Source organism: Leopardus geoffroyi, chromosome C2, assembly GCF_018350155.1.
Source record: "Leopardus geoffroyi isolate Oge1 chromosome C2, O.geoffroyi_Oge1_pat1.0, whole genome shotgun sequence".
Lineage (NCBI taxonomy): Eukaryota > Metazoa > Chordata > Mammalia > Carnivora > Felidae > Leopardus > Leopardus geoffroyi.
The window spans coordinates 117,584,743-117,656,831 of NC_059333.1; the positions used below are offsets into that span (position 1 = coordinate 117,584,743).

The 72,089-nt window shown below is 37.8% G+C and overlaps 1 protein-coding gene and 1 long non-coding RNA gene across 2 annotated transcripts; one reads left to right on the forward strand and one right to left on the reverse strand.

Annotated features, from left to right (window-relative positions):
* The first annotated feature begins 24,723 nt into the window (after positions 1-24,723).
* PLSCR5 (phospholipid scramblase family member 5) lies at positions 24,724-50,168 on the forward strand. Its single transcript, XM_045503360.1, has 9 exons — positions 24,724-24,972; positions 30,222-30,288; positions 35,282-35,445; positions 40,443-40,485; positions 41,720-41,940; positions 44,147-44,308; positions 46,673-46,834; positions 49,874-49,957; positions 50,039-50,168. The coding sequence occupies exons 2-8, from the start codon at positions 30,276-30,278 to the stop codon at positions 49,910-49,912; spliced, it is 804 nt and encodes a 267-aa protein (XP_045359316.1). The 5' UTR covers positions 24,724-24,972; positions 30,222-30,275; the 3' UTR covers positions 49,913-49,957; positions 50,039-50,168.
* Positions 45,242-53,042, reverse strand: LOC123611442. Its single transcript, XR_006718672.1, has 2 exons — positions 52,948-53,042; positions 45,242-45,309 (listed from the first exon to the last, which is right to left on the reverse strand). It is a non-coding gene; the product is annotated as an uncharacterized LOC123611442 (long non-coding RNA).
* Positions 53,043-72,089: the final 19,047 nt, after the last annotated feature.

The following is a 72,089-nucleotide window of genomic DNA, read 5'->3' on the forward strand; positions in this document are numbered from 1 at the left end:
AGTTTGCATTCCCACCAGCAGTGCAAAAGAGATTCTCTTTCTCCGCATCCTCGCCAACATCTGTGGTTGCCTACGTTGTTAATGTTAGCCACAGGTGTGAGGTGGTATCTCTTTGTGGTTTTGATTTGTATTTCCCTGATGATGAGTGATGAGCATTTTTACATGTGTCGGTTGGCCATCTGGATGTCTTCTTTGGAGAAGTGTCTATTTTCTATTTCCATTTGTTAATCCCCAGTGGGAAACAACTTCAATTTTTTACCTCCTTTTTTTCTTTTTGGTAATTTGTTTGTATCTTTAATTTTCATGTTTTTACACCTATTTCTTGACTTATTTAGATAGATTATAGACATTATCTATTTATTTTGCATAATGGTTAAATAAATTCAGGATCAGGCGTTCTCCATCTCTTCCTATTCTCTTGACTCTAGGCTGCATGGGAACGTCACAAGTAGCAAGTAAATTCTTTGTGTCTTTCTGATAAAACTCAAATTTATCTGTCACTGATACTTCGCAAAAAGAAACTGTCTTTATCAGCCAAGCAGTATTAAGTATTCTATTAGGTATTTATTCTTAAAGGTACTGAAAAATCCAAAGCTAGCAGTCTTATGCTTTATCGAATTCTGTGGTCTAGTCTGTGGTGACTATTGTAAAAATTTGTCCAGAGCCATTTAACAATTACACCTATATTACCTAAATTTTTACTTTCAATTGGAGATCCAAAGCTGAGAAGAAAAGAGGACAATTCTACCTGTGTTTAAAATAGGGATCAGAGAAATTATGCTGAACTTGCTGAGTGGTGTCCCCAAAACAGTCAGACAACTTAGCCCATCACTCATATGAGGATATATAAGAGGTAGTGAGAATATTAAAGGAAGACTGGGAGAGAATAGATTTTTGGAGAGAATGGCCAGAGGGCCACAAAATGTCCTAGTCCTCTGAGGAGGGGAGAAATGTGTTTCCTACCCACCTCAAAACAAGTGGGAGGGATTCAACCCAACCACTTGGAGAACTTGATCTGGAGTTCATGTCTTCAAACTCTCAACTAGAGATCAGTGAATGTAAGAAATTAAGCAGGAGTCATCTGGACATAGGAATTATGAGTGTGAACAAGCACATTGGTGTTCCCCTAGGCCACACTCACCCAGGGAAATCCCCAAATGGTGGGACATGAATTGATTTCAAAAGGATCCAATAGAAAAGTTGAACCATTCTAGGATATAGAAGCTAAAGGAAAGTCTAAATCATCAGGGAAGAATGACCTTTCAATTCTCTCTGTGGTTGTGCTACCAACAAATACACAGATTCATTTATTGCATTTTGAGTTTGACTTTTAGGGACTGAATTTTTTAAATTTAAGTTAGTTTTATAGTTATTGAAGTATATAAGAAGTAGAAAAGTCAAATCTATAGAACAAAGTATATTCAGTGAAGTCTGGTTGCCATCTTATCCCTTCTGCCCTGCTACATCCTGATTAGATAGGTAGGTCAGTAGGTAGATTTATAGATATACACATACATTTATGTGATATACGTGATATGTAATATACATGATATATACATAAATAATACACACATATACACATACAGAGAGAGACACAGGGATTCTACAGCTCCATAGTGCTCCTTGGTGTGGATATACCAATTCCTGATTGATAGGCATTTGATTATTTTTGGTCACTATATTTTTCCATTACAAATCATTTAGAGGATAATCTGGCAAGAAACAGAACTTGTAAGGCTTTGAAGACCTTTGTAATAAATTTGTACTTTATTCTAAGGGTGTCCATAAGCCATTGAAAACTTTCAAGCAGAGAACTGGCACGAAATGAGTTTTGTTTTATCTAAGACTGTGTGAATTGAAGAAGAAGGGCCCATTAAGATGACTATTGCGTGAGTTGCAAAAGCAGTTCTCTGTTAGGAAAATCATTTCTATTTATGAAGTATGGCCTTTGCTTACCCTGAAGCCTACAATTTGAGATAATATCCTAGGGAAGCAGATTGATATGGCACTAAATTTTGCAAGATACTTTGAAATAGGCTTCTAAGAATAAAACTTTGACATTATATTGCCTGGTCCCAGGGCTTATATTTATTTAACATATTTGGAGTATATTAAAATATCCCATGTCGATTATAAATTAAGAAAAATGCCGAGGAATTTCTATATGTATGCAAAGGCCAAGATCTGAAACAGTTTTGTGGTCAATGAGCAACCTGAAGGCCATTTCACTTTTTCAGAATCTGTAAAGCTGTTTCAAAACCATGTCATTTGCTCTCTGATGACACTATCCACTAGAACAAATAATGCAATTATAACTGATGTAATTCCACAGTAATACTGCTTGTTTCCTCAGAAGTGCTTCTTTATAGACTTATCTAGTCATCCTCAGTGTGCAATTGTATGGATTACATTGCAGCATCCAAAGTAAAATTATCAATATAGGTTCTCTTAGCAAAAGCCAGATTTACCATCAATTACCAAATACTGAACTTCATAAAAGCTCTAACATATTTTAAAAGAAAATATGTACAGTTTGTAGACAAAAACTCAGGCACTCGCTCTCTCTCTCTTTTGGTTCACAATGTGTTAAGTTCACTTTCTCTAACAAATGTACCTACGTTTTAATATTCTAACTACAGGGGCACCTGGGTGGCACAGTCGGTTTAGCGTCTGACTTCAGCCAGGTCACGAGCTCGCGGTCCGTGAGTTCGAGCCCCGCGTCGGGCTCTGGGCTGATGGCTCAGAGCCTAGAGCCTGTTTCCGATTCTGTGTCTCCCTCTCTCTCTGCCCCTCCCCCGTTCATGCTCTGTCTCTCTGTGTCCCAAAAATAAATAAACGTTGGGAAAAAAATTTTAATATTCTAACTACAATTTATAAATCTTACAGGGATTCTTGGTATATGAAGTAAACCTTTAAACTACTACTACTAATGATAATAGGTTATCTATTTTGTGCCCTACTCATATTCTGGGTGCTGTGTTAAGTCACTGTACAAAAAAAACTTTTTTAATTAATTAATTTCTTTTGAGAAAGAGAGAGAGAGCACAAGAGAGGCAGAGAGACAGGGAGGGAGGGAGAATCCCAAACAGGCTCTGCACTGTCGCCACAGAGCTCAAGACAAGCCTCAAACCCACACACCATGAGATCATGACCTGAGCCGAAATCAAGACTAGGATGCCCAACCGACTGAGTCACCCAGGTGCCGCACAAAAAGTTTTTAATAATCATATTTTATCCTTAAAATAACTGTGATGTATCTATCATTTGCTTCTCATTATAAAATATTTGAGCTCCCTAATGTTGAAATTCCTATCCCGTAGTTCAACTCACTGTGTGTGTATTCTTCTTTCAAAGCCCTTTTGGAATTAGGACTGGGGAAGCCAACACAAAAATGTTAATACTCGGACTACCATTATTGTTGTACGTATTAATTTTTTTAATGTTTATTTTTTTGGGAAGAGAGAGACAGAGTGTGAGCGGGGGAAGGGCAGAGAGAGAGAGGGAGACACAGAATCCAAAGCAGGCTCCAGGCTCTGAGCTGTCAGCACAGAGCCCGACATGGGGCTCGAACCCACAAGCTGTGAGATAATGACCTGAGTCGAAGTCAGATGCTTAACTGACTGAGCCACCCAGGCGGCCCATTGTTGTATGTATTAAAGTGTCCACTGTCTCTGAGCCAAGAGTTTCATGTCTATGAAACTATGGCACACTAACTTATCTTGCAAGTAGAGTAAAATCTCAGATTCTTCACAGTTCTTGACAACAATATGACTCTACTACGTGAAGAGACCAATGGACCACTTGAGGCATGTTGACTACACTGGTCCTTCCATGCTGGAAAGGCCAGCAGTCCATGCCTCTCAGAGAGATAGGTACCTGTTCTGGGTATGGGTTTGCCATTCTTAACTGAATGTTTCCATTAGCACCACTATCTTGAGATTTATGGATTTCATATGACATGACATCGGACCAAGGGACCTCCTTTGCAGTAAAGAGGTATGGGAGTGAACCCATTACCATGGAATCCAATAATTGTATCACATACCAAACCATTTAAAAGCAGCCAAACTTAAAGAATGCTGAAACAGGTTTAAAGGTTTAGTTTCAGCACAAGTTTAGAGGTAATTCTCTTGAGAAATGGAATCCCATCCTTTTGCATATTATATGCATTAAATTAGAGATCTCAACATGGCATTGTGTTTCTAATAGTAAAAATAAACTCAAGTACCAAAAGGTAGAAGCAAGAGCGACCCTATGGACCATTCCAATGGGAATTTTGTACTTTCCATTCCCACAACAGAGCTGTGCAGGAGTGGAAGTCCTGAAACTCAAAAACTAATATACTCTTACCAAGGGAATTGGCAAGAATACCATTATATCATACACTGCAGCTGCCACCAAGGCGCCTTGTCCACCAGGACCCCTTATGAGTAGATGACTAGCAGACAAGAAGGGAAGCTACCATACTAACAGGAGTCCGTAGCTCTTAGTGGCAGGAGAAGGTAGGACTGCTTTTACACAATGACGAAGGGAGAAACACATGGAACCCATGTTTTCCAGTTGGTACTGGTTCCCGGTACTCCCCTGGCCCATTGACCAGATATCCGTAGCAACTCAGTCCTAAGGAAAGTATGGTCATTAAGCATTCAGACCCTCAGGATGAGGGTGGATGTGGTGTGATCCACCACCTGATAAGTAATCAAAACATGCTAAGGTGATAGGGGAGGGCAGGGAGATTTAGAATGGATTGTGTAGGAGAAAAGGGGTGAGTGAGGTCCACTTGCACCCTGAGGTCAACTGCAGTGTCTGGGGCTGTAGGTCATCACAAAAATTTCTCTCTTTCAAGTTTCCCCTCAGGAAGACCCATAGGACCCATGGGGGAGATTCTCCCCCAAATAAGTATGAAGAAAGAAATCTGTGTGAAACAAGTGGTAGACTGTGGTGGGATGCTTCTAGACCAAGATGGAACACAGAAGAAACTCCTCTAATGGATGACTTTGGCTCAAGAAGTCCTGATTGGCTAGCTGAAACTTTCTTCAAACTGCAGGGCAAAACTCCCCTTCCCTCCTTTTCTCAATGATAGAAGTCAGAACTGCATTAGAATCTGAAGGCTCTCCTCACCTTCTCCAGCCCCTTCCTCTCTGTGCCTCTCAGATGTGTTCTCTACTACATTTCTTGCACATCTAGTCCCACCTGGTTGTCTGCCCCTTAGAGGACCCAAACTAACACAGTAACATTGTTAATAAGTAGGTAGAGAATAAAAGACTTTATATTAGGTAAGGCACCATCAGTAGTATCAACAGTCATCTCCATTGGCTTCCATGGATGTGGTCACCATTGATTCTCTGAATGTGTGTCAAAAAGAGAAGGTGACTACCCAACTAGCTCTACCACATGGCAATTATATAGAGTGGCAGTGATATCTTACTGTGATTTTCTTGAGCTTAGAGCCAAGATCAAAACTTTTCTGACCAAGAACAACCTTCAACCACTACCTTTTTTTTAAAAAAATGTTTATTTATTTTTGAGAGAACATGAGCAGGGGAGGGGCAGAGAGTGTGGGGACAGAGGAACTGAAGCCAGCTCCTCACTGACATCAGAGAGCCCGACGTGGGGCTCGAACTCACAAACCATGAGATCATGACCTGAGCCAAAATCTGATGCCTAACGAACTAAACTACCCAGGTGCCCCTCAACCACTACTTTTGCATGCTGAATGGAGTTGCAAATAACTTTTGCTACAGACTTGATAATATTTCTTCATTAACTTGACCTAAAATTACAAGGCAAAATTATAAGTACTAATAACAGTACTTATATGCAAAAAACAGTACTTATACTGCAGGAAAGTCATTTTGATGACAACAAATATTGTTTGAATCGTAAGTAATGTCAAGCTGCTTTATACGCTTCTTAGACTGCCAGAAGTTAAGGTAAAAATGAATACCTTTATTACAACGGTTTTGTACGAGATAAACATTTCCAGCTCAAACTAAGTTCCGAGAGTTCCAAGTTCAAAGGAAATTTCTATATCTCAAAGTTCATTTAATTGTGTAAGTGAGGAGCTTCCCCCCAGCCCTCAATTGGAAGCAAATGGTCTGAAATGCAGTGACATGCTAAGAGGCAAATACATAGAGAAAACTCCAAGAGGATTCACTAAGTGCCTTCCATATGCTCATGCACTAATGTCAGTATCTGGAAGAACTATCTCTGTGAAAAAACATTTTCAAAGACGAAATACATAAAATCTCATTATGGATCAGCATTGACAGATAAACACTTGTAATTAATTTTTATGATAGGAAACACTAATTAGAATCCCAATTAAGTGAAATATTATTTCTGAAGAATTCCATTCTGCTCATTAGTAGACTTGTATTATCAAAAATTGTCTTCAATTATTATGTTTCAAATGTCATCAACAAGATCTGTGTAATCATGTTTTCTCACTTGCTATATCCCAACTTCCATGATATTCTCAATTTTGCTTCTTGTCCCACAAAGCCTAAAATATTCGTTGTCTGCCTCTTTATGGTTTCAGTTAGAAGTATGAAAAGTTGAAAAACAGCAACTGTATACAAAATGCTGTTTTTTCTTGTATTTTGATATTAATTGAATATACTCATTCTCCAGTGTTCTATTTGAGAACAGTTCTATGATGCCTTCAAATACAAGCCTGCTTGCAACAAAATGGATATGTAAGTGAAAAAGTTCTATGAGGAGTTTCAGAAGGATGCCATTTAGGGTTTTACAATCCCGTTCCCATAATCTTATGCCATCTGAAGCCATCATCGGTGGCTTGACATAAGACAAAGCTATTTGAAATTGTTCAACATGCTCCATTATAGTAGTAATCTAAATATGGTATCAGACGCACTATTAATCTGATCTGTTAATTTAATTTTGCCTAAAATGTTTTGGCTGTATTTAAAATATAAGGATATATCAATAATAGCAGTCTAGGGTAAAATACATGATTATACAGGAGTTATATGTTTGGGCAGAACAAATAACAGGGATTTATTTACAAATTCTATGTGAGTTGCTTCCTGGTTGTATCCTGGCATGCTCAGATACTTTCATAAGTCAGTGAAAAAAAAACACTGGGAGGGAGATAAATATGAGGTTTACACACAACCGAAAGTTTAATAATATAATATACTAAATGAACTTGTGCTCACATTCATAATCTTTAAAAGATACGAGTTAGAACTATGGTACCACTAATAGTGAGGCTTATAAGAAATATGCACACGAAAATGAAGCTTTAAATTAAAAATAATGAATATTAGTTATATTATTCTTCTGGATGGAATTTCAAGACTGTTATTAAAAGTATAAAACAAATTAGATTGAGATGGTTAATGCTCTTTTGTTTATTTTAGAAGATAAATGCTTTCCTAGAATTAAATTTATCTCAAACTTATTCCTTTAGCATGCTAATTAATAGAACAGGATCATGGTTTTTGTTAATTAAAATAAGATACCTCAGGGAATCGAAATTAATTTTGATGTCCTAATAGATACCCTTATCTCAATAAATCTCCCAGATGTTTTGTTAACATTATATAAAAGTGGATAAAGGCATTTTTAGGCTGACTTTGGCAAAAGTGAGAGGGAATTATCCATTGTAGGCTAATCACAATGCATGAGGTAGATTAATGTAGTTTTTCATTAAGACTAATCTCCATGGATATGTTAGAAATTTCAGAATAAGCTTTCAAACACTATATATCTAAGTCATTTGTTCAAATGTGATCCAGTTTAATAGTTACTGAAAGCTATAACCATCTGGCAGATGTTTTCTGGCCTATGTGAAATGAGTTGAGGGGCTCATTTCTGTTTCTATTGAACACATGTCCAGGTCACCAGAAATACCACCACGATTTGCACCCTAATTAGCAATCTCATGCATGTTGTAGGCTACATGGTAATGGAACATGGGCTACTCTCCAATTTTGGAAATGAATCTATTCAGATACAAATAGAAATGCCCTTGTAGGGTCAGCATCAAGAGAGCTTGCATTTCTGTGTAGTGTAAATTTCAAAACTAAAAAGATATTCTTTTTTTGGCTTAAGGTATTCATTTGACAATTTCTCTGAAAAATTCTTCTTTCTTACTAATAATTTCCAGATGTAATATAGAACAAAGAGTATGTCATTGTAGTTCTTAACATCTTGGGAAAAACAGACCCCTCTGAGAATCTGATAAAAGCTACAGAGCCTACCCCATATAATTAAATTATGTACACATACCAACAATTGTATACAAAGTCAAAGACTTTACAGAATACCATTGCCCTAATACAAGTAAAGGATCTTAGAAATTATTATCAAAATTTGTCACTGTAATACAAAGGCTAATATCAATAAACAAGCTTTGTTTTTCATTACAAAAACAGCCCAATATAAATACATGGTAAGAATTTTTTAAGTGTCAAAATTGTGACTTCTTTCATAACCTAGCTGGAATGGTACAAGAAAATAAATTCTAGATGTTTACTTAAGTTGGTAGTTCTTTAATATCTGAGGCTATATTTCTATAAATTTTTTTTTTTTGGTCCCAGAGGCCATATATTCACTAAAAGTCACCCGGATTTTACATGAGTCTTTCTATTTCATTCATAAATATCAAATGCATATTGGGAAGTGAGAAAATAGGTAAAGGAAACCTCATGTATAATGGACCCGAGAAGCCCTGAAGGGGGTGTTCTCATGCACAGGCCACTAGTTGCAGCCTACATTAACCAGCAGCAAGAAGGAAGATAATTCTTATCTTCACAAGGAAGGACACTTTCCACACAGTAATTTTATCTCATGCTTTTAAGAAGAAAGATCTCTCCCAGCCCCAGCAACAAGGCATTCAACAACACCTTAACCACTGCTTGCAGCCATGAGCAACCTCCACAACCTCAAACTCTTGTTCTTCTCCAGGGAATTTTCTTTCAAAACAGCTCTCACCATTTCCTCCTAAGACCTAATAAAAACTGTCCTTGCCTTTGTTTCTTTGAACTTGACTATGGTTTGGCATAGCTTGCTTGTCCCAAATTGCAATTCTACTGCTGTTCTAAGGAAACAACTTTTACTAGTAAAGTAAGTGACTATTTTATTTGTAAGGTTGACAAAAGAATAAACAGAATGTTCTTGGCCTGCTAGAAAAATAATTACACAAGTACAGAAATGAAACTCTGGAAAGCAAATAAGAATTTTCTTTTTACATCAAATTTATATACTTAGGTGGCTATATGGCACTTTGGAAAATTCATTCATGTAAGTCAACAAATCCATATTAAGTTAGAAAGAGACATAAACAGCATAGAAGGAGTCTCTGTCCTTTTGACACTGTGTGGGAGAAATATACATGAGGAAACAGCACACCCTGGTATAAGCCATGATGAGGAAGGACAAGATGGCACAGTAGCCCTTAAGAGATGAATAGAAAAGCATATAATAGAGATTTTGTGTCGAAAATCTGATATATCATTGAGGTGTGGTAATGGTATATGTGTATAATTTATGGAACATCAGAGCTCTTTGAGGAATCGCTATGCTTTTATAAAATTTGTTACACAAACCTAAAGACCAGAAGAGAGGTATGAACTAATATGGATTTGATAGACTGGAAAACCAACACATGAATAAGATTGTTCAGAGAGAGTATAGGGTGAGGGGGGAAAAAAAGGAGAGGACGAAGGATGGGACATAGGTAACACAAAATTAAAAGTTAGGTAAAATAGAAAACTCCCGGAAATGTAAAAGCAAAACCAGGAGGAAATAATGTCAAGTAAGTCAAAGAAGGAAAGTGTTTCCAAAAAAGGGAGTTTTCATCCCAGTCAAGTGCCAAGAGAGGTCAAATGAGTAAGAATTTCAAGGCCATGTGTTACCTTGGAAACAGTTATTGCAGAGAAGGGACAGACCTTTGAATTAGGAAGCAGGAGCCAGATTGCCCTTGTCTAAGTAGAGAATGGCAGTTATGGGTGGGGGAGGAAGTGGAGAAGGCAAGTATTGATATATTTCAGGAAGTTTCTATTTAAATAAAGAAAACAAAGTCTCTGGTTGTAATTGACCGGACACAAATGAGAGAATAACTGCTTCAGATTTTCTTTCATGTGATATTTAAGTTCCTGCACAAAGCCTTTCATATGAATTTAAGAACTTCTTGCCAGTAAGGGGAGGTCAATTAAACATTACAATGAATTACCAGAAATGGTTTGTGGAATCACCTTTTCTCTAGGTTTATCTGTCCAAATTACTTGTAAAATGTGCCTTAGGGTAAGGAATGAAGTACTTAAACCCTAGAGACCCCTTACAACTCTGAGCATTATCGTTTCTTTTTTTTTTTTTTTAACTTTAATTAGCCTTCTGAAGAACAACTTAGAACTTAGAAAAGCCAGTGTAATATCTCTGATTCTTCCTGGTTATAAAGAATATATAATATGAAGGGGAAAATTAAACACGAATGATATATAAGCCTTTACCTCAAGTTCCTTATCTACAAGTACTCATAGTTAAATTGTACTACAATTTCCACATTCCTTTCTCACCATTATTTGTTTGCTTCAACTTAAATAATTGGTTTTATTCCATGAGTTCTCTTGTATGCTAATGTATGCAAATGAATTAAATGAATTAAATCAGCCAAAGAATAAATTAGGTGAAAACTTGTATAATCCCCCCTCCTTTTTTTTTTTCCGTTTTTTTGGGGGTTTTTTTTGCTAAACATAACAATTTTTAAAACTAAAAACTTTCAAATGTAGCTTTCTCCCCCTTTGCTTAAACTAGTAGGAGACTGTCTCCTTTCCTCTGGCACCTAACAAAAGGAACATGGGTGGCTTCTGTGAGAGTCCCTAGGGTCTCCTGCTTTGGTAAACCAATTTTATTTATAAACAAGAAAGAAAATTGAAAAGCCTGCTATTTGGGACAAGCTGGATGGACCTTGAGGCCATTACGTTAAGTGGAATAAATTAGAGGAAGACAAATACTGCATGATTTCACTTCCATGTGGAAGCTAAAAAAGTTGAACTCACAAACACAGAAAGTGGAATGATAGTTACCAAAGGCTAGGGGGGGAGACAATCGAACAGATGTTGTTTAAGGTACAAATGTGGAACGGGTAGATAAGCAGGTCCCAGAGAGCTAATGTACAGCATGGTGGATACAGTCAACAACACTGTATTATCATCTTCAAAGTTGCTACCAGATTAGATCGTAATGGTCCCCACCACAAAAAAAGAAATGATTGTGTGATGTCGTAGACATGTTACCTTAAAGCTATGGTGGTAATCATACTGCAATCTATAATTGTACTAAGTCAACACTTTTTACATTTTAAGCTAATACGATGTTACATGCCAATTATATTTCAATTAAAAACACATGTAATAAAGACGGTCGTATGAGAAAAATGTGCTTCAAATTATTTTTTCCCTTCTGGACCCAGCACTGCCATCAAAACGCAGAACTCATACAATAACTGGACAGATTATCGTTGCTTATTAATTCAGTAAGTTCCTTAAAATTGTTCCCGTGATAAATGTAAGAAAGCAATCAAAAAGAGAGCCTCAAAAGAGTAGACAAATGCCAGGTTTTAAGAAGGAAAGTGAAAAGAATCTTTACCCTGGGAGGTCACATTCTACTCAGGGTGTCTCACTTTCTCTTTCTGAAAGAACTGCTTGTGGCTGATCACATGTTTGTTTAATGAAGTGTCTGGCTGAAAATGAGTTAATGAACCTTTGTTTGTGGAGCAAAATAAGCAATACTGCTTTTTATGTGAATAGCAAGCTGATTATTGCCTCATTTCTACTTAACTAATATGTCTGAAAGCTTTATGCCACTAACATGTTAGAGGTGATTTTGAGAGAATATTAAGAGGCTGATCATGCAGTTTTTAGAATTTCTAGACCGGTTTTTTTAAAGAAAGTTTTGGAAGCAGTTCAAATCAAATTTCTCTGTTTGAAAGAAAAGGAGATTAAAGTCTCCCGACCCAACCTCACTCAGACCCCCAAATCCTGCTCTGCCCCTCACACCTCAGAAGCCCCAGAGGACTGCTCCTGGAACATGAAGAGTTCCCAACACACATTTTGAAATTCTTTTATCTAGTCTGTTACCTTCTCACCTTCCTTTCCACTCCTAACTTCAGTTATTTTGTACTTCATCATCGCCTTGAACTGAATAGCAATCAAAGAACATGATTGGAACCAAATTTTGTAGAAAACATACACAGCAGTTTTAAAATAAAGGAAAAATTGGGGGCACCTGGGTGGTTCAGTTGGTTAAGCGTCTGACTTCAGCTCAGGTCATGATCTTGCAGTTTGTGAGTTTGAGCCCGCGTGGGCCTCTGTGCTGACAGCTCAGAGCCTGGAGCCTGCTTTGGATTCTGTGTCTCCCTCTCTCTGCCCCCGCCCCTGTTTGCACTCCGTCTCTCTCTGTATCGCAAAAATAAATAAACATTAAAAAAAATTTTTCAATAAATAAAATAAAGGAAAAATTACCTGCATTATCAATTTGCTGTGATTAACTAACCTAAATTAAATATATATATTTAATTCTCTCCCATAGCGTCTGATGCAAAAGATGTTAAGGACACGTGAATTTTACTCCTTCCCTTTTTCTTCTTTCAAGTATTCCCTTTCTCAAGTGAAACAGGACTCTACTGATGCCCCAAATATTTGCTTTTTATTTATTTTTTTCTTTGAATGTTTATTTACTGGAAGGGGAGGGTAAGGGAGAGAGGAGAGAGAGAATCCCAAGCAGGCTCTGAGCTGTCAGTGCAGAGCCCGATGCGGGGCTCAAACTCACGAACCATGAGATCATGACCTGAGCTGAGCAAGAGTCAGACACTTAACCTACTGAGCCACCCAGGAAACCGGCCAATTTTTTTTTTTTTTTTTTTTAAGAAGAGATCTCTAAGGTCATTGTTTCTACAGTAAAATTCATTTGTTGTGTTCCCCCAACTAGGGGTATAAATATTCTGAATAAGGTCTTGTAAAAAAAATGGTATTTAAAAGAATTCTCTGATGGTGGATCTTGGGGACCTGCAGCTCCCGCTTTCTGGACTCCATCTATATGACCCTGGTGATGCAATGAAATTTGAATTCATAGTAGCTCTTTTTATTGATTATTATGACATTATAAATAAAAGACACCATGCATAGAGTCCGGTCAGGTTCCTCATTCTAAAGGTTTACCCATACATAAGGCAGCAACTCATGGCTTTGCAGGCGGTACAATGCACAATGTTGCCATACCTAAGAGGAAGCCACTCCTGTTACAGACGGGGCAGATTGTATATTGATTACAGCAATTGTTCTGTCAGACAAGAATAATATCCCAGTTCTTTTTTTTTTTTTTTTTAATGTCTATTTATTTCTGAGACAGAGAGAGAGAGAGAGAGAGAAAGCATGAACGGGGGAGGGGCAGACAGAGAGGGAGGCACAGAATCTGAAGCAGGCTCCAGGCTCCAAGCTGTCAGCACAGAGCCCGACGCGGGCCTCAAACTCACAGACTGTGAGATCATGACCTGAGCCGAAGTCGGACGCCCAACCGACTGAGTCACCCAGGCGCCCCAATAAAATCCCAGTTCTAACAAAATCACAAAAGGTCTCAAGATGGGAGTTTCATGACAGATATCTTCCTTTTGCTCCTAAAAATCATTCTCTGCCCATCTCCACTTAACCCTATTCTGTTTTCTGCCCAGAGAAACAGACTTAATTGTTCTACAAAACAGAACTTTGATGTCTTTTGGCATCTTGTTGGAGTTTAACAAGTGAAGAGCGGGGCATGAGGAGGTCAAGGGAAGGTGAGGGAGACTGAGGTCAGAATAGCGATCTCCCTGTCCTGTCCCTTTCTTGACCTTTGGGCGCTGACTAGTAGACTGAGCAGTATTCATCTTGGGTCCGAACACCCACAAATTTAGAAATAAGTCTTTGGAGGGTGCTTGAGCAGTTCAGTCGGTTAAGCCTCTGACTTCAGCTCAGGTCATGATCTCAAGGTTCATGAGTTCAAGCCCCACATCAGGATCACTTTCAGATCTTCTGTCCTCCTGTCTCTGCTCTCCCCAGCTTGCTCTCTCTCTCTCTCTCTCTCTCTCTCAAAACTAAATAAAACACTGGAAAAAAAGAAACAATGTCTTTGTAAATAAGCTTCCTGATCTTGCTCTATTTTTTTTTAAGTTTATTTATTTACCTTTGAGAGAGAGAGAGAGAGAGAGAATGAGCAGGAGAGAGGCAAAGAGAGAGGAAGAGAGAGAATCCCCAGCAGGCTCTACACCATCACCACAGAGCCTGATGCGGGGCTCAAACTCACAAACTGTGAGATCATGACCTGAACTGAAATCAAGAGTTGGGCACTTAACTGACTGAGCCACCCAGGCACCCCCATCTGTTCTATTTTGAAGGTGCCATCTGTTTCCTGTTGGTACTTAGACTGCTGGAGGTGGGGGCGGGGAGTTCTACCATCAATCACACAGGGTCAGTGCACGCGCTAGCCCTTCTGATGTGTTCATGCTCCAAATTCAAGGCCTTAGTTCTACTGATTACCTAACCCTATATTCTGTCCCTAATAGAAATAAAGGACACAAGGGACAATCTGGAATGAAGTAATTATGGGGAATAGACCCTCCTAAAAAATCTAGAATATATACTTATGATTGTATTCAATTTAGAGAGAAGTAAAAATTCTTAAACATTCCTTTCTACTGCGAAAACACCACTCTAAACTACAGAACAACAAAAATCTTGATTTGATGTTCATTTAAAGTGCTTAGTGTTTATGTTGGCAATGCAAACTGGTGCAGCCACTCTGGAAAACAGTATGGACGTACCTCAAAAAATTAAAAATATAATTACCCTATGACCCATCAATTGCACCACTAGGTATTTACCCAACGGATTAAAAAATGCTGCCTTGGAGGTGCACATGCACCTCAGTGTTTATAGCAGCACTATCAACAATAGCCAGCTTCTGGGAAGAGCCCAAATGTCCATCAACTGATGAATGGATACAGAAGATGAGATGTGGGTAGATGTATACAATGGAAGACTACAAAAGAATGAAATCTTGTCATTTGCCACAACGTGGATGGAACTAGAGCATATTATGGTAAGCAAAATAAGTCAGTCAGAGAAAGACAAATATCCCAAGATATCACTGATTTGTGGAACTTAAAAAAGAAAACGGGGGGTGCCTGGGTGGCTCAGTCGGTTGGGCGTCCGACTTCGGCTCAGGTCATGATCTCGCAGTCTGTGAGTTCGAGCCCCGCGTCGGGCTCTGTGCTGACAGCTCAGAGCCTGGAGCCTGTTTCAGATTCTGTGTCTCCCTCTCTCTCTGACCCTCCCCCATTCATGCTCTGTCTCTCTCTGTCTCAAAAATAAATAAACGTTAAAAAAAATAAAAAAAAAAAAGAAAACGGATGAACACAGAGGAAAGGAAGGAAAAATAAGATAAAAACAGAGAGGGAGACAAACCATAACAGGCTCTTAAATACAGAGAACAAACTGAGGGTTGCTGGAGGGGAGGTGGGTGGGGGGAATGGGCATGAAGGAGGGCTTTTGTTGGGATGAGCACTGGGTGTTATATGTAAGTGATGAATCACGGGGTTCTACTTCTGAAAACAATACTATGCTGTACGTTAACTAACTTGAATTTAAATAAATAAATTTTTAAAAAATTTTAATTATTGTTTAAATGGACTTTGTTTAAGATATAACATTTTTAAAATGTTTTTAATGTTTATTTTTGAGAGAGAGAAGGAGACAGAGAGAATTAGTGCAAGCAGAGGAGGGGCAGAGAAAGAGACAGAATCCAAAGCAGGCATCAGGCTCTGAGCTCTCAGCACAGAGCCTGATGTGGGGCTCCAACTGACAAACCATGAGATCATGATGCTTAACCGACTGAGCCACCCAGGCTCCTTGTTTAAGATATAATATTAAGTGAAAAATTTAAATCTATATGTTACTTATGATTACCACTATGTGAAAATATGTGTGTATTTAGATTAGAAAGATATAAGCAAATGAAAAGTTGTTATATTAAAAAAAATGCTTACTGTTAAAAACATAAACATCAAACCATATAAGAGTTTAAAATAACGATTCTTACATCCTAATTTCCATCTTGATCCCCTTTTCTTTTTAACAATTTACTTTTTTCCCTCTTTGGATGCATATCAGAAGATATTCTAAAAATATTCTAAAATATTATAAATATCTGAATATATTTATCAAATTATTCTGAAATATGATTATGCTTTAGTTCCTGATTTACCAATTTAAACAGTAGCAACCGACTCCCAAGAATATCAAATTAGCTCTTTAAAAAAATCATACTCTCTTTCACCACACATTATATACATAAAGATACAATTGCTTTTATGTTCCCAAGGTATATATAATTTACTTTCTGTTATTTATCCACAACTATGTCCTCTGTGTTTATCCATAGGTTGATTATACAAATTGAACACCAAAAATAGCATATATAATATAATGGCATATAATACTGCAGAACCAAGTTGGGGTGGGGAGGGGGGTGGAAAGTAACCTGAAGCTACTAAATATGTGCCACGATTCTCAGCATCAAGATCAAATTAATTCTCATTTCAGACATTCAGTCAATTGCTCAAAATATTGCCACTTGAGTGTGCTTGTTCTTCCATCATGAATCATAAATTCAGTTACATAAAATTTTAAATGAGAGTAAATTAAAAATAAGCCATAAATTACACACAAATACAGCATTATTTATATTAAACTTCCAATGAATTTATTAATCTCATGAAAAACTGATAATGAGAGAAATCATGGCTTCGGGAAGGTTACCATGGTAACAGTTTGGCTTGGTTTCCATGGTTACAAAGAGTACAGTGGAGAGGCTCAAAGAATCACAATTTCCTTTGATTGGTAGATTCTCAAAAACGATGATTTGGAAAGTGACGGGGGATTAAAAAAGAAAAAGATTTCCCTCATGAGGAACAAGACATTAAGTGTAATAATAGCACAGTGATGGTCAGACACGAGACAGGCCTTTGAAATTTAATGAAACATCCCTTTGCTCCTTCATAAAAAAAAATGGACAGAATATCTCAATTTATAACAGCAGGACACTGTAAATCAAAATCCCTGCTCCTGATTAACTAGCCAAAATACGCTAAATTGTTTATAAAGAACTTTTAAAATTAGCATACAAAATTACCAGCTGACTCAAATTGTGAATGACACAAAGACTAAAATCAACATTTTTGACATCTCTGTATTGTTTTGTGGGGTTTAGCAGGAAATAATAGTATAATAGAAATATAGTTATAAGGGCACTAAGAGATACAGAGTCCGAGAATATCTCTGTAACTAGGTGCATGCACTTAGCCATATCATTTTATTTTAAATTTGCTTTTTTTCTTGCCAAATAACAATCATTACCATCGAAAGCAGCACAGAAATTGAAAACCTTCCAAAGTTACTGGTTAAGAAACCATGATTTTAAGATCTCTTTCTGGGGGTGCCTAAATGGCTCAGTTGGTTCAGCGACCAGCTTCGGCTCAGGTCATGATCTTGCCGTTTGTGAGTTCCAGCCCTGCGTCAGGCTCTGTGCTGACAGCTCAGAGCCTGCAGCCTGCTTCGGATTCTGTGTCTCCTTCTCTCTGCCCCTTCCCTGCTCACGCTCTGTCACCCTGTCTTTCAAAAATAAATAAATGTTAAAAAAGAAAAGAAACGAAAAAGCAGTTTCTTAAAAAAAAATTAAGATCTCTTTCTGTTCCTTGAATTAAATGATTTTAAAATATGCTCTCCCAACATGAAGAGCAAATTGAAGAGATGCATAGGCAGGCAGGAAAAAAAGGAAACAAAAGGTCTAGATACTTAGCTCCTCCCTCCCATGTCAAAGTCTCATAAGAAACAGGAAAAAGGTCTGAGACTCTTCATGTAGATTTCCCCAGCAGAAAGGATGTTTAAAGGGAAAATTAAACAAATCCTCTTTTCCAGAGTGGTGTCCAGCCAGGAGGCAAAGCCATCCAAGACAAAGAATTAAAAAGCAAGGCAGCTGGCCTGAGAGAGGGGAGTGAAGCCTAGTGAAATGTGAGCACCAAAGGCCTTGGGTCTACACACTTGAAGAGCAGTCTCTTCGTTGCCTTGCCCGTGCAGTGCCCCAATCCCTCAAACTCTAATGCCCACAGACAGTAGACTAGTCATTCTGGAAATCTGTGAGCCAAAACAAGTTTCCAACATTGTTTCTGTCCACTGCTTGGGGTGGGGGTGGGGGGGCATATGGCAATGGCTGCTGGAAGAAGTGACAAGAGAACTAACCTGGCTTATCTTCTGGGAAGCGAAGGAGGGCTGTAGGGATGCAAGGGTATCTACCACAGAACAGAAAGAGGACGCACAGTAATTTAGAAAATTGGCAATTGACACAAAAATGGAGAAAGGAGCCCAGAGACCAAATCCTCTAAATAAGATATCACAGACTCTAGGTTGAATTCCCCTCTTGACCTTCATGGTGATATACTACCTAAAAGCAATAGATTACAAAATACTAAGATGTTAAGCTGAAGCTCTGAATTTCATATCAGGTTGGAAAGGAAAATCATGGACGATTTATCCACCCTACACCAAAGGAATTAGAAGGCCTTGACAGATGAATGAAAGAGGGAAGCATGTTAGCACTGCAAAAATGCTACTGAAAGGGAAGAAAAAGGAATAAGGGGAAAAGAGAGAGAGATAAAAGAAAGAGAGAACAAAAAAGAAGACACTGGCAGAAAGAGAGATAAGGAGAAATTATGGCATAAGTGAAATGAAATTAAAAAATGAACTCTTAAAGGGAGCCTGGGTGGCTCAGTCGGTTAAGCATCTGACTTCAGCTCAGGTCATGATCTCACAGCTCATGAATTCAAGCCCCACATCAGGCTCTGTGTTGACAGCTCAGAGCCTGGAGCCCACTTCTGATTCTGTGTTTCCCTCTGTCTCTGCCTCCGCCCTGCTCACGCTCTCACTCTCTCTCTCTCCCTCAAAAATAAATAAGCATTAAAAAAAATTTGAATGAACTCTTAAAGAAAATGTTAGCTATGAAAATAAAGAAAAAATTTCTAACCACTTCTCGCCGAAGAGGAATTTAAAGAAAACATAGATCCAAGGTATTGACATACTAAGTTAACAATGGTAAAACAGCTTAATGAAATGAAAACGCAGAGCTAAGGACCAAATTGAGGGAGCAGAAACAGCATTACAGAAGTAAGATATAATGTGAAACTAACAGGCAACTTAGGCAATAACTAGATTTAAAGAAGTAACATAGCAAAATGGATAATAGGAAAGATAACAGTCTTCAGATAATAGTGGGAATGCAGAGAAAAAGGACATAAAGAAGGTAATAGATACAGAGCAGGTGACAATGAAGAAACCTAGGATAATTCTTATATCTGAAGTAGTGAGCACAATTAATGGGACAGAAAAAAAAATATTTTTTTAAAGAAAATTTCCTTACATAAAAGAATATGTGCATCTTTGGATCAAAAGACTGTGCTTCTCAAAGAAGCATTACAAAACAAACAATGGTCTAACATGTGACAGTCAACTTCTTGAACTGTGAGGATAAAGAAATAATTCTTCAGTCATGTAGGCAAGGAAAGCAAGGCATACAGGGAGTGGGAAATGCCTATTGTCTTCAGACAACCACATAAATATTAAAATAACAATGGAAACAGACTCTACAAAGATCTAAGGGGAAATGAAGCAAAACTCATGAATGTTATACCCAGCCAATCTGTCAAGCAAGTGTAAAGACAACAGAAAGAAATTTTCAAATATGCATGAATTCAGAAAACATAATCCCATGAGCCCTTCTTGAAAACACAACATCATGACAAATGTAGCCACCCGTGATATGGTGAAGCTATGATACAGGGTAAAGCATTGAAAATTTTATATATAGAATGAAGACCAAATGTCATTAAGACACAGTCATAGAAAACTACTTTACACTTTAGTGCATACAAATGTTCAATATGTAAAGTTAGGCTTTAAAGAATAGAAACGGAATCTATAATTTTCAAGCCAAGAAGGGAAAAGAAACTGCTAACGGAGAGGTTGTATAGGAATGTTAAATGTGGGGATTAGTAGACTTCATTTAAAAGGTGATATTTAGGCAAAAATGTAAATGACATGAGGGCACTAACCTGCAAATGTCTTTCAGAAGAATATACTAGATAGAGGGAATATTTCAAGCGCGATCCTAAAGTGAAAGAATCCCAGGTATGCTCCAGGAATAACGAGGCCAGTGTGACTAAAATAGAGTGGATAAGGGGCAGAGGATCAGACGTGACAATGGAGATCAGACGGTACAAGGTCTATCTAGCTCCCTCCAAGCTTGGAGGAGAGGACTGGTCTGATCTTACATTTTCAAAGGCTCATTCTCGCTGTTGCATTAAGAATTAACTGTAGGAGACAAGGTAGAAACAGGGAGTCTATTTATGAGACTACTGCAATAATCCAGTCATAAGATTATCATGGCCGAACTAAGATGGAAGCAGTGTTGGTAAGAACTGGTTGGATTCTTGATGTATTTTGAAGACAAGTGCCAAAGGATGTCCTTTATGAAATACAAGGTATGTGATAGAGGAATCAAGAATGACCCCCAAGATTTGGCTTAACTAGAAAGATAGGGAAATCATGGCCTAGAGGGTAAAGCAGATTAGTTCAGTTTGATCCTGACTTTGAGATGTTATTTCACAAGTATACAGCTCAGAAGCATAGCCTGAGCTAGAAATATATTTTGGGGTAATCAACATGTATAAAAGTTTTAAAGCCCTAAGACTAAACAAGATCAGCAAGGAAGTGGATGTATGGAAAAAAAATGACTAAGGATTCAGAGTTGGGGTGCTCCAAAACAGACATTTGAAAAAGAGGTATCACCAGCAAAATAGACTGAAAAGGAGTGATCAGTTAAAAAAAAAAAAAAAAAGATAAAGCTAAAGGCCTCTGGAGGAAAGCGTGTCAAGGAGGAAGGCATGATCAACTTGGGTCAAGTGTCGTCAGTAGATCAAGCAAAAGGAGTACCAAAACTTAACCAATGGATTTAAGAGCACAGAAATTATCTTTAACCTTAGCAAAGGTCACTATCTGCAGAACGGTTAAGGCAAAAGCTTGAGTGGAGTGGGTTAGGAGAACACGAAAAGTAAGAAATCAGAGGCTGCAAATGCAGAAATCTTTTCTGACGAGTTTCGCTATGAAAAGGAGCAAAGAAATGAGCTATCGCTGGTTGAGGAGTGCGTCAAGAAAAGTTTAATATGGAAGTCATCATGGCAGCTGGTACACTAATGTGAAGAATGAAAACTTGATATCAAAGAAAGGAGGGACTTACTGGTTCAGTGTCCTGCAGTTTGCAAGAGAGGCTCAGATGCACATGTGAAGGGAGTAGCGTGGGTAAATCATGCACGAATACATGGAGGAACACGTCTACGTGTATGTGCGTTGGCATGTGACTGCATTACAGTGGTGGGAATTTTTGAAAGTCATCTTGACTGCCCCCATTTTCTGTGAAGTAGGATGCAAAATCACAAGCTGAGAGAAAGATAGGATAGAAGGTACTGATGCTTGTTTAGAGAGAAGGTGTGAAATAGTCATCCACGAGAGTCAATGAGAAGATAATCTGGCAGCATTGAGGGCCGCTCGATTTTGAGATCGTAAGTGTAAAGGTGAAACTAGTAAGTATTGTATTGTTTGCTTTGTACATGTGTAGGTGCAGGCCAAGAGCAGAAGAGTTGGATTGATCAGGATTTTATTTTTCAGTTAAGTACTATGAAATAAGAAATGTATACACGCAAGGGTGTGATGATAACAATTCTCCATGGAATTTAGACTGGATGAACCAGAGAATGAGGCCATCAAAGGGGGCCATTGATGGGTAGGATTGAAGGTACTGGGGCATCAAAAGTTTGTTTGGGTGGAAGACCAGAGAGAATGAGCTAGGAATAGAGGAAGGAAATAGAGAACAGGATACATGAACTTGATATGATAGAAAGACTGCATTTACTGGTTACAAAAATTTCTAAGATACACCTATAAAATATATATCATTTTTTTTAATGTTTATTTATTTTGAGAATGAGAGACAGAGACAGAGCACGAGCAGGGGAAGGGCAGAGAGAGGGAGACACAGAATCCGAAGCAGGCTCCAGGCTCTGAGCTGTCGGCACAGAGCCCAGTGCAGGATTCAGTTTCACAGACTAGGAGATCATGACCTGAGCCGAAGTCAGACGCTTAACTGACTGAGCCACCCACGCGCCCCAAGCATATATCAATTTTTAAGGTAGGCTGAGGTAGAATAGGAAACAAGGTCACTGGAGGAAGGTAAAAGGACACGGCATTGTTGGGATCATTTATGTGTACTCTCATAGGTCTCTGCCTAGTCACACATTTTTCTTTCCTTCCTAAAGGGTTAACTACACATCTGATATTTGCTGCATTTTTTTAAAAGTACAGTTTTAGTATCTATGTATGCCTTTGGTTTAGCCTACTTCAAGCATTGTAGAAATTGAACCACTCTATACAAGCATTTTTCTGTGACCTGCTTCTTTCATTCAATATCATAATTGAAAGAAATCCCAATATTGCATGCATGCAGCTGTAGTTTATTCACTTTGAGTTTTGTGTAGTATTTCATCATTTATATGTGATTTAGGGTGCCTGGGTGGCTCAGTTAGTTGTCTGGCTCTTGACATATATATGCATACTATTCACTATATATGCATACTATATATATATATATACACTATTCACCAAATTTTTTGTGAATGAACTTTTTGGTTGTGTTAAAGGAGGTCGAGAGGACACAATCTCTGGGTAACCCTCAAGCTAGTCCCTGACAGAGGCTCCTCAAGCCTTTGCCTTGAGAGAGAAAGGTGTTAAGACCTTCTGGATGTAGTACATGACTAAGCCCACTTAAGGCCTCTATATAAACCTAAGAATCTGGCAGGAAGGTGCAGAGGTTGTCTTGCAGGAGCCCAAGACAAGCCTTGTAAGTAAATTTCATTGCTTATTACAACTACCACCGCCCAGTTTGGAGTGATCTACCTCTTTCCTTGCCCTCTGCAGTACAGGTGCCAGTTTGCATCATTTGCCTAATTGGGGGTGATAATGATGGATGCCTCTAGGAATATTCTTGCATATTTCTTATGGTATAGATGTGCAAATGTTTCTTTAGGGTATGTACCTAGAAATGGAATCGCTATGGCATTGAGTATGTGTCTCTTCAAACCTGCTAAATAATGCCGAACTGTTTTCAACATATTGTAGCAAAACACGCACTCACTAGCAGCATAAAAGAGCTAACTAACCTTGCTACCTGTCTCGCAACACTTGGTATTGTCAGTCCTTTCAATTTTTGCCATTCTAAGAAGGACGTAAGGCTATCTCATTTAATTTTTCTGTTTACCATTGAGCACGGGACAGGTCTGTTCGTGTAAGATTTCATACGGGTAGAAATTCTAAATATATTGTCGTCTTCTAAATACAAAAATATTCCCAGATTATAAGCATATTTTTTTTTACCTGAAAATACATACACGAGCGTTCATAGTTATTATTTTGGAGGAACAAACTGGTGAGGGAAAGAAGATATCCTTTTATTTTATATTTATTTTTTTCAGTATAATTTCCACTTGTTTTCATATCAATGTCTACTTTTATAGAGTAGCTTTCATATAAATTAAAAATTGAAGTTCAAAATTATTTTAAAGCACATGCTTATTTAAACAAACACATAAGATTAATAAGCCACCTTTGATCTGTCACCAGCCAAGTCTTTCGCTGGATAAATACACAGGGATTTCCATATCCAATACAGTAGTCACTAGCCACATGTGGATACTGAGCTCTTGAAAATTGGTGAGTGCCACATGTTGAAATTATATGTTTGAAAGAGCTGGTTAAATAAAATGTTATTTAAATTAACTTCACCTGTTTCTTTGTCTATTGTAACGCAGCTTCTAGAAAAGTTTGAATTACACATGTGGCTCAAAAGACATTTCTATCGACAAAATACACTTCTGTTGCAAAAATATACTTAGTAACGAGAAAAACACAGCTAGGGAGACTTCAAAAGGAAAAAATACAACTAGGCAAACATAAATACACTTCATTTTAGGCAAACACAGTCATTCCTAGATATGCCCAAAACACAGTAGCATTTGTGTAGAAATTTCATTCAAATCACAACTGACTATGATTTGAAGTCAGGAGCATGATCCTAATTCTTGTCCATGTGTCACAATTCATGCACTTGCTTGTAGACGAAATAAGGAAAGGAAGAAGGTCCGAACGAGAAACAGTGCTGATGGTTACGTCGATCCGTCATTCTTTCAGTTATTTCACGAATACGCCCAACGAGGCGGGACCCGCACTGGACGCCGCGACCACCACCACCGAAAAGAACATACACAAAACGCGAGAGCAGACCTTCGCTCTCCCCTCCCGTTCAGCGAAACCACATTCTCCGTGGCATATAGGACACCTCCCACTCTTTTAGCCACCGCTGAGCAAAGCATGCATTTAAATGTGGTAACGTTTCCTGGCTGATCCAGTCTATAAACAGCAGCACAAGAAAACACTAAACATGCACTATTAAGCAGACATTAATGCACTTTGCCTATATGTTTAATGTAGATTTGTTGTAACCGTTATCTCAGTCTCTTGGGAACTGAGCTCTTGGGGGGTTCCAAGCTTGCAGAGGCTTATTTTCAATGCTGGAAATGCAAAGAAGTGCTGCGGGAAACAATTGGTGTAGTCTAGCTGGCCCTGAATCGCAGCTGCACCGGCCGTGCGTGATACGGCTGCTGCCAATGAAGGCGGTTGTATGCAGAGCACTGCTGGGCTGTCAGCAGCAGCGACCGAAGGGCTTGGTGCAGGATTTTGATGATGTCTCACGTGCAAGCAAATGTTGGGAGGACACAGTGACCACACCGAGCCAGGCAAAGCACCAAGGCACAAGGTGAGTATATGTAAAATAATGGTAGAAATAAAGAGGTTGTCAAAATGGTAAAGCAGTTCTTGGTGGGGAGCATTGAAGTCTCTGAAGATTTTTGACATCTTAATTCTCCTTCTCAATCTAGTTAGTAGCTCCAGTCGCTCACTCTCTCCCTCTCTCTCTCTCTCTCTCTATTTCTCTCTCTATATCTTCCTCTCTCTCTTTCTCTCTGATACACACATAAACATACCTCCTGAAGGACATATAAATAAACAGTTGTTGATATGTCAGATGTCTGTCCACATCTTCTGCTTATAATTTCCATTTCTTTTTCTAGTAATGTACCCTGGAATGAGCCAGAACCTCTCAGAATATTCCCTCTACTTTTAGACTCTTTAAAGGAAAGTACAATTACGAACTCTTCAAAGTTGCAATATACATAACAGATCAGGCAAATGCCAGAAGACAAAACACAATGAAGACAGAATACTTCAAAAAACTCCATTCGGTTCTACGTAGTCCTATGTAAAGAAAATGTATAAGGCTGAAAATTTAAAAAGAACTTCTATACACAAACTAAACTATTGCTTCTTCCTTAGGCCTTATAGTCTGATTATGGGATACCTTTTGTCCCATGGAGTCTATGCACCGGACTTTAAATTATTAGAGTCCTTTCCATGCCATCTTGGTGAATGGGGACCCTCCCTCTAGATTCGCTCTAGAACCGGCTTTCTCTTAGTTTTACAGATTCTTCTCTGTATCCAGAATTCTTTTCCTTTTTTTCTTATCCTTTGGATCGATATCCTTTTAAGTATGCAGAGGGGGTAAGACATCCATCTTTTATTAACAGCTAAGAAGCATAATCCAGTTTACTATCCTTTCATTCTTTAAGGAAAAAAACTTAATAATTATTATTTTCCTGTCTGATAAGAACAGAGGTAAGGAAAATCAGACATGTATGTGTGAAACGAAGAATTGATCTTTTGAATGATGCATTACTGATTCCAGTTAGCTTTGCTCTTCAAATACAGGATGAGTTACATCATTGTATTTTCAGGAGGTTGTAAACTTACTCTTAGTTTTAAAAAATAAAAAGAATATTACAATCCTATATTATGATACTTCACTAGAGTATCCCCCAGAGTGGGGGCCATATCATTACATCTGAGTATACTCTATAATGGTATGCACATGGTAAAAAGTTAATACATGTTTAGTGAATGAATGAATAAAGCCTTGTCTCAAAAGGACAGATTTGAATAAGTTAGTAGAGAAATGCACTTTGATAGGTCTGCAAAGTGTACGTAAGTGACTAATGAAATAGGAGGTGTGCATTGCCAGGAAAGAAACATCCAAGTTTACATTAAGAGATTGTATATTTCATATTTAATAGTGAGGTTATAAATCAAATAACTCTGGAAAAAGATTATAATAATGCTATTTCACCACATATTTGTTTATTTTCTTTATTAATTTATTTATACACACCTTGTCTTGTTCCACAACAAGTTTCAGTATGGGGACTTACAAATCGAGGGATAAGATTTATGCATAGAAATGCATACCTTTCGTGCTGCACAGTTGCTAAAAGTGGATTCACATTTTAACTGATTATGCCACAAGACTCACTGAATGAAAGAAGCTATTTTATCACTAAATTATAGTCCACTTACAAACCATTCCCCACCTATAGCAATTACTTTTATGGCCAGTTATTCATAAAATTTGCTATTAATGTTTCTTATATGATACAGTATGATAGGAATAGCTGAAAACATAAAGACACAAAATGTTTACATTACTTAGGTATAGTGTAAAGAAGACTGGATGTTGCCTTCTTATAAATCAATATTTGGAAGTCCCTAGTTAATTCCGCACCCTACTGACCATGCCAGTGTTGAAAGGGATATGTGGAAATAGGAATACTTACCCATCACTGTTGAGAATGTAAATTGATACAAACACATTTGAGATCAATTCTCCAATGATCTCCAGTGATACTTAGTAATTTCTTAATATTTACTAGTACTTAGTACATCCTGCAATGATACTCAGCAAAAATGAGGATCTTCATACTCCATAGCCAGCATTTTCATTTCTGGATGTACACCACCTTCAAAAGACTGCTACGCATGGGCATAAAAATCATACTGCCTAATATACTGGAAACAATCTAAATTACCACGGAAAGACAATATCCATTAAATGTAGTAACAGGCAGTGGCTAAAAACAAATGTAACTTTATGCATCATAATGCATTTTATTTTTCTTTAATTTTCTTAATGTTTACTCATTTTAGAGAGAGAGACAAAGAGAGCATGAGCGTGAGCTGCCTTTGAAGAAGTGACTCAGTGAGCAGGGAAGAGACAGAGAGAGAGGGAGACACAGAATCCAAGCAGGCTCCAGGCTCTGAGCTGTCAGCACAGAGCCTGACACGGGGCTCAAACCCATGAACTGTGAGATCATGACCTGAACCAAAGTCAGATGTTTAACCGACTGAGCCAGGAGCCCTGCATTGTCATGAATTTTAGAAGACATAGTTTCAACTAAATAAAATGTGCTTTGGAACTATACCTCAATATAAATCAGGAAAACAAAATAATTCCTTCTCATTCCATATATATATGTATGTATGTACGTATATATATTCAATTATATATGCACATATGTATGTTTGTGTATATATTTAATTTTTAAGAACCCATAATTTTATAATAAAACAAACATAATCATGAAATATTCCTAGAACTGGCTCTTCCCTTCCTTGGTCTTTGGTCCTGCCTCAGGCCTATAGGCTTACATCTTACTCCATTGGCCATCCTTTCCTCAAAGGAGGCTGTCTGAAGCATAATGCCGTTTTTGTCATAGCAGGGAGCTTATCTGTCACTCTTTGGATTTAAATAATGTGCAGCTTCTTCCTTCATACTGAGGCAGACTGCTTTGGTGAGCCTTTTCAGACATGAAAATTTGAGTCAAGTGTCTAACCATGAAGTGATTAAATAATGGGGAAAGTTCTAAACAATTATGTAATGTTGAAAAAACAGCTCTTCAGAACAGCTGCAATGTGTCCAGCAGAAAGGCCATGAGTAGGGGGGCTGATTGCAGTGAAATTATGATGCAATTTTTTTCCATTTCCTTTTGGCTAAGGCTGAAGTTGGGGGGGTGGAAATAGAGACCCTTCTTTTAGAAGGGACAAGGACAGGCAAGGCAGAACATCCTCAGAAAATGAGCATGCCCAAGGAGCAGAGCAGCAGAGCAAGGCTCGGGAGAGGGCAGTTTCCTGCAAAGGGGCAGACCCGTTGTCTTGTTTCCTGAGAATTCATTTTTAAGTCTCCTTTTTTGCACTGCGATCCCCTGGTTTATGTCTGTTAGACACGCCCACCTTGTATTGGCTATATTTCGTGGAATCAAGCCAGCCGATGAGAAAACTGCAGCCTGATGGCAAAGGGAAATTGGTATTGATGCTGCTTGAAACAGTCAAGGGCTTCAGAGCACAAAGCAGAGAGGTCAGAGTGAGGGTTCTGAGCGCCGTGCTGAAGGGCAGCGCGGTCCTGGTGCTTCTGTGGAGGCAGCAGGTGTGAGGAGAAGGAATTGAGGGCACCATGCAGGTGGAGTTGAATGACCGCAGCAACTGCAGCGGGAGAGGTGGCCAGGCCCGCCCTTGGGGCAACACTACCTGGCAGGACAAGCATTTGGTAATAGGACGCTTCAACGTCCGAAAGGTCCATCAGAAGGGTTTGTGAGCCTCTCTTCTAGAAGAGCTGGGAAATAGAAAGGAATGGAGAGAAGGGGGAACCTCAGATTGGTATCTGCTGGGCCTTTGCAAAGAAAGAGCAATATGGGTGCTGTCCCCAGCAGGACAGAGAGAGAAAGAAACGGGCACTTCCTACACAGCACCAAGTTAGGTGGCCTGGAAGTTCTCCCTTGCAGGTTAAATACTGAAAGCCTCCCTCAGTCATACGGCCATATCCAAATACATGGATGGATGGCCTTATACAGCCACAATATATGTTTAATTGGCTTAGATTTTTATTTCAAACTTGGTGCTCTGTAGCAAGTCAAAATTAACTGGTCAATTACGACCATAATTTAAAGTTGCCAGGTTTGCTAGTGTTAATAACAACTTAGTTTCTTTGGAATGAAGTTTTTCTTTCAAATGACCAGGACAAACAGTAAGAAATCTAGGAAACATATAATTTCATTAAGATACTAATCATCTTTTTTCACCTCTTCTGCAAAATGACAGGTCAGATAACAGCAGCTCTTCAACCCCAAATACTTCAAAACAACAACAATAATAAAAAGAAATATCTCTTTGCCAAATAAGAACATAAACTTTTGGCCGCCAACAACCTGTGAGAATGACTTTATAATTTCTCATCACAGGCTATGGTTTATCAGGCCACTTAACTATTTTTAGAAGTAGACAGTGTTACTTATAATGCAGTATATCTTGCAAGTTCAACCTTTGCAATTCATGCCATCCAGGGGATTTAACTTGGGGAGCAAAATCTCCATGGTCACTTGGTCACCTGTATTTAGAAAGATGAGCTGTCTATGCAAGGTTACAGTGCTTTCTTTTCCCCCTCAGTATGCAATACTGTTAAATATCACCTGTGTGTTGCCATTAACTTTGCAAGGTTATTGAGGGCTTGCATTTTCAAATACCTCTGATTCGTCAAATTCAATTAGAAATGAAAATACAGATTTATTTATTACATAAATAGTAAGGAATAATCTACTTCCTGCTTATTTGCTTTTGGGGGGAGAGAGTGTGAAAAAAATCCCAAGAGAAAAATAATATTGAAGTTCAAACATTTCCAAAATATGAAATATTATGCTTAGAACTCTTAGGAAGTTAACACAGGATGGAAAAATGAATCATAAACTCTGGCACAGACGATTTCTAGAAACTAGAAACATAGAATGTTTCTGACATAATAGTGAATGCAAAGGTATATATTCCAAGAAATTTTTAAAAAAAAGGAAAGAAACTTGAAAGAGTCTTGAAAACAAGACTCTTAAAATGAGTCTTCCTTTATGGTTTTTACTATGTTTAAATTGTTCCTTCAGCCACCAAGAGATATGATGGTTTCTGAGTAGTGTTTACCTTTGGTGATATCTTCGTCTCCCCCTGTTGTCCAAAGTGATTCAATACATCACTCTGGAAACTAAGACACTCCCTTTCTCTGTTATTTGTAAGCTCACGTGAAGTAGACAGACACCTTCTGAAGTTCTATGCATGCTGTGTTTTTTCTTCTTGCTGCAACAGGAAAAGCCTTTCTTTTAACCTGGCTGCCTTTGAAGAAGTGACTCAGACATCCTCATGGCCTGTAAAGGTAAGAGTAAATAGAGCCAGTTAATAAATGTTTCCTTATTTATGACTAAAAATATGCAGTTGCAGGGATGTTACAATCAGTGAGATTGATACTTTAAATCTAGTAACCTGTCACTTACCACTTTTGAACACTGGAATTTTTAACTTCAAGGAGCATGTTCCATTAAAATTAAAAAAATAATAATAAAAACTACTTGATTGAATGTAAAAGTTAAGATATAAACAATGTTTTAGTTATCACGAATATAAATATAGTGAATTAATAAGAAAAGCTGCATAGTAGAATTCAGAAGGGCAGTATTTAATGCCAAACACAAAGACAGGCTGATATTCCAAGTTTAAAGGGATTTGAAGAAAACTTTTCACACAGAAGTTAAAAAGTGTTAAAGTACAGTTCAATATTTTTAAATTTCCTATTTGTTGTTTAAAATGTGTGATATGCCCATTTATTTTAAAGAATTCAATATGTGTAGTGGTAAATTCTAATAAATTTAATGGACTAAAAGTAATCATTTCTGAGCAAAAATCTTTCAAAACTTCTTTGATAGTAAATTATATATAAAAAAGCAAACAGAGAATAACTAATTTAAATAAGCAGATTAATTAAGGATTTTGTAGGGGGAGCTGGGAATTTTATCATGTTCCTAAAAGTGCATAAATATCATAAGTGCTGTTTTACTTTAAATACCTTCTCAAAAGACAAGAGAGAGGGATTTGTTGTAAGTAATGAGTTTCAATGTCACTGAAAACACTTGTGAAGTTATATAAAAATTGAAATTATAATGTGTTTTCATTCCATTATCAGAACAAACCATTAAACTCTAGCCTATAATAAAAAGTTTTAGCATGAAGCTAAATTAGTATAATTGGCAGAAACCTTTTAACCTAATCACAAATAGGATAAGAGAGTACACCAATTTAAAATATCCGAAATTAAATTAATGAAGCATTCAAAGAAACATGTATTGCTTATTTGCTTTCTTCATCAAAATACACTTTTGGATGCTATTTAATATGGAACAGAGGAGATAATCTTTTCGTTTTTCTTCAACATTTAATGTACACCAGTCCCTGAGTATCACAAGGAAAGCTCAAACAAATTGTAAAATATAGACATGAAACAACAAAATCATGAATTTTAATGTGTGCCTCATTTTTATACTTGAAGACGAACTAAAAAAAAAATCTTGACAAGTCTTTTCTTTCACCGAATACTGACACAAACACTTAATCCAAAACACTCCATCACTTTATAAGAGTTACAGCAACAACAGTAGCCTGTAAGGTAAAGAGTTGCAGAGTACGTGAAATATTTATAAGCTAGTTATACATTTTTAAAAGAGTAGATAGAAATTCAAAGCCAGATAGAAATTCAAAGGAGTTCCATCTTTATCTGGTGGTCTGAGACTTTGAAGAAACTTGTGACTGGAAAGCAATAGTAAGATCAAAATATGATTAATCTACCAAAAAAGCAGGGGTGTTCAGTAATGATAAAGACTCACCACTAAACTTAGAGGCAAAATTTCAGATGGAAACCCAATACTCCTGCAACCTATTTCAAATAGCACATGAAGTGGGCAAAACATCTGTCAGAGACTCTATTCTATTTAAAAGAAATGAAAAGGAAGCTTCCTTTTGAATCAGAAATCTGGTTTGAGAGGGCAAGACAGATTATCATCATTATTTACTTAAAACATTTTGGTAGACAGGAACGCCTGGGTGGCTCAATCGGTTAAACGTCCCACTTTGGCTCAGGTCATGATCTCACGGTTTGTGAGTTCGAGCCCAGCATCGGGCTTTGCACTGACAGCATGGATCAGCACTCAGATCTTCTGTTTCCTTCTCTCTCTGCCCCATCCCTAGCTCTCCCTCTCTCTCTCTCAAAAATAAGTAAACATTAAACACGCTTAAAAAATTGATCCTTATATATGTGCATAAAGAGCACCAAACTGAAGTACATTATTTTTTTATGTACTTAAAAGTTCTCCACTATTAAGTAGTAGAGCCTTATGTATGGAGTCTTATGGGTTAAACTCCCGACTATGAGATCAAGACCTGAGCTGAGATCCAGAGTCAGAAGCTCACCCGACTGAGCCACCCAGGTGCCTCAGTTCATGATTTTTTAACTAAAGAGCACTTGTAACCACCAACAAAATTAAGATATAGAACATTTCTGGCACTTCATAAAGTTCCCTTTCTAGCCATAGTCCTACACCTCCACATCCAGGTTGAACTTCTCTCTGCAATTTTATCATTACGAACTAGTTTTCCCTACATCACAGTTTTGCCTCTACTTTTCTCTGAAAGCCAATGACAACAGCGCTTTTGGCACTAAACCCAAGAAAGGATTGTTTGTTCCCGTGTTACTATTTCCGGTTGCTATTGATTGGCCATTCTCTCCTCTCCCAAATCTGACATGGTGTTACACGGTCTTCCTCCCACTTTACTGCTTGAGGTCCCACTTAGACCACCTTCTCAAGAGCAAAAGGAGTATTTTTGCCGGTATGTTTTTTGTATGCCCAGAGGGGAGAAGTTCAGGTTGAATCCCGTGGGAGGCAAACTGCTATATATCATTGGTATGGACCTCTAGTTTAATGAGGACAAATGACAAGTTTGTTTCCACATGATCCTAACCCTAAACATGCCCAAATTCTTTTTTTTTTTTAATTTTTTTTTAACGTTTATTTATTTTTGAGACAGAGAGAGACAGAGCATGAACGGGGGAGGGGCAGAGAGAGAGGGAGACACAGAATCGGAAACAGGCTCCAGGCTCTGAGCCATCAGCCCAGAGCCCGACGCGGGGCTCGAACTCACGGACCGCGAGATCGTGACCTGGCTGAAGTCGGACGCTTAACCGACTGCGCCACCCAGGCGCCCCTAAACATGCCCAAATTCTAAATGTCCAAATTCTCAATGTACAAACTTAAACACCTATCTTGATCCATTCTTCCAACCTGAAGGTTAAATAAATACATGAATCACCTGGCAATTGTTCCTCATTAACACCACATGTATACACAACCTTAACGAGCCTATCATTACTACAAAGTTTATGTAAATGTTTAAAGGACCATCCACTGGATGTCCACGTTCCTTCACCAGTGTTTGTTTGTTTTTAATCCCTCTCCAAGAACTCATTCACGCTATACTTGAATTCTCTTAATAGTGGATAACTTACTTTCTCCAAAGGAAACTTAGTCCTTTCTTCAAATTTATTTTTTAGAGACTTAAAGGATTCTGAAAACTATACCCCCACATACACACAACTTGCATGAATTTGGCATCAGTGCTGAAGGAAGGTCATTCTAATCTGAGAATTATATAGATGTCACTCCAACTTTAGTCTATGTATAGTGAGGGTACTTATCCAAATCTGCGTGCAGCTGTTATAAATTTCTACCTTACAGTAAACCAGAACAATTTTCCTTTGTCCTTCCCATTCATATGTCTTTAGAATAGTGACAATAATTTGTTTTCATAATGGTCCCTCTAATTTTTGAAAATAACTATCATGAATCTTGATCCACACCTATGTTCAATCTAAGACAGCATAGTGTTGTCAGACTAAATGAATGCAGGTGTGAGAACTCCAATAATTTATGGATTCGTAAAGATGAGGAGTAAAAACTCTGATAATCTTTGGGAAAAAAATGGTATCTAATTAGGGAGTAATATAAATGGCAGTCATGTGAAGAGAAAAAGGAAAAATGATACTAGAAAAGCTGTAATTTATATTTTTTTTAAAAAAGAAGACTTTTTCATGCATTAGGGCTTATACATAATAATACACAGGCTCCTGACTAATGCAGCAAATCTCTAAATTTGAAGCTAACAGATAAAAAAATAGTAACATTTTCACCTGGCAATAATATAGAAAACAGGTGATTCTCTAAAAAAATCAAAGCCAAACATTAAAGAATTCTGTATTTTATCTTTTGTAATACCGGGTAAGCTTACAAAGGCATTCACACTATCAAAAATTTTGGGGTGCTTTATTACAAAGTACTGAGAAACCAAAGCTCCATTAGATATTATACTACCCTTAAGCTCATCAATTAGATTTGTGTGTTCTCATAGTATATAGAATTAAACCACTAGTTCTCAAAGTATATGGTCAGGGGGCAGCATTAGTTCATCTGGAAATAGAAATGCAAATTCAAGCCTCAGCCCCACCCCCAACTCCTGAAATCAGAAACTCCAGAAAGGGGCCCAGGAATTTGTGTTTGAACAAGCCCTCCACGTGGTTCTGGTACAGCGGAAAGAATAAGCACCTGAAGCAAACTTTGCAATAGCAATAGGATTGATAAAAAGCGATAAAACAGCCTCAGCAATTACAAGGTACCCTCATAATATTTAGGGAAGGGAGACTATGCCTTGAAACTCAGAATTATGATTCAAAACTTATGTCTAAATTTATCCTTTTAGGAGTAGAGAATATCTAGTTCCTTTTACCGTTTCACTTTGGAGTTTATAATATTTAGCTCTTTGAGCAGATGTTTCATGTGCCTCCAAAAAATATATTTTTAGGGGCGCCTAGGTGCCTCAGTCTGTTAAGCGTCCGACTTCGGCTCAGGTCACGAGGTCCTTGAGTTCGAGCCGCCTCGGGCTCTGTGCTGACAGCTCGGAGCCTGTAGTCTGCTTCAGATTCTGTGTCTTCCTCTCTCTCTGACCCTCCCCCGTTCATGCTATGTCTCTTTCTGTCTCAAAAATAAATATACATTAAAAAATATATATATATATTTTTTTGGAAATCATTTATTTTGCCCAAATTATCCACCATTTTTCTCACAACCACTACTAGCAATCTTCCGCACTCCTTTTCCTCTGGTTTAGGGAGTAAGTTACGGCAACGGTGAATAGGGAAAATGCAGGAAAGGCAGTAGAGGAGGCAGGAGATCATTGGTCCTCTGAATTCAGAAGTCACAGATACTATGAGAAAAATGAAAGAAATGGCCTAAATTTAAATATGGGCTGAGATTTTCATTCTTTTGCAGATGCACAAGACCAAAGAAGTAGAGGTCTGCCTGGCTTTCTTCCTGGAGCTCCAGCCCCTGACCGCAGCTTTCGCCTCTCATATCCTCACCCAGAGAACCAAGTGTGGCAGCCAGCTCTCCCTCGGCCAGGCAGTCTTCCTCCTGGGCTGGAATATTTAAGCCAGGTGTTTTTTTCTATTTCTACACACGTTTGCCCCTTAAAATGAATACAAACTTGGTTTCTTGCTTTTCAACTGATGGGGTTTTGGGGTGATGGGGGTTCGGAGCTGACGGCCAAGAAAGAATTCTTGAAGACTTCTTTGGTGCAAAAAAGTGATCTTATTAAAGCACCGGGACAGGACCCATGGGCAGAAACAGCTGCACTGGGGTTGTGATGGGTAACTAATTATATACCTTCCAGTTGGGAGGGGGTTAGGGATAGAGTAAATCACTAAGGAATTTTGGAAGCCAGGTTTCCAGGCCCCTATTGGGAAAACACCATTTATTACCATTTAGTAAAACCTCAGTCATGAGACCCTTCAGGCGTATATCAGGGGGCCATAAGCTTGGAATATGATTGCCAGCATACATCTTGGGGAAGCTGAGACAAAGGAAGTTTCCAAAGGGATTTTTAGATGTTAAAGTAGATTTACAGGATGGGGGGGCGGGGCAGGATAATGTTAAGTCAAGATTCCCTTTTGCCCCCAGCAAAGTGTCATCATCGAGGCAGCTGAGCTCCTAGGTCACTCTGCCGGTTTCAAGGACTTGCCAATGGGTTGTAGGCAGTAAGGGAATTTAATTTTTCATTTGCCTTGGTTTCTCACATCACCATGGCAAGCACTTAAAGCCCTTTCCTTTGTTCTTGGGCAGCCAGGAGTGTCCGAGGAGTATCACACATATTCCACGTGGGAGTGGGGGTGCTAGCTTGTACGTTGCTCTCAGCTTGCCTTACGCTCCCTCATCATCAACCAAGGTTGAAGGGCTTCAACAAATGACGTGTTGAAGTGAGAAAAGCATTATAAATCATGAAATTATGAAAAAAAAATTGTTTCTATTATTTGGAAAGAAATTCAGTCTCTTTTATTTCCACTTCTATTTTTCTTATTTATTTGGCAGAGTGATGACACTGAACATTTTTGATGGAGCTGTTTAGCACATTTATCCTCCTTCTGCTCATTGCTCAAGGTATAAGCAAATGTATCCTCAAGGAATTGCCTAACACATCTAGTCACCTACAGCTATTTAATTAAAGAATATTTATTGAGTACTTGCCATAATCGAGACATGTAAAAAGCATAAAACCTAGTCCCTCTCACCCAAACACTCTGTAACCTAATTGGCATGCAAGAAGTGTTGACAAGAAGTGCAAGGTGATGTACTAAAGCCATATAAGCACACAGTTGTAATGTGTACAGGTGCATAGAGCAGAGAAAGCTGTTAAGGATCTAAGTACTCAGGAGAGACTTCCATAATGATCTAAGAATTCAGGGTCCTCAACTGAATCTCAAAAGATGACTATAACTCCAAGGGAAAGCAAGTTACCAAGTTAGCATCATTGTCTTTGATACTGTTGCATCTTTAGGCCGATGTGCTTACAAGATCATATCACTATTAGATATAGTCATTGGAGGGTAAGCGGTGATTAAAGCCCTATAATAAATCAATCAAGAAATACCATCCTCTAAATTATGTGGCACACAAAGGACAATTATACTTTTATATATTATTGTTGCTTTTGTACTTTATCCCACAGAAGATCGGAAATACACTGATATTGAGATGTCAGCACATCTGCTGCAGTTTTCAGCTTGTTTGGCATTCTTTCAAACTATAAAGTCTATCTCCTTTATCAAAATCAAATCTCTGTGTTAATTCCCTTAAGGTACAAGAGATTTCTGTTATGCCTGATAGGGTTTAAGCTGCATGCAGCATATGTTCCTGGGAAAATGTTTATAATTGCAGATGCCTTCTCCAGAAACCCACTGGCAGACAAATGTACTACAGAGACTGGAGAGCTCAGGGAGATGTGGAAAAGAGCTGGAAAAGCTAACCTACCATCTTCCATCTGCAGAAAGGATCAGCTGTAATAGCTGACTAGAGTTGATTAACTGCTGCAAGCTGTTTGGGAATGTTGTCAGACAACGTTTTGCCAAGTATAAAAGTGATATACCAGTGCCAGAGGGCTGACGTTTGATGATCACATATGGTCATCACATATTCTTCTTCCATCCATGAATGATGACACACCCGGAGCCAGATGCTTGACATGAATACATTTTTTTTTACATTCCATAAATAGAGATATGAGCCCATTGGCTTCAGTTCTAAAATGAAGTCGATTTTCCATACCTATACCTTTGGTGACCTATTTCAGAAAATAAAAATATGCCACAAATTGGCGAATATCTTACTTCAAAGGGAAATATAAGTTATTCACTTTACACTAAAAGAACACTTACTCGCTTTAAAGCAGTGTACTTAAACAGGGTAAATGAGCATTTTAAATGTTTTATACCACAAGTCTGCAAGAGATATATATAAAATGAATTTTTGTGTGTTAAATTTTATCTGAGAACTAGAAGAATTGAATAAAATCATGAACATTTGAAAATAGTACATTCTTCAATAAACAGGAAAATACACAAAATCCTTCTAAATTAAAAAAAAATCACAGTAAAAATTTAAAAACACATCTATTCTCCTTTAATCAAGTCCATCCAATGACTAATGAAAATCTTTTTTCCATTAACAGTTTGAAAATAAATTTTCAGGTATGTATGTAAATATATAATGCATATATACACATGTACACATGTGTATACATGTATGGATGTATGTGTATGCATTTATGTTGTTCATGTAGAGTTAAACCTAAATATAAAACAAATAGATTATCTCTCTGGATTAACACGTTCTAATAGGTAATATCATTTTATACTATTAGTGTCAAAACAAAGGATAATTATTATAATTTAGTCACCTATAGGTAAGAATAGTGAGTTAAGTCTACAAAGACACATGTATAGATCCTATTTATTTGGAAGTATGTATACTAAATGGAATACTTGTAAACCTGATAAGTTATACATAAGAATTTATTCTTAAGCTATATATCCAAGGCTGTCGTTCGATTTCTATCCTATGGCTTTCCTACTTGAGTGCTTTACTGTCCCTGACACCTAAATACGTGATCCAATGTTTTTAAAGTTTCCAAGATTCCTGGTCCATCAAATAATAGCAAAGAGTGGTAAGGGCTCATTTGGAGCACAGTGTATAAGTGGCCTAGCACTACTTGAAGGAAACTGCAAGAACAAAACAAGACCCTCAAATCCAGGGGTATTGCCCACAGAGATAGATCAAATCAAATGTTATTACAGAGGCTGCGGTGGGTGTAAGGGTAGAGAAAATAGGAAGGAAAGGTATTCAGAAGTTCCACAGTATCACTTAAGAATTGTTTATCCCAGTTCCTAACACTTGTTTAGTGATGCCAATGCAACAGAGTAGAAAGCATGTCAAAACTGGTGGCAGTACAATCAATCTAGGTTCAAGTCCTAGCCCAACCATTTACAAGCTCTGTGATCCTGGGCAAACTGCTTAATCTCTCTGGGATTGTTTCTTCACAAGATAAATGTAATGATGCCTATGTCTCTAAGTTTTTGTGAGGATTACATCATACACTATGTCAAAATATCTACCACAAGGACTACCTCACGGTAGCCATTAAATAAACAACTGCTACTATTAGAAAGCAGAGAGGTACAATTTACCTTTCCAATGTGGAATGGATCTCAATTGATAGTCTCTAAATTTCAAGACTAAAACTTGATCCATGGCACCAACATTAAAGTTCCTAAATTCAAATCTTAGTCTTGCCCCCATAATTTTCTTCATCCCTAACTTACCTCTAATGGATCCACCGCTAAATAACTGTGGATATCCTTTGTGACTTTTCTTTCAACCCTCCATTTTTCTCAAAAGAAGAGAACAGAACTAACAATAGTACTCTATGAAAGACTGATTCTAATATTTAAAAATTGCCATAATTCTGAAAATAGGTTTTATAATATCTTAAATCATAAATTGTTTATGGAAAAGATTTTTTGTGAACCTTAAAAAAAGAGGACCCATGCACTCTTTTACCAATAATAAAATTTAAATAGAGGACATTTAGTTTTGCCTGTACCTCAGGATATACAAGGAGAATGAAGGAAATAATGTAACGTCAAATTTTCCGGACTTGTGATGCCCAATCAATACCCGATGTTACTAATGACTATTTCAGCTCAAGCATTACCAGTGAGTTTATTAATGTGAAGGGAAAATAAAGTGAAGATAATTTAGAGGTGAAATAGAAAAGAAAGTGTTAGAAAAGACAATGGTCTTCAGGGTTCACGAGTCTACCTTAGTGAAAATTCATTCTCACAACATATTTGAATATTTCCTTTAAAAATTTGCATTGTATACTTTTTAATATAGTCATTCTCAACTATCTGTGGCTATTTTATCTCTGTAAGTTAACTTCATTTTTAATTACATAAAGCAACTTTCCTTATATTAGCTGTTAGTGGCATAACTTATTCTGCTTAAATGGGTATTTTGTTGGCATCAGCAGGATTTGTTCGTGTTTTCTACTCCAAAGGAAGGTGTGAGTGAGAATAATTTATAAAATAACCTCTCTCAGCTTTAACAAAGACATTTTATCGCTATGAGGAATGAGTTGAGAGTGAAAGAGAAGTTAGGCAGGGTGGAGAGGAAAGGCCAGGCATTCGGGGGTCATTGATGTTTTGTTTCATTTCCTTTAAAAAAAAAATGAGTTTTGAAACCTTTTAGGCATCATTGTTCAGAGACTGTTTTAAAATCTTCTCCAAGTATTGTTTCCAAGAGTTACTCTATTAGCACTTTATCACAGGAGAACACAGAGTTAACCACAGTTCTTATTCTGATTCTTGGCATTTCTGCCTTGGAATTTTCAGGGTTCTTGTATTTTTTTTAAAATTTTTACTTGAATTAAAAAATGTATCTTCTTTTTCATTATAAAATGTGAGCTGTTTTCAATATTTCCCCAGTAAAGAACATGGAAATTAATGAATGTCATGTGATAAGCAAGTTAATAGTAATATCTCCAAAGGTTTTCAAAGTGTGATGTAATACCTTTTATTTCCTTTATGTCATTCTTTAACAGTTAGACCTGATAATTATACACCAGCAGGTGGAGCTTCTTGGAAGTAAGTATATTATATTCTATACTTATTAAAACGGTTAAAAATATTTTAGGCTTCAGAAATTTTGTTATATTTAAATATCTTCTAAACAATAATGTTAAATTGAGGATAAAGGTAGATCAAAAAGATCAGTAGGTCAGGGTGCCTGGGTGGCTCAGTTGGTTAAGCTTCCAACTTCATGATGTCACAGTTTGTGAGTTTGAGCCCCGTGTCAGGCTCTGTACTGACAACTTGGTGTCTGGAGTCTGTTTCCGATTCTGTGTCTTCCTCTCTCTCTGCTCCTCCCCCTCTCCGTCTCTCAAAAATTAATAAACATTAAATTTTTTTTTAAAAAAGATCAGTAGGTCTTTTAAAATAAACATTTGAAGTAAATTGTTAGTCTGATATAGGTACACCTAAAAGCATGAACTCTCCGAGTCTTTGATAATATTGTTATCAGGAATCTAACATTTTTTATCTTAAAATAACAAAAGATTTTATCATTTCCATGTTTGGTAATAATTTATATTTACTTAATAATTTAATAAATGGAAATCAAGTTTGAGACTAAATAACAAAAACCCATTCTACTCTTGAAACTAATATTACACTATATGTTAACTAATTGGAATTTAAATAAAAACTTGAAAATGATAAGTGAGTAAATAACAAAAACCCATCAAACAAAATTTGATGTTTTATCATTTCACCGGTGATTCATCAAATGGCATGTTATTCAACAGTACATAGATTTTCGATGACTGACTGAATTCCAATTAATTATTTTTTGTCCTTAACATCTAAAATATGTCAAAATCGAAATATACAGGTAGCAGGATAGCCCGCGGCCATAGATACACTGCCAAATAGATTTTAAACAAAATCATTACTATGCTGTGAGTCATCCCGTACATTCCACAGCAGTGTTAGAATTATTTGAGGATTCCATTCTTTACAGCCTTGCTTCCTTAGTTGAAATGTGGAACTACATGTGCCCAGTAGGTCCTATATCTGGAATCAAAATGTAATCATCACACAGCTTTGCTCTGAGTTTACTTTGATTTCCATAGCTAAGTCCTCAAATTTTAGAGCATGGAAGTAGATTTGGGTGAAGAAGATACCCCATACTTAATAATTAGCTACTGTTTTCTTTTAATAACACTACCCCTTTTACTTATTGAAAGATTTGATACTAGGCAATAGCACTGTTTTGATGATTGGTTTTTTTTTTGGTTTTTTGGTTTTTTTGCTCCCTTAGTGATACTCGGCACTGAGACCTCCAACAAATATGAGATTAAAAACAGTTTGGGACAAAGAATTTACTTTGCAGTGGAAGAAAGCATCTGCTTCAATCGTACTTTCTGTTCCACACTTCGAGCTTGCACTCTGAAGGTCATGGATAACTCAGGTCGGGAGGTGATTACAGTAAACAGGCCCTTGAGGTGTAATAGCTGCTGGTGCCCTTGCTACCTGCAAGAGGTTAGTCATTGGCTCTGGGTGTACTTTTATTTTTCTACATTTGAAAAGGTTGGCAATTATTTATTTAACAAATGGTATTCATCTGGAGCTATAAGGCAATTTCCCTATCAGTTGCTCCTTTAGGATCCAAAACAGCTTAAGGATGGTGATTCACTAGATTTTGTTTTGTTTTTTGTTTTTGTTTTTTTCCCAACCAAAAACTGTAGTGGCTTTCGTTTTGTTAATTGGCAGACAGCTCATGCATCACGTAAATGGGACACATCCTCCTGAATCTCTGTGTTAGCCACATAACTGGAATACCTATGAGTTCCACCATTAAGTAAATCTACCCTTTGTCTTCTCTAACTGGAGCAAAGTTCGGGAAGTACTAAGTAATACTAAAATCTTCCAAGGTGTTCTCTTGCTTAGGTATCAGTTTTAGTACAGAATCTCACATTCCATTCATCCATTTATGACAAACTTTAAACCTTGGCAAGACTATGCTATTGTTCTGAAGGGAATCATTTCATTATTTTATTTTAATATATAATAGATTTTCATCATTATCTAGTAGATCTATAATAACTTTCACTGACATAATGCAGTTAAGTTGATAAGGAACCTTTACTTATTCTAATGTCTTTGATATCATAACATCTCTATGAGCTAGAAAGAATAGATTTTACTCTCCATATTTAGCAATTGAGGTAACTAGGGCTTAGAGAGTGGAGTTAACTTACCTACGATCACACATCCAGGAAATATCAGGAATGGGGCTTGATCCAGATATACTTATTCAAGTCCAAGTTTCTCTACTGTGCACCTATGTATAAGTACTCTACTTAGCAAGATGAAAAAAAAATATTAATGTGAATTGGGGTTAAGTAGGGAAGTTTCTGGAATATATATTGAAGCTAATCCTCCAATTGTTATAGGCAATTACTTGACTAAGTGATAAAGTGGCTAAGGTACTCATTTGGTGTCCAAGAATTTTCATCCTCCTACTAAGGATATTTAAGATCTAATATGCTTTAAGATGGTATAGTCAGCATAATATAATATATCCATTTGAATGTTTCTGATGTTTCTGATGAATGTTTCTGATAATTGATGTTTTATTTCATAGTAGTCCAATGTCACATAAATTAAAAATAAGATGTATCTGATACCGCTTAACAATTTTTTAAAGATTTGCTCAGAATCAAGCCAATTATTTTGAAAGTGATCCCAGAACAAATCTATATAATTCTGCCTTTTCAGTGTTTTTTTGTTTGTTTGTTTTTAATTTAAGTGTAGTTGACATACAATGTTACATTAGCTTCAGGTGTACAATTTAGTGATTTGACAAGTCGAATCCCTGTAATTCTAGGCACTCTTATTGAAACCACCTTTGTTGATCCAAGAGCACTACAGATACACACGTATGACTATGAACTTAATAAATAATAAAAAAAAGACAAAAGGAAAACAGATTATAAGGAGTGGATTGGATTTAAAAGCAAACAATTGTCACTATTTTCACCCACCTCTGGCTTATTTCACAACTTTGTCTGACTTGGTTTGACCATATAAATATGTTGAAATACAACATGATGAAAAGTAAGGAAATTAAGGAAATGAAAGTAATGCGGTACAGCACTAAAGTAAAGCCTAAAAATGCAATTACAAGTCTCTCACACTTTGGAAAAAGTGAAACAGCAATCAAATTGGTGTGTAAAACTGTAACTTCACAAGAAGCATTTGTTTTTAATTGAACCCAGAGAAGCTGGAAGCTGACAGCCTGAAGGGCAAACAATCATGCATAGTTAACAACTGGTAAGTGAGGGTTACAAATAGATGTGTGTTGTGGCAACACATTAGAGGCAGTGGAAGACACAGGAAACAGTGCCTGGCCAACCGCCACACTCGGAACAAAATGCTAAAGAAGACAGTGTCCCAGGGTCAGAAGACCGTTCTGGGAGAGGTTCTCTTCAGGGAAGTAAGATCAAAGAAAGACATGAATTTTTAGTGAGTAATGCCAAGCAAATACCTGTTTAGTGAATATCTTTGTTTCTATAAAATATGAAAAAAATCCACTGCCATGCTTCCTTAGAAGCAGATATTTAGAATACTTTGTAGAATACAAAAATAATTTCATAAAAGTTACTGTTTAGAAGGAAAGCACCTTGTGAAATTAAAATACAATAACTGTAGGAAAATCTTATTTTATTATTATCTCTTCTTGCAGTTAGAAATCCAAGCCCCTCCTGGTACTATAGTTGGTTATGTTGCACAGAAGTGGGACCCCTTTCTGCCTAAATTCACAATCCAAAATGCAAACAAAGAAGATATTTTGAAAATTGTTGGTCCTTGTGCAACATGTGGCTGTTTTGGCGATGTGGATTTTGAGGTACGGTTGACAGAGTGAAGGAGGTTTTCACTTAGGTCCTCATGGCTTGCAACAGAATTCAATGTTAAAATATGCAAATCATGGGATATCTCTGAAATAAATTTAGAAAATAATGTATTTGTGAAATAATGTAATAAGCCCATATTGTGCGTGCCAGTAAGAACTCATAATTTCAGATATACTAAGTTCAAGGTTTTTTGTTTTTGTTTTTGTTTTTGTTTTTAAAGCATACTAAGGATCACCTGGGGGGCTCAGTTGGTTAAGAATCAGGTCAGAGGGGCGCCTGGGTGGCGCAGTCGGTTAAGCGTCCGACTTCAGCCAGGTCACGATCTCGCGGTCTGTGAGTTCGAGCCCCGCGTCAGGCTCTGGGTTGATGGCTCAAAGCCTGGAGCCTGTTTCCGATTCTGTGTCTCCCTCTCTCTCTGACCCTCCCCTGTTCATGCTCTGTCTCTCTCTGTCCCAAAAATAAATAAACATTGAAAAAAAAAATTTAAAAAAAAAAAAAGAATCAGGTCAGAATCTCACAGTTCCCGAGTTTGAGCCCCTCTCTCTCTCTGCCCTTCCGCCGCTCGTACTGTCTCTTTCTCTCAAAAATAAATAAATAAACTTTAAAAATAATAATAAAATAAAAATAAAGAACACACTAAAACTTTTTTGATTTATGTGGAATTACAGCACCCATGGTATAAAGTAAATATATATTAGCTCAGAATCACCTTAAATTAGATCATCTTTTCCTCTAGCTCTGGTGGTTAACATATCCTACTTCAGATCTCATCTAAGAAGTACACTCCATTAAAAATCACTAATTTATTTTTTTAATATAATTTTTTTGTCAAATTGGCTTCCATACAACATCCAGTGCTCATTCCAACAAGTACCTTCCTCAATGCCCATCACCCACTTTCCCCTCTCCCCCACCTCCCATCAACCCTCAGTGTGTATTTAAGAGTCTCTTATGATTTGCCTCCCTCCCTCTCTGTAACTTTTTTCCCCCTACTCTTCCCCGATGGTCTACTAAGTTTCTCAAGATCGACATTTGAGAAAATATCACTAATTTAAAAGCTATGATCATAAGACTTGCTACGATAATTTTATAAAACAATCTACACTTACATAAACAGTTAAGTGTTTAACATTTTAACTCAATGTTAAAAAACAATAGGCAGTTGTAAATTCAATTGTAACAATAAGAACTACGTTAACTACTATTCCTATAAATATCTTTTAGGCAAAGGAGAGCTCATTTAAAGTGTCTATTTATTATTCATCCCTTCCTTCATTCATACATTCATATATAGCCCACCTGGGACATTCAGTTTGAGGAACTTTAGTGAACACTATTTACCGAGAATGTGATGGAAATTTTACAAAGCGAACTGTTGTAACTCTACCCCACTCCAATAAGACTTGGCATGCTTTCCTAAGACTAAACGATAAAAATATGTCCTATGATTGAGAAATAAAAAGTTTTAGTAAAGGTGTATCGATGTCCTAAGTAACCTTCTCTATTTCTATCTTTTCCCACTATACATAAAGTAACAATTTATATTGAATCCTTTCAGCCTTTGAATGAGAAACAGGGCAAACAAATGAATAGTTGATAAAGTTTAACTGTAGATTTCTTCTAGCTGTGAAGGACTATAGATTTTTGATGTCAAATTAATCTGAATTTCCTGTGCTACATTTGCCCAGAGGATTTTTTTTTTTTTTTTTTTTTTTAGTGAAAATAGGACTTAGGTTTAGTTATAAAGGAAAGACCTAGTAAATTTTGGAGTATAATATAAAAATGAGATTAAGCAATGGCTGATAATGTTTAAATATGTTAGTAAATCTATAATCTTAACAATAAAAATGTAAAGTTTACAAATTGTACTTAGAAATGAATTTCTTCTAAAAATTGTTTCTCCAATATTTCTCAAAAATATTTTCTTTTGGTTTTTCTTCCTTTTGTTGTTGTTGTTGTTGTTATTGAAGAATTCAGGTTTAAAATCTAGACTTCAGGTAATGAAATTACCTTCAAGGTTAGACCATGTAAATGAGACTATGTACCTGCTGCCATCTTGTGGTAGCCTGGCCTTAATTATTTATTGCTATTATTTTCTCAATCTGCATACAAAAAGCAAGAAAAAATAAAGGAATTATGATGAATCAAAAAACTGTCAAAAAAACAAAATTCCGGAAGAGTAAACTGGAAAGTTAAATCTCCAAACTCATGCTTATATAACGGAATGAATGACATGGAACTGTCATTTACAGATGATTAATAAAATAATTTGCATCTCTCTTGAAGCAAACATACTAAGATATGTAAAGCCATCCATTTCACCTTCAGGTTTAACATCTCTTATTTTCTTTTCAAAGGTGAAGACCATTAATGAAAAACTTACAATTGGGAAGATTTCAAAGTACTGGTCAGGATTTGTAAATGATGTCTTTACCAATGCTGACAACTTCGGAATTCATGTCCCCGCAGATCTAGATGTGACAGTCAAAGCAGCAATGATTGGTGCTTGTTTTCTCTTTGTAAGTATGGTCTTTTTTTAATTTATTTTTTATTTTAGACAGAGACAGTGTGTACAAGCAGGGGAGAAGGGCAGAGAGAGAGAGAGAGAGAGAGAGAGAGAGAGAATTTTAAGCAGGCTCCATGCTCAGTGCAGAGCCCCACACAGGACTCGATCCCACAACCCTGGGATCATGACCTGAGCCAAAATCAAGAGTCTGACACTCGACCAACTGAGCCACCCAGGCGCCCCTGTAAGTATGGTCTTAAAAGCATAGGAGTGATTTATTTCTCACCCTTTCCTCATTAATCACTACAGAGCCAATCTCATTTTACACAGCACCACATTTATCCCACAGAGGTTTATGCATTGAAGGCTAGGTTGGGACCAACTCTTCAGAAGTCAGAATTTAGGAGCCTGCATTTCTAGTAGACAGCCTTTCTCCGCTGACCCTCATACACGGTCTTCATCAAGAATTGGTGCCCTGTCGGGGCACCTGGGTGGCTCAGTTGGTTAAACTTCCAACTTTGGCTCAGGTCATGATCTTGCTGTTCCTGAGTTCGAGCCCCACGTAGGGTTCTGTGCTGACAGCTCAGAGCATGGAGCCTGCTTCGGATTCTCTATCTCCCTGTCTCTGCCCCTTGCCTGCTCATGTTCTTTCTCTCCCAAAAATAAATAAACATTAAAAAGATTGGGGCGCCTGGGTGGCGCAGTCGGTTAAGCGTCCGACTTCAGCCAGGTCACGATCTCGCGGTCCGTGAGTTCGAGCCCCGCGTCGAGCTCTGGGCTGATGGCTCAGAGCCTGGAGCCTGTTTCCGATTCTGTGTCTCCCTCTCTCTCTGCCCCTCCCCCGTTCATGCTCTGTCTCTCTCTGTCCCAAAAATAAATAAAAACGTTGAAAAAAAAAATTTTTTTTTAAAAGATTAAAAAAAAACAAGAAGCAGTGCCCTGTCATGTGCTACTCAGCATTTCTTCAAAAACTTAGTTACCCATTCTCTTTCCATTTCAATTTAGATTTTTGGCTCATTTTCATTTTCACTGAAAAAATATGTAAATATCACATTATTGATCCTGGGTAAAGTTCAGGACCGTTTCATTGTTTAACAATGAACTAAGTGACACTCAGAATGTGAAAAGTAGTTTTCTTCCCTTCGAACATGAACGTGGATACATGAATTCAGAGGGAGGGGTTAATATTTATCAGCTTCCATTATTACAAAGATATTACATCTTTGTCCTTTCTTTCTAACTTATAATTTTATCAAAAATATTTTCTTCCTGGTGTGGAGATTGGTGATAGAAAACAGAAGTCAAGTAACACCTACGCCAGATGGTTGCCCATCTCCTGTCCCAATTTTTCCTCTAATATCTCCCTCACTGCTTACCATTGTCAATGCTCTCACAAAAACCCATGGAATTTTAAAACAAACCTACATTCTTCATTTCATATTTTGTTGTCCTTCAGGGTTTTAGGATCCTAAATCTTATGGAAATTTTAATGTGGGCTGCTGTGGGGGAAAAAAATGGCTCTATCTACTCCATTTTTTCCAAAGACACACACAGAAGACACACACATACACACCCTCTCCCCAAAACCTTAATTTGGCCTTTCTGATTAAGCTCCACACTTAATGTTTATATTAAAAAACGGATCATTTTAGGGTGCCTGGGTGGCTCAGTCAGTTAAGCATCTGACTCCTGATTTCAGCTCAGTCTCGCGATTCCTGAGTTCAAGCCCTGCATCAGGCTCTGTGCTGACAACGTGGAGTCTCCTTGGGATTCTCTGTCTTCTTTCTCTGCCCCTCCCCTGCTCATGCTCTTTCTCTCTTTCAAAATAAAAATGCACATTTAAAAAATGTTTAAAAAATAAAAGCCAGATCATCTTTAATCTGTCCTACCCACTTATATCATTTAACAGACAAACAGTAAAATGTACTGTCAACAATTCACTATGCGCTATGAATTGGAGAAGCTCTGATCCAGATGACACCCCAATCATCTGAAAAGATAACTTTTTAACTCCATTGTCTCAGGGAAAAACCTACTTACTGAGAATATCTAATGGCCCCATCCAGTTCTTTCTTTTCCTTTTTACCATAATATAAAACATTTGCACTTTTTTTTGGCCAATATAGCTTTTAAAACAATTTCTGACATGTATTAGATAATTACATAGATACAAGATAAATTACTTACTTCTACATATAATTGGGCAGGAAGAATTGTGTTTTTAATTTTTAACATTTTTAAAAATATTTTTATTTATTTTTGAGAGAGTGAAAGAGACAAAGAGTGCAAGCAGGGGAGGGGCAAAGAGAGAGGGAGACTAGAATCTGAACCAGGCTCTAGGCTCTGAGCTGTCAGCCCAGAGGCAGATGTGGGGCTCAAACTCATGAACTATGAGATCATGACCTGAGCTGAAGTCGGATGCTTAACCAACTGAGCCACCCAGGCATCCCATGTTTTTAATTTTTAAATACCGTGTCCATTTCATTACCTTGTGTTAAGAGAGAGACCATCAGAAAGTAGCTGGTATGAGAACTCCCTGATCCAAACAGCAAAATTCGCAAGTACTATCTAATTTTCGGTCTTCTCTGGTTTGAGGCTACCACTCCACAACCCACAGCCCTAATTACCATTTCTAAGTTCCCTCTGGTATAGTTTTCAGTACTTCCTCAGATGACTACCTGCTTGCTAACCACACAGTCCATGAGGATATATCTAATACTTGTTCAAAGGTCAGTGTCTATTACAACATCCCGCACTGACAGAGAACGTCCTGCAATCGAAGTCTGCACTGTCTTGATCACCTAAGATTTTGACTGATGATACCCTGCTGATTCCAGCAAGATTTCCAAGTAACTTGTACTCTGAAAACTAGACATGTAAGTGTCATGAAGCTTAAAACGTTTTGACTTTCCTCTTACTGATGAATCTCATGTTGCTAAAACACCACTGGGAAACGTAATTGCTTTATACAATCAAAGCTTACCTGTGAGACTCCTGATCTCAATTGTCGCCTTTTTGTAAATTCACTCATACTCAGTTTATTTATTTGTAGGATTTTATGTTCTTTGAACATTCACTAGCTGGATTATAACAAGCGAGATGACAAAAACGATCAAGTATGCAAGAACATGTTTCAGTAAGTAAAGTTTAAATGATCTCTTTCCCTTTGAAGATGTCTATATTTGACGCTGTCTAACTCTTTTTCATTTTCTTCTAGAAATCCCTTGGGCTCTGGATTTCATTTCTCAATGGTTTGCAATATTTGCTTTTTTTGTAACAAATGTTAATTATTACATTTATTAAAGCATAATGTAATGAAGCAATTATCTGGTTGTAAATGCATGTTAGCTAAAGAAAAGATTACTGGTCTTACTGGCCTGAGCGCAGGGTTGCTTTGAGAGATTGTCATTCTTTCTTTTTAATCCTTTTGAAGTTGTTGCATGGGTAAGCATGAAAGATGAGAACTAAGGCTTGCAGCATCACTGATGAAAATTCAATGTTTAGAGAGCACTTTGAAGTTTTTCTGGTACTAAGGCTGGTTACTAATCAAAAGGACTGGCTTTCCAAAATATTTTTTCATTAAGTAGTCTTTTGACTTTGTTTATTAACCTTATTGTAGTGAGATATTTTTACCTTATATCAGAAAGGCTAAAAGTTGGATAAATTATATGTTTAAAGATGAGGAGGAAGATAGATGAAATCAATTTGTTCTAGTGGTAAGAAGCTAATATGTCCAGAAGGAAGCTAAAATTTACAAACCAAAGCATGGTGTAAACACATACCCACACCAGAGATTTAAACAAGCATATAAACAGACTTCTAAGTTAGTAAAAGCAGTAGTGTAGAGCAGGAAATTTATCTATTACAGTGAAAGTTCAGTCAGAAAAGGAATCTAGGGCTCTGAAAAAAAAGCACAATTCCAGGACTTAAAAATAAGCAAAGAAAAATAAATAAATAAATAAAACCTTAATACATGAGGCAAATGCAGAAGTCAGGGCACACAGTTAATTCAGTTAATTAATGCCTTCTATTTTAACATTTCGGAGTCCTCTAGGTAACTACATCTAGTTACCCACTCTTTCCCAAAGCCCACACAAGAAGCTTTTAGAATCTTTTTTTAGGAATGACGATAGTTCCTCCCTTTTCAAAATGAGGAAACAAGCTTGTTTTAAGCAAAGCACCATGTAGCCATCTGAAATTATACAAAGACTACCCAAATTATACAAATACTTTAGAATTATACAAATACTACCCAAATTTTTAACTACTGACAAAGGTGTTTAGACCAACTCCAAGCAATCCTCTACTTGGTAGAGGAACTATCTTCCAAGCATCTGTAACTAAGTTAATTACTTGGGATTAAGGATCTATCATCTAGAAATACTGTTGTATGTGTTAGTTAAATTCCCAAGATAGCCCACAAATAGCAATTTAGTGCTAGGTTCTGGGGTAAGGGTTCTAGGTTGTATTAAGATGAAAAGGAAAAGAATCACCTTTTTGAGTGCCCTCTCTGTTGGCATGCCTCAGCAAACCATAAAAAATGGATTAGTGGGGCAGAATAGTTTAAGCATTGACCACCAAAAATAGAACCGTGCTTCCACATCACACCCAATCTTTCTCCCAGTGGCCCCATCCATTCTTTCAGTGTAACGGGTGTGACCTGCATGTTGGGAACAGTACAGTCACAGAAGCAAACGACAGTCCTGTGTGTGAGACATTGTCTTCAGTCTAGCTCTGCTGTGTGGTAGCTATGTATCTTCACATCTGTCCTGTAGTCTTTCTTTTTTTTTTTTTTTTAATTTTTTTTTCAACGTTCATTTATTTTTGGGACAGAGAGAGACAGAGCATGAACGGGGGAGGGGCAGAGAGAGAGGGAGACACAGAATCGGAAACAGGCTCCAGGCTCTGAGCCATCAGCCCAGAGCCTGACGCGGGGCTCGAACTCCCGGACCGCGAGATCGTGACCTGGCTGAAGTCGGACGCTTAACTGACTGCGCCACCCAGGCGCCCCTGTCCTGTAGTCTTTCTGAACCTTCTCACTTTCCCATTTGCCACTTTGCAGAGCTACGGTGACAGTTAGGGGGACCTCAGTGTTTCCTCCTTTTCCCCTTTGTCTATTCTAACTGACGTGTGTGTGACTTATGGTCAGTCATTCATAACCAGCTAAAGGAAGTGGCATTTTAATTTTTTTTATTATTTATTTTTTGAGTGACAGGGTGCGAGCATGAAGGGGCAGAGAGAGCAGGGTAGACACAGAATCTGAAGCAGGCTCCAGGCTGAGCTGTTAGCACAGAGCTCTACGTGGGGCCTGAACTCAGGAACTGTGAGATCATGACCTGAACTGGAGTCAGACGCTTAACTGACAGAGACACCCAGGAGCCCCAGGAAGTGGCATTTTTAAAGCAGATGCTTATTAACTAATAAAATGTAGAAAAGTTGTTAGCATTTTCTGAGGGCTTATCACATATTAGGCATGTGCTTCCTATGAATTCCTGGTCGAGGAACAAAAGGAAGTAAAAACAAAGGAATATCAGGCAGTATGTGGAAGACTGCCTGTGATTCTATCTTTTCCTCTCCCTGTTCTGCTCCATGTCCCAAATTTCCTCCCTCCAGGTGTACCTGCTTCATATTTTCTTCTTGTATTTCTTGTACTTTTGATTTCTAAAGTGGAATACTTTCTAACTTGGTGTCACAACAGCAGCATTTGAGATTCTCATGGTGGGAAAAATGGGAGAAAAATACTACTTAAAAATACTACATTTTAATATGACCAACATTTGGATTTAAAAAATTATTTAAATGAACCCTAAAACTAGTAAAAAGTTTAAAACACCTACTTTTTTTTTTATGGGCCGGTGGCTGTGCATTATTTTTGCTCTTTTTTTTTAAATATAATTTATTGTTAAGTTGGCTAACATACAGTGTGCTCTAGGTTTTGGGGGTAGATTCCCATGATTCATCACTTACATACAACACCCAGAGCTCATCCCAACAAGTATCCTCCTCAATGCCCATCAGCCATTTCCCTCTCCCTCATCCCCCATCAACCCTCAGTTTGTTGTCTATATTTAAAAGTCTCTATGGTTTGCCTCTCTCCCTCAGTTTGTAACTATTTTTTCCCCTAACCTTCCCCCAAAGTCTTCTGTTAAGTTTCTCAAGTTCCACATATGAGTGAAAACATTGATATCTGTCTTTCTCTGACTGACTTATTTCACTTAGCATAATACCTTCCAGTTCCATCCACATTGCTGCAAATGGCCAGATTTCATTCTTTCTCATTGCCAAGTAGTATTCCATTGTATGTATAAACCACATCTTCTTTATCCATTCATCAGTGGATGGACATTTAGGCTCTTTCCATAATTTGGCTATTGTTGAAAGCACTGCTATAAACATTGAGCTTTAACATGCTATAAACATGTGCCCCTATGAATCAACACTGCTGTATCCTTTGGATAAATTCCTAGTAGTGCTATTGCTGGGTCATAGGATAGTTCTATTTTTAATTTTCTAAGGAAACTCCACACTGTTTTCCAGAGTGGCTGCACCAGTTTGCATTCCCACCAACAGTGCAAGAGGGTTCTCTACATTTCCTGAGTGGTTAATTTTCGCCACTCTGACTGGTAAAACACCTACTTCTAATGGACACTCCAGAAAGATAACACTCCTTCTTAGAATACAGCACTTATTTTAAAGTTGGCTATATTAAACAAAAACCTGTAGTACTTTGCTCCTGAATTGCACACTACAACAAATTAAGATCCATCCTTTCTCCCCTTCCTTATTACAGGTGAAATTAATCTTTACATGTCTTCTGTGATCTACTTTTCTTTTTTCTTTCCCACCAAACAGGAGTCCACGAGAGGTGAGCGAGACTCTCACTTTTCAGTAAAATATTCAGTAAAAAGCATATAGCTCTAGAATGAGTAAGATCCCCTGTACATCACAGTTTTCTGGTTTACTGACTCTTCTTGGCCCCACTACACTCTCAGAACACAGGCTCCAGCCCTGTTTATTCTGAGATGTACTAGGAAAGATTTGACCAAATTCAAATGCCTCCCATTTATTCATTCATTCTTTCCTTAAGTTAATAAATATTTATTGACTGTCTCCAGTGTGCCAAAAATACTGTATCCCCCACTTTGGTGGAGCTTAGAGTTCCAAGAGATCCTTATTAATCCAATAACGACACACATCAAGGTTAGACTTTAACTACAAGTGTTTATAGGAGATGGACAAGGTGCCAAGTTCGGCAGAGGTATTTGACTTGGTCAGGTTGTGAGGGAGTAATTGTAGATTTAATATATGAACAATAAGTGGAGCAGAAGGAGGAATGTGTTTGGCTGAGCTCTGTGATGGGGGAGGATGAAGACACGACAATCTCATGTGACATAAAAAAGGCCAGTGACTAGAGTTCAGACAGTGAGGTGGAATATGGTATGAGATGGGATGAATAGGGCCTGTGGCCATGTTAAAGATTCTAGACTTTGTCTCATCAGCAAAGCATCTGATAAAAGTTCATAAGAAGAGAGTTAACTAATTAAAGTTTAGATTGGTTAGAGTATAGGAAAGGATGTTCATTGACCAATTAGTAGCTTAGGTGCAGTTAATGGTAGCTTGGACATGTGGCACTCATGCAAAGGAAGAGAAGTGAGCAGATTCGAGATCCATTAAGGAATAAAATCACCATTACTTGATGCTGGACTGAAAATCAAGATTTGAGGGAGAAAGGGGAATTCCCAGCCTATCAGTAAATGTACTGATAGAAAATTAGAGGACGATCTGGTTTAGGGATAAAGAGCATGGGTTCAGTTTCAAACATACTGATTTTATAATTCCTTTAAGTTTTCCAGAAGAAGATGTCAAACAGGCAAGTGGGCATCTTTTCATCTAGTATATTTCTGAAGAGAGAGATGAGTACAAATACCTATATGGACACACAGAGATCTAAATAATCATTGGTTCACTTCAAGGACATGCCTAAAAAATATTCTAAAACATGTACTGTCCATGAGTTTATTCATTAATTTATTTAACTAGTATCTTCTGGAATTCCTTCTATGTACTAGGCACTATATTAGGCAGTGGAGACATTATGCTAAGTGGCAACAATTCCTACTCTAAAGATGCATTCACCAAATATTTAGGACATTGGTATTATGTACAAGGCATCTCTGTCAGTATGATGTTCCAGCAGTGAACAAAGCAACAGGGTGCTTGCCCTCTTGGAACTTGTATTTTAATACAGATGGACATTAACCAACAGGTAACAAAAAATATCACATTATCATAGGTGATCATAAATACTGATCAAGAGTCCATCCCTCAATATCTAAAACAATAAGTTGAATTTATTGCTTACTCAGGCAAGGGAGAGCTGAGTTTGTAAGACATAGTTTATAAGCAAAGGAGAAAGCTTGCACAGGGTTTTTGGAAAAGTGAGAAGTGTAGAAGCTAGAGTGTTGACTTTAGCTATGAAAACTAACTTACCAAAGTAAGACGGTTTCTGACTGGCTGACTGTCAGAAATGTTCACTGGAGTAAAGCTACGGCTGATTACTGATTTTTCAAAAGTAGATTGCAGGGAATGTTACTGAATTTCTTTCATACATGTGTGCACTTTTGTAATCAATCACTGATTAAACAAGTTTAATACTGGTTTTGATTGTTACCCATTGCTATGATGAACAATCATTTTTCTTTTCATGAAGAAAAGTACTTGAGAATAAATAAATCGAGAAAAATGGAGCTGCTGTTCCTTTGCATTTGAGCAGAGAAAGGGGAAAAGGCAGCAGCAATTCATTAGAATATATGGAAAAACAGAGTTCGTAGTTGATGGAAAAGTGAGTTCCAGGCTCACCTGACTCTCCAAGTCAAGAGCCTGCTGGCAAGCTTGAGAAACACAGGAAGCCTGTGCAAATGAGGTATAATAAACAAGAGAGAGGGAGGCATGAGTTGCAGTAAGAAAAGTGGTCAGGGCTAGATGATATAGAGTCTTCCAAGGTAAGGTATGGAAGAGGAATTAAATATGTTAAGAGGAATTAACAAAACTGGGCACTTGATTGGATAAGAGATGTAAGGGATATCAAGAACTCAAGGAAAAGCCCGTTTCTGTCCAGCCCCAGTCCCATACCACTCACCATAACCCATACAATACTACAGTGTTAAAGAGTGTTAAAGAACGTTAAAGAACGTACGTCCAGGCACAAAAAGAGGAGACATTCAATACATTTAGCGTGACAGATTAGAGCCCTTAGAGAGAGGATAACAAATCGTGAGATGAGTGTGTGTGTGTCCTCCCGGCCAGGTGGGGTCAAAGGCAGAAGTGTACACCTAGGAGAACATTCCAAGCCAAGAGCAAACTGCCTGGCTGGCTCAGTGGGAGGAGCATGTATGTAACTCTTGATCTCGGGGTTGTGAGTTTGAGCCCCACACCGGGTGTGGAGTCTACTTAAAAAAGGAAAAAAAAAATGCCAAGCCAAGAGCACAGCACAAGACATAGAAGTGAGAAACACTGTAATTATCACCAAGAATGAAGAGGCCCCATGAGTTCAGGATGCATCTAATGAATTTAGACTCTTCCTGAGCAATGAGGCCACCCTTCTCCCCTCAGCTGCACCACAGGTGTTCCTCCAATAGTAGTGCTACATCATGATTTAAAAAATAGCTTCTCCTGGATTCATTTTGTCTATACTGGACCAAAGCATTCTCTAATGGCTTTGAAAATTATTTACAAACTAGACTGAACTCAAACGGAGTCTGGGTGAAACAACAGGTACTGAAGAAAAAAATACACACGCGCGCGCGCGCATACACACACAAACACTTTTTAATATCCTTCCTTATCCATAATATCCTGGAGGAAAGGAATTAACACCCATTAGACAAGTCACCCAAATTTCCCTACAAAAGAGGGGTTTTGATGGATGATCTGAAGAATCGGAGTCTAGCCCAGCAGCATATGTAGCAGTTCACTAAAATTCTAATTCATTGAGGCTTATATACATTTCTTTTAGATTTGTTGTTTGCTATCAAAATGTGAACATAGGAAATAATATAAAATATTAATACTTCACAACTTACTCTTATTTTAACAGTTCTGACACAGTCTCTTTAATTGTTAAAGTTATGGGGAAAAGAAACTATTGTTGACAATATTTTGAGATTTTGAGTTCCCAAGTTCAGCAATTTTTCCTTCATTTAAACTTTTATTTTTTTCTTCCAACATTTTGGTTTGGAACTATCTCAAAAAGAAAAAGCCTTTTTAATAAAAATTCTCTAAATGCAAATGGATTTCGTTTATTTCTTATGCTACGACATTTTTTGTCATAAAAACACGTGAGCATTGTATCTAGTGACCTGTGTTGTAGTTTATCCAACTGTGTAGGTGTTCGATGAGGCATCACAAATTTAAGTTATATAATTTAAGAAATCTATGATCTATTTTAAAGATAAAAAAATGAAGTAACTAAAATTTTGTTAAAGAAAAGGAGATAATCATACTAGATTTTGTTGAATGAGCCAGTATCTTATTTGCCAAATATTATTATAAAAAAAATTGAAAATGCATTTCTTGGAATTTTGCATTTAATTATAAATGTCAAATTTTTAACAATCAATTACAATAGAAATGTAAGAGATTTTAAATATGAAAATTTGTGGGCACCTGGGTGGCTCGATTAGTCAAGCATCCAACTCTTAACTTCAACTCAGGTCATGATCCCAGAGTGATGGGATTGAGCCCCATTTCAGGCTATACTGAGCACAGAGCCTGCTTAAGATTCTCTCTCTTTCTTTCTCTCTCTCTCTGTCTCTCTGCCTATCTCCCCAACTCTCACGCCTGCTGCCTCTAAAAAAAATTTTTTTAATATTAAATTTTCAAAATTAAAAAAATAAAATATGAAAACTTGGTTATTTTGAACACAACTAAACATGATGAAATGATTTGTTTCCTAATGTAAAAGTTAACATTAATGAGCATGTTGTAGATATTGTGCTACACTTCTCACATACAATTCTCATTTAACTGCAATGCAACAACAAAAGGATTATTATAAACCCAAAAGCACAGATAGGGAAATCAATGCTCAGGAAGGTTAAGTAACTTGCAGGTTTCACAGTGTTGTTAACTTTTTGTCTACCTTTTATTATGAGAATGTGAGTGGACAAGAAATGGCAAAAGGAGAATTTTTAAAATACATAGGGAATTCAGAAACCTAAGAGAGAAAATTTCTCATCCCCCTAAGATCTCAGTAAATAGTATTTTCATCACTGTGCTATCTCTGTTTAGGAAAGCAACATATACACAACTTAAAATCTTTCCTCCATTGACAGTGCATGTCTGGGGTCATCTTTGTGGATACCTGTATTACTAATCTATATGATAGATTAAGTAAGTAATGGGTAAACCTGAAAAAAAAAACTATTTGAAAAAAACATTTAAATTGTATTTTAGTGACTTTCATAAAACTTTGGTAAACATAAATGATTTAGAAAATATTTCCTAGTATCAATGAATCATAAGGGCCATTTTAGTCTATCATTTAATTGCTTGTTCAAAATTAATTTCAGCATAACCAAATATAATCTCAGTATTCATTTTGGTGCAGATCATATTCATATATGCTTTTAAAAATTTAAAATATACTACATTCTACATACATTTAAGGCTAGCTGTAGAAAATACATAGACTAATAGAGAAATTAAGTAGTTCTTACCTTTTAAATAAGCAAGGTGTTCAAAACCCAGTTATATATGAAGTTCTGGTGATGGGGGATGTGTTCATGGGGTCCGGAGCCGACGGCCAAGAAAGAATTCTTGAGACTTCTTTGGTGCAAAAATGGTGATTTTATTAAAGCACAGGGACAGGACCCGTAGGTAGGAAAACTTGTGCCCTGGGGTTTTGAAGAGTGACTGGTTATTTACTATGGAATTGGGGGAGGTAAAGACAAAAGGGAGGCCTCCAGAGGGACACTTGATATGTTAAAGAGGACTCAAAGATACCTGAGGCCTTGCTAATTGTCAAGCTAAAGTTGTTTTTCCCTCTAGCATAGTATTAACATGAAGACTGTACGGACTTCCTGGAGAAACAGTTTCCTCTGCCTGCCTCAAATATTTGTCAATGAGTTGCAGGTTATAAGGAAACTTAATTGTACCTGCCATTTCCTTCTTGCCTTTGTTCCCCACAAAACCAGGGAGGGGTGATGTTGGGGCTCTAGGGAATGGGAGTCTATAGGTTTCTGGAGATTAGGCTAGTGATAAGATTGCCTTCCTCTGGTAATTTACTAAGATAGTTATAAACTGATGGAGACCCCTAGCCATTTGTTTTCTTTCCTTTCCTTTGTTCTTGGGCATCCAGGAGTGCCTGAGGAATATCCCACATATCCCACCTGGGGTGGGGGTGGAGGGGGGAGTGGTGCTAGCTTGTATTTTGCCCTCAGCTTGCCCCACACTCCCTCTTGGTATACACAGAGGTAACATGCTTTTAATAAGCCTTCCACGCTGCAGATGGCAGCAGCAGTTCACATTATCGGCTCTGCTTAGCTATACCAGCAGACACATGGAAAGACAAATGTCTGTTGAGTATTCACTTTTTTCTTTCCATAATCTGTAAAACATTTTACATACAGGTGGGAGACATTTGATGTTATTTTTCTTATCAAACAAGAAATAGACTGTTTTTATATATGCATTATGTGCAACACAGAATTTTAGTAATTACTATTTTGGATGAACAGACTGAAGACATTTTTTTTTTTTTTAACATTTATTCTTTTTTTTTTTTTTTTTTTTTGAGAGACAGAGACAGAGCATGAGTGGGGGAGGGGCAGAGAGGGAGAGGGAGACACCGAATCCGAAGCAGGCTCCAGGCTGAGCTGTCAGTACAGAGCCTGACGCGGGGCTCGAACTCACGAGGGGTGAGATCATGACCTGAGCCTAAGTCGGAGGCTTAACCAACTGAGCCACGCAGGAGCCCCTGAATACATTTTCAATCGATTCCGTGAATGCATATATTCCTATATTTCCAAGGAAACTGAGTAACATTCTCTTATCAAATAGTTAAATAAGGGCAACCATGAAACTGAAAGTAGATTCCCAAATCTGATTTGCTATTCCTCACTTAAGAGCTAAACAATCTTGGGGAACCTGGGTGGCTCAGTTGGTTAAGCGTCTGACTTCAGCTCAGGTCATGATCTCACCGTTGGTAAGTTCCCTGAGTTCCAGCCCCGCATCAGGCTCTGTGCTGATAGCTCAGAGCCTGGAGCTTACTTCCGATTCTGTGTCTCCCTCGCTCTCTGCCCCTCCCCCACTCACACTGTATCTCTCTCTCCTTCAAAAATTAATACACATTAGGGGCGCCTGGGTGGCGCAGTCAGTTAAGCGTCCGACTTCAGCCAGGTCACGATCTCGCGGTCCGTGAGTTCCAGCCCCGCGTCGGGCTCTGGGCTGATGGCTCGGAGCCTGGAGCCTGTTTCCGATTCTGTGTCTCCCTCTCTCTCTGCCCCTCCCCCGTTCATGCTCTGTCTCTCTCTGTCCCAAAAATAAACGTTGAAAAAAATAAAAAATAAAAAATAAAAAAATAAAAAAAAAAATTAATACACATTAAAAAAAAATTTTAAAAAGAGCTAAACAATCTTACAGAAAATATAGAATGATTTACAATCATGCAGGCAATCTCTTCACTTTGATCATTTGTATGTTGCATCTTGATCATCTTCACAGGAAATGTATAGGCAAAGCTGTGGCCCATACACGGAGTCAAATCTCTTCAAGCTTTGGTGATTCCAGGTTCATCAAGCAAGGGTGAGTAAGTCTGATCAAGGATGCACCAGCCTTTTTTAAAAAGGCTTTTAAGATAATAAAGTGATAGGAACAAAAAACTCATAACGAATATTCAATCCAGAAGGGTGGGAGGAAGGGGAGCAGAAGTGGGGAAAATGCAGTGTAAAATATAGAGAAATCCACTTTATCCTGTAAGGGTGATTTTCAATCCAGTCTGAATGTACAAATCACATTTTTTAAAACATCAGTGTGAAGAGGCTTTTAAAATACCAATGCCCAGGGCTCATTCCAAACCAATATGACCAAAATCCATAGGCATGCCTTCTGGGTCACATATTCTTTATTAAAAATCTTCCCAGTAGTATGAATATGCAACCAGTGTTACAAACAACTTTATATTAAATGCTGACACAACAGCATAAACTTTATTTTTATGTCCAAAATCCAAATGTGGCATTCAAAGCTTTCAGTAATCTGGCTACGGTTTACTTACATAAACCTCCCACTAGTCTGAACCCTTTGCAGTCGAGCCATGTTTCTCTGGGATCCCTAGCCAGGTCCCTGGTCTACTGTCTTAAACTCATGTTTTCAATGTACTGAGTGATTGCAAAATCACAATAAGGGTAGTATTATCACCTATATATTGGTAGAATTCTTTAGAGTATTTCAAAGCAATTCCACACATACAAATGACCAGAGCTGGCTGGGCCTCACAAGAAAGCGGCTTTAATTGTGCATAACTTTGGAGATGACTGGGTACAACTTCCTTGTATTAAAATTATTGTGGTAGAGTCCCCTCCCTAAGGAATGTGTTGAGAAAAGACTTCGAGATAAGGGAAGGTAACTTGGCTATGTGCTAAGTTACACATGGGATGAGACATGGGATCATCATGGGATGAGTTACACATGAGGGATGAGACATCCCTCGTGACCCTATAACATGAGACCACCCAATCAGACTGTATGTCTATACATTACCCATATAAGGGAGACAAAGAAGTAAAAAATGCGTAAAAGCCTACACCACCCAGCATTTGGGGCTCAGTTTTTCAGGTACAAAGCATTTGAGCCCATGTCCCCATAGATAAAGTTGCTTCCTGGAAAGAAAAGCCTCGGTGTCATGGCTTTTGGTGTGAGGATCCTGCTACATTATAGAAAATGAGGAGGCACATGGGTGGCTCAGTTGATTAAGCATCCGACGTCGGCTCAGGTCATGATCTCGTAGTTCAGTTCAAGCCCCACGTCGGGCTCTGTGCTGACAGCTCAGAGCCTGGAGCCTGCTTCGGATTCTGTGTCTCCCTCTCTCTCTACCCCTCCCCCGCTTGAGTGCTCTCTGTCTCTCTCTCAAAAATAAATAAAAACATTTAAAAATAAAGAAAAAGATGGGGCGCCTGGGTGGCGCAGTCGGTTAAGCGTCCGACTTCAGCCAGGTCACGATCTCGCGGTCCGTGAGTTCGAGCCCCGCGTCGGGCTCTGGGCTGATGGCTCAGAGCCTGGAGCCTGTTTCCGATTCTGTGTCTCCCTCTCTCTCTGCCCCTCCCCCGTTCATGCTGTGTCTCTCTCTGTCCCAAAAATAAATAAAAAAAATAAATAAAAAAAAATAAAAAATAAAAAATAAAAATAAAGAAAAAGAAAAGAAAATGAGAAGTAGAAAAATTAAATGACTTTCTTTTACTTCAGGTCCATAGATCTCTTTACCATACTAGATTTTACATTAAAAGACTATTAATAAATATATAAAGTGCTCAACAGTGGTGAATTAATAGATTATTGTTCGCACAAAGAATAGAATTCTCTTTTCTTAAAATTGAATTTTAAGTCTGATGAATGGTAGGATATATAGATATATGGACAGATAGAATAGAAAATATCTGTATTGCAATAGGTGAAGAAAAAGCAAATTACTTTGCAGAAGTATACAGAATTTTGATCACTTTATAAAATCAAAAATAATTATCTGTGGGATGTGTGTGAAAAGATAGGAGAGAAGAGTGCAAAAGTTAATTTTTTTTCTATAGCAGAAGCACAGGTATGCAATCATGAAAGTAATAGCAAATGTTTTTAGATACATACTTAAAAGCATGACAGCCAGAATGCAGAATAGACCTAGGTCTTTTTGAAAAGTATATATTTTTTCAGCTTCTTTGTATCCAGAGGTCCCTTTGTAATTCAGACCTTGTCAATGAAACATAACCAGAAGTCTATTAGGGCTTCCAGTAAAGCATTAACTTTTCTGTTTAAAAGGGCAGAAAAGCTGGCTCTATTTTTCTGCCCACTTCTTTCTCCATGGAACATGATGTGATGCCTGAAAATATAGCAGTGATCTTAATGGGTCAGCAAGTCAATACTCATAAGAATGACAAATAAGAGAAAGATTATGGGTCTTTGATGATATGATGGAGCTTTTATACCTATCCTGAACAATCTATCTCCAAAATTCTTAAGTGAGATAAATAACCTGCTTAAAAAATCATTTAAAGCTTAAGCCACGAGTATTCAGGTAGACTATAACATAAACCTAGAAAGACTGCTATCTGATATAATCATGTAAAAAAATTAAAGTATAATTTAAGATCACTTACAGAGATTTCTATATAAAAATAAAATTATAAAATTCTAGAATATTAAAAATTTTCTGTTATGCAAAACACAACATGAACTAAGATGAAAGAAAAAAGTTGCAACAAGACATAGGGGCACCTGGGTGGCTCAGTCGGTTGAGCGTCCGACTTCAGCTCGGGTCATGATCTCACAGTCTGTGAGTTCGAGCCCCACGTCGGGCTCTGTGCTGACAGCTCAGAGCCTGGAGCCTGCCTCAGATTCTGTGTCTCCCTCTCTCTCTGCCTGTCCCTTACTCAGGCTCTGTGTTTCTCTGTCTCAAAAATAAATAAACATTAAAAAAAAAAGTTTTAAGGAAATATTAATGGCTAGTAAAAATAAAACTTCAATTTTTTCTATTAAGGAAATGGGTCAGATAACAGATGATTCAAAAGTTTGAATTATAGGGGCGCCTGGGTGGTGCAGTCGGTTAAGCGTCCGACTTCAGCCAGGTCACGATCTCGCGGTCCGTAGTTCGAGCCCCGCGTCGGGCTCTGGGCTGATGGCTCAGAGCCTGGAGCCTGTTTCCGATTCTGTGTCTCCCTCTCTCTCTGCCCCTCCCCCGTTCATGCTCTGTCTCTCTCTGTCCCAAAAATAAAAATAAACGTTGAAAAAAAAAAATTAAAAAAAAAAAAAGTTTGAATTATATATTGTTATCAAAGGCTCAAGAAAGCAACACTTTTTATACACTCTTGATGGAAGAGTAAACTGATGTTAATCAGAAGGAAAATATTTGGCATTAAGTATAAAAAGTTTTAAGTGTAGACATTACTATGATAGGAAAAGATAAGATTCAGTAGGCAGAGAGGAAAGGGTTAGGACCTGAGGTCCATGGGTGGGGGAAGAACACAGATTTTCCACCAATGCTGTGAGTGCCTGACCACAGCAAACCCCCTCAGGCTTAAAGTTCCTGTTAGGAATGTAACAGACACCACCTACTCCCTCTCAGGTTTCCCTCAGGAATTCGACAAAAGACCTAACTAAAAATAAGTCGTAGACCATAGAATGTATGACCCACAAGAAATGCTATGGCCATAGACCACCCCTCATACAATGAAATCGAGCCAGTCAGGAATGGACAGCCCAGCACCTAGAGCTATCTAGCCAAAAAGGGTAGGACGGGAAGGAACACAGGGGAAGGGAAGGGGGGCGGGGGGAACAACCAGAAGCTTCTAAAACAAGGACCCTTGCCTATAGCTGTGAGCCTTCACTTTCGAATGCCCCCTCTCTATGAAGACATCCTTCATACCATTCTTCCTTTCTGGCCTTATATGCTAATAAACTTTTGCCTGCTGCTTATTTTGTGTACCCCTCTTCCTTGTTCAAAGCAGTTAGACAACGAACCTCGTGTACTGAGGTAAAAAAATCCTGCAACATTACTTAAGCAAGCAACCTTGTTTTGCTTTTAAAGATATATGTATCAGGGTCCTAGTGGAAAAATTGTTTTAATGCTCACAATAAAGCAAATGGTCTCTCGGCCCGTTGTGGGCTGTGCGTGCTCTCTGTGAGGTTAGTGAGACCTAGGTAAGCTGTCTGTGAGGGAGACTGACTGCAGGAGAGCTCCTGAGTGGGATGGCGGCGTTAGCAAAATTGGCACTGAGCCACTGGTCCTAGGCTAGATTCCTTGAAGTGTGGTGCGTGCAAGGGATGTGGGTATAGTTAACAAAACGTGGACTGAGCCCAGGGCCGAAGGCCGGTAGGCTTGGAGTGGGCAAGTCCTCAGGAGAACTCCTGGGTGGGGCACACTCCTAGCAGGTCGGGTAGCAAGTGTCCTTCTAGCACTCCCTCCTGAAGGTGGCCCTGTGTTTATGCTGGGGGTGGGAGAGGAAAATGCCACCTGCCAGCCCCTTTGTGCCTGGACAATTCCCTGACTGCTCTTAAGTCAGGGTAAACAGACCCTCCTCCTGTTGTGTAAGCTACTTACCCTTCTGTGTTGCCTCTCCCTAGACTGTCCAAGGACTTAGACTGCCCAAATGATTCCCACTAGCATTTGCCTTCCCACTCGCCCAGTGGTAAGTCAGCTGACTTTTACAGCTCCAGGCTCCAAGTCCGGCTGATGACACAATCTTACAGAATTTAGCCCCACTGGTTTTCAAGGCTAGATGTTATGAGGATTCATTTCCCCCATGTGGGCTCCCCGTGCTTTCCTGTCTTCATGACCAACTGCAGCTCCCCACCTCCTGTGGGCAGCCCCCAGACACCGTTTCTGCCCTTCCTAACCTCGCTTTGAGGCAGCTTCTTCTCTACATTTAGTTGTGGAGGCTGTTCTGCCAGTCTTCAGATCACTCTCTGGTTTAGTTACTCAGATGTGAGTGATATCTAGTTATAAACGGGGGACAAGGTGAACTTACAGTCCAGTCTTTCTACTACGTCATCTTCCTAAGCCTCTGCAGTTCCCACACTTACACCTTTGAACTAGAGCTCTCTCCTAACAGATACCTATCAATATTTGTCACTTCGATGTTCCATAATCACCTCAAAACTAATCCAGTAAGCGATGAACTTCACTTCCTAATTTCTCTTCTGACTGCATTATGTGGATGGAAAATAAACAAGTAAAAAAAAAAAAGATTATAATGTACATTAATGATAAATTAGATATAAAGTTATTTCAGAGTATAACTTTTGCCCTATTTAGTATTTTGACAGAAAGATATTTCTCTCTTTCTTATATCCAGTGCTCACATCAGCAACGTCATCTCAGATCAGACTACTATTGAATTATGTGAAGGGGAATATTGACAGCCTGGAATTTAATATATTGGGTACTGTCATGGATCCCAGGAAACTGGATACATGTTTACAGGTTGAGCCTTATGACAAATAAATCAATGAAAAATTGAAACAGAGATGCATAAAAGATGGACTCATTTTGAACACAATCAAAAAGAAAAGATTGGGAGTAGTCATAAAGGAAAAGAAAGTCTTCATTTTTCTTAATTTTATCCTTAATTTTTTTGTTCTATAACTTAAAGAAATGTCACAAATTTTCTCTTATGAGGAAAATCTGAATAATGGCTTTTACTTATTGTGTTTTTAAACTTTCTTTCCAGGGAGAAAGAATGAGTGGGGGAGGGGCAAAGATCAAGGGTGACAAAGGATCCAAAGCCATCTCCATGCCAGTATCAGTGAGCCCAATTCTGGGGCTCCAACTCACAAGCCATGATATCATGACCTAAGCCGAAGTCAGACACTTAACCAACTGAGCCACCCAGGCACCCCGGAATGAGGGCTTTTAAAGATATTACACTTTAACCCTTTTATGTGTGTGGGGGGAGACAGTAAGTGTATGTATATATGCATGTAATGGGTTTTGTTCAAACATTTCAGAAATGTAAGGCAGTAATTAATTCCTTCATTATGCCTGTCTCAATTCTGAAAAAATCACTACTAAAAATTCAGTTGCATTCTTCAAGGTTTTTAAATTTAAGAATATCTTACATAATGTATATGTAATTACTATTTTTTATAAAAATGAACCATAGTTCAACATACTTTTGCAAAGTAACTTGCTTTTCCTCTACCAACTATATTCTAGATATTTCCCATTGTCTTTCCCTATCCTCTGTCCCTGTCCCCTGTCCTTCAACTAAATAACTATCAATCTATATAGTTTTAAGAAAAAAAATTCCCTTTTACACACATATACACACAGTGGATTAGTTAATAAATACTTGTATATGTTTATGTATTATATGTTACATGTATTATACATTATATTATGTATTATATGTATAATTATTTATTAACTAATTCATCATTGGTGGATGGGGGATGAAAACAACACACATAGGAGACTTCCCTGAAGTGCCAGGGGACACTGTACTGCAGAGCCTTATAGAAACTGTTCTTTATAAAGCCTTACATTCTAGAGGAGAAGACGGAGCTGACTTTCCTAACACATAGAAATAGACCCAGAGAGGCAGAAAAAACGAGGAGACAGAGAAATATGTCCCCCATGAAATAACAAGACAAAATCACAGCAGGAGATCTAAGTGAAACAGAGAAATAAGCAATACACCTGATAGAGAATTTAAAGCAATAATCATGACTTCAGAAAAGGTTGGAGGACATCAGTGAGACCTTGACAAAGAGATAAAAACAACATATCAGAGACGAAGAACTCAATAATTGGTATTAAAAAAACAACAGATGGAATAAATAGTATACTATAGGAAGCAGAGGAATGTATCAGTGACTTGAGGGATAGAGTAATGGAAAATAAGCTGAACAGGTGAGAGACAAGCAAATACTGCATAATGAGAATTGATGTAGAGAATTCAGTAATTCTATCAAACAAAATAACATTCACATTATAGGAATCACAGAAGAAGAGGAGAGAGAAATGGGGGCAGAAAATATATTTGATGAAATAATAACTGAAAAACCTGAATCTGGAGAGGGAAACAGAGATCCCCCAACAAATTTAACCCAAGGAGGTCCACACAAAGACAAATAGTAATTAAAATGGCAAAAAAAAATATTGATAAAAAAAGAATTTTAGGGGCGCCTGAGTGGCTCAGTCGGTTGAGCATCCGACTTCAGCTCAGGTCATGATCTCATGGCTTCAGGGTTTGATCCCCACGTCAGGCTCTGAGCTGACAGCTCTGAGCCTGGAGCCTGCTTCAGATTCTGTGTCTGTCTCTCTGCCTCTCCCCCATCACATCCTCTCTCTGTCTCAAAAATAAATAAGCATTAAAAACAATTTTTAATAAAAAATTTTTTTTTAATTTGCAAGAGAAAGGAAGAAAGCTACATAAAGGAAACCCCATAAGGCTATCAGTTAATTTTTTCAAGGGAAACTTTGTAGGCCAGAAGAGAGTGGCAGGAAATATTCAAAGGGCTGAAAGGGAAAAATCTGCCAAGAATAGTAAGCCAAGAATATTCTATCCAGCAAGGCTATCATTCAGAATAGAAGGGCATTAAGACAAACAAAAGATAAAGGAATTCATGACCACTAAACTTGCTATACAAAAAATGTTAAGGGGGACTCTGTAAGTGGAAAACAAAAACCGTAAGTAAGAGTAAGAAAAATAGGAAGCACTAAAGCAAAAAAAAAAGTTTTAAAATTTTAAATATATCTATAAAAATCAGTCATGAGAAGCACAATATAAAAGGATATAAAATATGATACCAAATGTCTGAAACATGGAGGGGAAAGGAGCAAAGAATGAGTTCAAAATTAAGTTACCAACAGTTTAATATAGACTGCTATATGTATAAGTCGTTATATATAAACTGAAGAGTAACCACAAATCAAAAAGCAGTAATAGATATGCAAAAATAAAGAGTAAGGAACCCAAGGATATCACTAAAGAAAACCAGCAAACCATGAAAGAGAGAAGGAAAAGAATGGATCATAGAAAAACTACAAAAACAACCACAAAACAAAATGGCAACGAATACGTACCTACCAATAATTACTTTGAAAGTAAATGGACTAAATACTGCAATCAAAAGACATAGGGTGATGGGGGGCTCAGTTGGTTAAGCATCTGACTATTGATCTTGGCTCAGGTCATGATCTCTTGGTTCCTAAGATTGAGTAGGACTCTCAGTCTCATCGGACTCGACACTAACAGAGTTTGCTTGGGATTCTATCTCTCCCTCTTTCTGCCACTCCCTGCTCTCTCTCGTGTTCTCTTTCTTTAAATTAAGTAAACTTTTAAAAAATGTGGGAAATTTTGGGAGAGCCTGGGTGGCTCAGTTGGTTGAGCTTCTGACTGGCTCAGGTCATGATCTCATGGTTTGTGGGTTCAAACCCCATATTGGACTTTGCACTGACAGCAAGAAGCCTGCTTTGGATGGTTCTCTGTCTCCCTCACTCTCTGCCCCTCCCCCACTTGTGCTCACTCTCTCTGCCTCTCCCAAAAAATAAATCAACAAACAAAAAAACATAGGGTGACACAATGAATTAAAAAAAAAAAGACCTATCTATATGCTGCCTCCAAGAGACTCATTCTAAACTTAAAGGCACCTGCAGATTGAAAGTTACAGGATAGAGAAACACTTATCATGCAAATGGATGTTGAAAGAAAGCCAGAGTAGTGATATTTCTATCAGACCAAACACTTTAAAAGAAAGTCCGTAAAAAGACAAAAAGAATACTGTATAATAATAAAGGAAACAATCCAACAAGAAGATATAACAATTGTAAATATATGCACCCAACATGGAAGCACCCAAATACATAAAAGAGTGAATAACAAACATTAAGGAGCTAATTGATAGTAACACAATAATAGTGGGAGATTTTACATTGACGGACAGATCATCCAAACACAAATCGTGTTTTGTGTTTGGCTTTGAATGATACACTGGACCAGATGGATTTAACAGATACATTCTATCCTAAAACAGTAGAATACACCTTAATTTAAAGTGCATATAGAATATTCTCCAGAATACATTACATATTAGATCACAAAACAGGCCTCAACAAATTAAAAAAGATCAAAGTCATGCCATGCATCTTTTCTGACCACAGCATTATGAAACTAGAAGTCCACCACAAGAAAAATCTGGAAAGACCACAAATACATGGAGGTTAAACAACATGCTACTCAACAATGAATGGGTCAACCAAGAAATCAAAGAAGAAATCAAAAAGTAAATAGAAAGAAACAAAAACGAAAACACAACAGTCTCAAACCTTTGGGATGCAGCAAAAGTGGTCCAGAGAGGGAAGTTTATAACAATACCAACCTACTTCAAGAAGCAAGAGGGGCTCCTTGGTGGCTCAATCGGTTGAGTGTCCAACTCTTGATTTTGGTCATCATCTCATGGTTTCATGAGTTTGAGCCCCACATTGGGCTCTGTGCTGACTGTGCATGGAGCCTGCTTGGACTTCTCCTTCTCAATGACCATCTCCTACTCACATTCTCTGTCTCTCTCAAAATAAATAAATAAACTTAAAAAAAAAAAGAAGAAGAAGCAGGAACAGTCTCAAACACTCTAATCTTACACCTAAAGGAGCTAAACAAAGAACAACAAACAAAACCCAAAACCAGCAAAAGGAAGAAAATCGTAAAGATGAGAGAAGAAATAAATGACATAGAAACAAAAAACAATAGAACAGACCAATGAAACCTGGTTCTGGTTCTTTGAAAAGTTCAAAACAATTGAAAACCTCTAGCCAAAGTCATAAAAAAAAAGACTCAAATAAAGAAAATAACAATTGAAACAGGAGAAATAAAAACCAACAGTACAGAAATACAAACAATTATAAGAGAATATTATAAAAACTACATGCTGGGGTACCTGGGTGGCCCAGTTGGTTAAGTGTCCAGCTCTTGGTTTCAGCTCAGGTTATGATCTTATGATTCACAAGTCTGGGTCCCATGTTGGGCTCTGCGCTGATGGTGTAGACCCTGCTTAGGATTTTCTCTCTCCCTCTTTCTCTGCCTCTCCTCCACTTGCGCTTTCTTGCTCTTTCTCAAAATAAGTAAATAAACTTTTAAAAAACGCCAAAAAATTGCACAACCTAGAAGAAATGGATAAATTCCTAGAAACACACAACCTATCAAAACTGAAGCAGGAAGAAACAGAAAAACTGAACAACAGACTGATTACTGGCAAGATTGAATCAATAATCAAAAAATTTCCAATATACAAAAGTCCAGGACCAGATGACTTCACTAGCAAATTCTACCAAACATTTAAAGAAGAGTTAACACCTATTCTACTCAAACAATTTCAAAAAATAGAAGAAGGAAAACTTCCAAATTCATTCTATGAGGTCAGCATCACCCTGATACCAAAAACCAGATAAAGACACCACAAAAAAAGAGAACTACAGGCCAATATCTCTGATTAACACAGATACATGAATTTTCAACAAAATACTAGAAAACAGAACCCAACAGTACATTTTAAACTTAAAAAAATTTTTAGGGGCGCCTGGGTGGCGCAGTCGGTTGAGCGTCCGACTTCGGCCAGGTCACGATCTCGCGGTCCGGGAGTTCGAGCCCCGCGTCGGGCTCTGGGCTGATGGCTCGGAGCCTGGAGCCTGTTTCCGATTCTGTGTCTCCCTCTCTCTCTCTGCCCCTCCCCCGTTCATGCTCTGTCTCTCTCTGTCCCAAAAATAAATAAACGTTGGAAAAAATTTAAAAAAAAAAAAATTTTTTAATGTTTATCTTTATTTTTGAGACACAGAGAGACAGAGCATGAGTGGGGCAGAGGCAGAGAGAGAGGGAGAATCCGAAGCAGGCTCCAGGCTCTGAGCTGTCAGCACAGAGCCCAATGTGGGGCTTGACCTCGCAAACTGAGATCATGACCTGAGCTGAAGTCAGATGCTCAACCGACTGAGCCACCCAGGCTCCTCCCCAACAGTACATTTAAAAAAAATAATTCATCACAATCAGGGGGGATTTATTCCTGGGGTGCAAGTGTGTTTCAATATTCACAAATCAATCAGCATGATACTTCACATCAATAAAAGAAAGGAAAAAAAAACATAATCATTTTAACATATACAAAAAAGTATTTGACAAATTACAACATTCATGATAAAAGCCCTCAATAAAATAGATGTAGAGGGAATATACCTCAACTTAATAAAGGCCACATATGAAAAACCCACAGTAAACATCATACTTAATGGAGAAAAACTAAGAGCTTTCCCCCTAATGTCAGGAACAAGACAAGGATGTTCACTCTCACACTTTTATTCAACATAGTACTGGAAATCCTAGCCACAGCAGTTAGAAAAGTAAAAGAATTAAAGGTATCCAAATTGGTAAGGAAAAAGTAATACTGTCACTTTTGCAGATGACAAGATACTCTACGTAGAAAACCCAAAAGACTCCACCAAAAACAACATCTAGAACTGATGAATGAATTCATTAAAGTTCATTAATGAATTCATTAAAGTATACAAAATCAACATA

Excerpts from the sequence above, each read along its gene's own strand:
- PLSCR5 (XM_045503360.1), top strand. Across the intron at positions 35,446-40,442 it reads GGCTGGAATATTTAAGCCAG|TTAGACCTGATAATTATACA; the intron begins GTGTTTTTTTCT and ends ATTCTTTAACAG. Across the intron at positions 46,835-49,873 it reads TTGGTGCTTGTTTTCTCTTT|GATTTTATGTTCTTTGAACA; the intron begins GTAAGTATGGTC and ends ATTTATTTGTAG.